The sequence below is a fragment of the Vigna unguiculata genome, chromosome 9 (assembly GCF_037176805.1).
Source record: "Vigna unguiculata cultivar grain cowpea cultivar isolate G323 ecotype 2 chromosome 9, ASM3717680v1, whole genome shotgun sequence".
NCBI lineage: Eukaryota > Viridiplantae > Streptophyta > Magnoliopsida > Fabales > Fabaceae > Vigna > Vigna unguiculata.
This window is the reverse complement of record NC_140800.1, coordinates 9,049,227-9,106,086: the sequence shown is the minus strand read 5'-3', so window position 1 is coordinate 9,106,086 and position 56,860 is coordinate 9,049,227. Positions and strand designations below refer to the sequence as shown.

The 56,860-nt window shown below is 33.4% G+C and overlaps 4 protein-coding genes, 1 non-coding gene and 2 pseudogenes across 5 annotated transcripts; 2 read left to right on the top strand and 5 right to left on the bottom strand.

The window, feature by feature from the left end:
* Window positions 1-5,200: 5,200 nt before the first annotated feature.
* On the bottom strand, window positions 5,201-7,028 carry LOC114164380 (mitochondrial outer membrane protein porin 1-like). Its single transcript, XM_028049031.2, has 5 exons — window positions 6,792-7,028; window positions 6,620-6,706; window positions 6,405-6,463; window positions 6,086-6,315; window positions 5,201-5,724 (listed from the first exon to the last, which is right to left on the bottom strand). Exons 1-5 carry the CDS (start codon window positions 6,838-6,840, stop codon window positions 5,412-5,414), a joined length of 738 nt encoding a protein of 245 aa, XP_027904832.1. The 5' UTR covers window positions 6,841-7,028; the 3' UTR covers window positions 5,201-5,411.
* Window positions 7,029-11,636: 4,608 nt separating this feature from the next.
* On the bottom strand, window positions 11,637-12,646 carry LOC114164374 (uncharacterized). Its single transcript, XM_028049023.2, has 2 exons — window positions 12,407-12,646; window positions 11,637-12,310 (listed from the first exon to the last, which is right to left on the bottom strand). The coding sequence occupies exons 1-2, from the start codon at window positions 12,549-12,551 to the stop codon at window positions 11,796-11,798; spliced, it is 660 nt and encodes a 219-aa protein (XP_027904824.1). The 5' UTR covers window positions 12,552-12,646; the 3' UTR covers window positions 11,637-11,795.
* Window positions 12,647-18,531: 5,885 nt separating this feature from the next.
* On the top strand, window positions 18,532-20,426 carry LOC114164550 (putative pectate lyase P59). The gene is made up of 4 exons (XM_028049267.2): window positions 18,532-18,774; window positions 18,856-19,507; window positions 19,582-19,824; window positions 19,930-20,426. The coding sequence occupies exons 1-4, from the start codon at window positions 18,581-18,583 to the stop codon at window positions 20,143-20,145; spliced, it is 1,305 nt and encodes a 434-aa protein (XP_027905068.1). The 5' UTR covers window positions 18,532-18,580; the 3' UTR covers window positions 20,146-20,426.
* A 5,288-nt stretch (window positions 20,427-25,714) lies between these two features.
* LOC114163829 (ARM repeat superfamily protein) lies at window positions 25,715-30,874 on the bottom strand. Its single transcript, XM_028048181.2, has 15 exons — window positions 30,198-30,874; window positions 29,942-30,118; window positions 29,673-29,797; window positions 29,452-29,587; window positions 28,710-28,859; window positions 28,565-28,618; window positions 28,333-28,428; window positions 28,189-28,248; window positions 27,957-28,031; window positions 27,797-27,850; window positions 27,469-27,570; window positions 26,711-27,364; window positions 26,519-26,635; window positions 26,242-26,349; window positions 25,715-26,041 (listed from the first exon to the last, which is right to left on the bottom strand). The coding sequence occupies exons 1-15, from the start codon at window positions 30,603-30,605 to the stop codon at window positions 25,889-25,891; spliced, it is 2,469 nt and encodes an 822-aa protein (XP_027903982.2). The 5' UTR covers window positions 30,606-30,874; the 3' UTR covers window positions 25,715-25,888.
* A 700-nt stretch (window positions 30,875-31,574) lies between these two features.
* On the bottom strand, window positions 31,575-32,393 carry LOC146883504 (uncharacterized; annotated as a pseudogene).
* A 2,181-nt stretch (window positions 32,394-34,574) lies between these two features.
* On the top strand, window positions 34,575-35,222 carry LOC146883503 (uncharacterized; annotated as a pseudogene).
* Window positions 35,223-45,287: 10,065 nt separating this feature from the next.
* TRNAA-UGC (transfer RNA alanine (anticodon UGC)) lies at window positions 45,288-45,360 on the bottom strand. Its single transcript has one exon. It is a non-coding gene; the product is annotated as a tRNA-Ala (tRNA).
* Window positions 45,361-56,860: the final 11,500 nt, after the last annotated feature.

The following is a 56,860-nucleotide window of genomic DNA, read 5'->3' as shown; positions in this document are numbered from 1 at the left end:
TTTTCAGGAAGTTTTGGAAGAGCAATGAAGGAGAGACTTTAGTTAATTTTAATGTGTTGGTCGTTGTAGTATAGTGGTGAGTATTCCCGCCTGTCACGCGGGTGGCCCGGTTTCGATCCCTGGCAACGGCGATTTATGCTTTTGCTACCTTTTAATGTGGTGTCATTTGCACTTTCTTCTCCAAAAGTGAGATTCCAATTGCTACCTTGTTTGACCCATCTACTCGCCTACCTCTGTGGTTCTCTAAAGAAGATTTTGCAACCTATGCATCTTTATATGAAAATCTGAAGAAACTTTATCATTTAATTTTCCTATTCATAATGTCATTGGGGGTTGGTATTGCGGTCTTTGGAACATTTAAAATTCAATGCAAATCATGTCGAGTGTTGTGCGAGAGAGCTAGGATGGACCTTTTTTATAATTTCCTACCGTGTGATTTAAATCTTTGTTGCATTATTTAACTTGAATGTAAATTTCGTTCTATTAAGGGTTACTTTTGAAAAGTTGCCTGTTGTAAATTGCTTTTTTTCCAATCTTTTTTCTGAACCTTGTCTACAGGGAGGACTTTTACTCTTGGAATTTTTGGAAACTACCACCTCCTACTATAGATATTTGAAAGGTTCCCATGAATTTTTTTGGCTCAATTATGATCGTCGGATACGGATGTGCGCAGGCTATGCTGCTCCAAGAATTATACGGGTAAATTTATCAACTCGACGTAACTACTTTGAGTAGGATTAGGTTTTAGTAATTAGATACTTGATATATTTTGTATAGTTTTAACACAAGTGTTTGCTTTATTTTAATCAGAAACTTCATAGGGATATCTTTATATTTGTTCTAGCATAATATGTTCAATATTTCCCCTGGAACTGAAGTATTGAAGATAGTAATTTGAGTGATTTTATTGTATTGTTGAATGTTTTCACCATTCCATGTGTTTAATCGTGCATGCTACTTCATTGTTTTAGTTTTTTTGCTAATACAGGTTATATATATATATATATATATATATATATATATATATATATATATATATTTATATGTGTGTGTGTATGTATTTGAGTCCAACAAGAACCACCTTATTATGTTGTTGACATGTACACTAAATTGATTGATTGGAACTCATAATTTGGTGGATGGAACTCTTTTGAGATAGCAGAATGGAGCTTTTCCCTGTTTGATACGAGAATATCTTTTATGTGATGGTATCTTGAAGAGTTATACAACGTGGATCTGGCATAACGAAGTTGTACACCTTTCAACCTTATCTGAAAGTCAAGAGTTTAATCCATATTGTGAGGATTGCATGGAAGATATGATTGAAGATATTGGACAAGAAAATTTTCGACGAGCACACGTGTATGGTTCATTGAAAGATGATTAAGAAAATACTTTATATCCTGGTTGTACGAGTTTCACTCGTTTGTCAGCGACACTAAGATTATTTAACATTAAAGCCAAAAATGGGTGGATTGATAAAAGTTTTAGTGAGTTACTAGAACTATTGCATCTAATGCTCCTAGAGGGTAATACATTGCCAACCCGTCATTATGAGGTGAAAAAGATACTATGGTATCTTCCAATCATACCTCAATTTAAGCATTTATTTGCTAATGTTGTTGATGCTAAAAACCTTATGTGGCATGCAAATGGAAGAAAAAGTGATGGATTGTTACGACATGCAGCTGATTCACGCTTTGCTTGCTACTTATGCTAATTTAAGTAGCAAGCATAGTTCATGGCCAGTTTTGCTGATCATTTATAACTTGTCTTATTGGTTGGCTATGAAGAGAAAATACATGATGTTATCTATGATGATATTTGGACCAAAGAAATCTGAAAATGATATTGATGTTTATCTAAATCTGTTGATAGAAGATTTGAGATTATTATGGGATGAAGGAGTTGAAATGTTTGATGCATATGGAAAAGTGAATTTTAATTTGCAAGCTCTCTTATTTTGCACCAATAATGAATTTCCAGCTTATGGAAATTTGAGCGGTTATAGTGTGAAATGACATTATGCTTGTCCAATATGTGAAGAAAACACAAGTTATCATCAACTAAAACATGGGAGGAAGACTTGTTACATTGGCCACCGAAGGTTTTTGAGACGTAATCACCCATATCGTCGACTGAAAAAAGCTTTCAATGGATGTCAAGAGGAAAAAATCCAATCACCACCCTTAACTAGAGAACAAGTTTATGAGCGTGTGTGCTAAGTAAATGTTGCATTTGGGAAAACAGAAGAAAGTTCTTGGCAAAAGCATTTGGAAGAAGAAATATGTATTCTTTGATCTCCCATTGGACAAAATTAGATGTCAGATATTGCATAGATGTCATGCATGTGGAGAAGAATGTTTGTGATAGTATAATTGGAACATTGTTAAATATCAAAGGGAAAACAAATGATGATGTTAATTCTTGTAAAGATCTAGTTGAGATGGATCTTCGTTTGGAGTTACAGCCAAAATCCCGTGATAAATGGACATATTTAGCTTATGCCTATCATACTCTGTCTAAACTTGAGAAAATAAGTTTTTATGACAGTCTACGAGAAATGAAAGTACTATAAGGATACTATTCAAATATTAAAAGTTTTATCTTAATGAAAGATTTGAAACTTGTTGGTTTAAAATCTCATGATTGTCATGTTCTCATCCAACAACTTCTCCTAGTGGCTATTCGTGGCATGTTACCTAAAAGTGTTAGACATGTTATCATTCGTCTTTGCATGTTTTTTAATAGTATTTTTCAAAAAGTAATTGAGCTTGCCACATTGGATGACTTGGAAAATGAAGTTATCGTTACCTTGTGTCAATTTGAGATGTATTTTCCTCCTTCATTTTTTGACATCATGGTTCGTTTAATAGTTCATCTAGTAAGGGAAATTAAAATATGTGGACCAGTATTTTTAAGACGAATGTACCCAGTTGAGAGATACATAAAAAATTGAAGAGGTATGTGAAAAATCCATATCGTCCAGAAGTATCAATTATTGAGAGGTATATAGCTGAAAAAGCAATTCAAGACGATGTTGTCAAGCTTCTATGTATTTGGAAAATACAAAGAAAAGTCTCCTTGTGAGATGTATGGCATAGACGAGCAAACATGAGAATCATTTGTTCAAAGTCGACTGGATCCCTTTTGGGAGGTATATTTCTTTATTCACACTTCAAATATTAAATATACACACACAAAAACACACACACACACACACACACACACACACATATATATATATATGTAATGAAATTAACCATTTACATATTATTATTTCAACAGGAAAACAGAAAGAAAGTACAAGCTATACAAAGCAAAAATGAAACACCACACAAGCTTTCTCGTGGAGGATATCTTTTGCTGGAGCAAAGAATAATGAAAGAAAAGCTAAAAGAACAAATGGATTCAACAGGTTCGAATGAAGGACCTCTCAATCCTCCATCCCCTCATAACCGACATGAGAAATGGAAGTTGGCTCGTACTAAACTAGGAGGGCAAATGACATATGAGAAATAAAAAATTATTGTTGAAAGAATTATAAGTTAGTAACATATTCTGCCTTAACAATTTATTTTGTTTTGTGTTATGAGTAACATATTATTTTTACAGGATTCTCGTGTAGAGCAAAGTACACAAGGAAATTTTGTTCCCTAGGGTCGTCAAGATATATTGACCACTACTCTAGGTACTGAAGAGCACCTTGGTCGTGTACGTATTGCTGGTTATGATGTGGGTGTGAGACAATACTTTGGAAGTTATCAACAGCAAAAGATCACACAAATAGGGCCTATCACACTTGAGATGATAGAGCACTTGACTCGGGCGATAAAGGCACGAATTGCTGAAGAATTAAGGCAAGGATTTGATCAACGATGGGAGTCCATGTCCTAGCAACATAATGTGGTACAAGAAGACGATGGAGAGGAGGTCACAGAGACAAATATCTCAAACAGGTGTAAGTTGTATGTTGGAGAGGTCCCTCCTCGTTTAGTTGCCATTGGGAGATTATATCCAAGGGGGTCAACCATGCACACTTTGCAAATGTCGAATGATTTGGCTAAAGTGGTAGTTGAAGATATTAGAGATCTCACAACTCTAGTTTTAGTGCCTCTGTTTTAGTTTAATTAGAAAACTAATAAATTTTTCCTAAGTATTTTGAACCTTTAATATTTTTGTGACCGAAAGAACATTGATGGCATTCCTCCTCATAATTATTCTTAAAGAAAGACACTAAAATTATATTTTACATTATTACCCATAAATACAAGGGTTCATCCTTTATTATATACTCAACAAGATAAGTTTGTTATGTTTAAACACATCATATTGTAGAATTGCTACAAATCCATGGTTGTAAAAGGTTGAAAGTTTATAACTTGATGGTATAAGCCAACCCTATGAAAAACTAGTTCATCTTTATAAAGGAGAATTAATCATTGACTTGAGCAAATAATATTTTAATTGGCTTCCAAAGGGATTGTGTGTATCTATCCACTTTCAAACTTCTCCAAGCATAAGTATATTGTAATTATCACAAATATCAAAACCAAATACTCAACCACATGATTCATTGAGAGAGTAAAGAGCACAATTGAGAAAAAATATTTTTTTTGTTTACTTAGACCAATTTATGGAGACACAAAGGCATATAAATTCAAAGATATATTAAAGGAAGTATGACTATCTCTTGTATCATTATTTTATATTTTATACTTTTACTAACTTGAACATCAAAAACCTTAAGTAAGTAGACCTTCATTTGATACTTAAATGTTACCACCAAAGCTTATTGCTGACACATAATTTCATCTTTTTTTTTTTGTTTTATTTCTTTCTCTTCATCTTTGAATTTCCCTACATTTGTTTGGTATTATTCATCAATGGAGAACAAAATCCTTGAGATCAATTCAAAAAATCAAGATTAAATAAGTTGAATTGAGTTTTGGAATAATCGTTCATTGTTTTGAGTTTGTTCTCTAATTTTTATTTTGTTCTTTAGGATTGTTAATCATGTTTACATATTTATATATATATAATCTTTCGATGACTGACTCCTATATGAAATATATAAACTCAATAATGATATCAAAGTTAATGGTTGAAGATGACCGACAACAAGAAATAATTTAAGTGTGACTCAAAGTCCCACATGTCAAATGACTTATATGTGTGAGGCTAATGTTATATATATATATAGAATCATAATCTCTCTCGATGAGCAATTCATATATGAGAAAATAACGTATCAATTGTGTATGGCTTCTTTTCGGTCCTCAAAAACATTACTCGCAAAACACTAAACAAGGATATGATACAGTTCTCCAATGTTGAACAAAATTTGCATGCAGTTTACAACCTCTTTTGGAAGTGTTCATGGTACATGAAGAGCTTTTCTTGTTGAAAAACTATTTCATAGCCATGTAGACTCCAACCTTGGGACACTTTTCTTTGTCTTTCTCATTCAAATTGACCTCTCCTGCCACAGTTATGGAAAACTTCCTTCCCAACTTCTGTTGAATAAGAGCGCCTACCCTGCAATTACTGCTGAGTCGAGCCTTTAACAATGTCCAAGGAAACAATGCATGCTGAGCACCAATCGTTACACCAGTAGTCTCATCATCTGCAAGGTCATACTTCACCTCTGCTGCAATTGCAGTCTTCGTCAGAGGGTTCACTTCAAAGTAACAGCAACCTTTCAACGTTTGAAAATAGTCATGCCTGCATAATTAGCACCCCCCAAACTTCAGCATGCACACTCATTTCGTCTGAACAAAGAAACATAAGAATACTGAGCACAAAACCATTAACCCTGCACATTGCAGAGGTATCTCAAGTTTAATAAGTTGGAAAGATTTCATCTTTATTGTCTTGGAGATCATGGAATACTCATCTAAATGAATGTACTGCATACATGTACCTAAAGTAAAGATGGTAAGTGGTGTTCCTCATTTACCTTACCTATCCAAACAGGACATGTTTTAAGGTGTTAATATCAAACCTCTCTACTTTAACTTTAATCACAAATTTGATATTACTTGAGATTTTCTGATAAATTTAGCCTCTGTTGTAGGATACTCACAAGGTCACGGAAGCAACAAGGTAGGGAGTGTTGAGGCTCAACCCAGCATTGAGACTGTTAGTTGTCCTTGTTGCTGATATGTCATAGGCAAGATTAGCTCCCAGTGAGAGAATTCTGGTTCCTATAAGACCAGAGAGGTTTGCTACAGGGCTATATCCTTTTTCTGCGTCTCCCAATAATCCAATACTTGCACTAAACCCACTGAATCTACTCAGGTGTCGAAGTTCCAACTGCAATCAAAATGATTTTGATCCCAAAACTAGTTAGCTGCAATGAAAAATGAAGACTCAGTTATTGAAGATCAAATTATTTATGGTACCTTCCCAGAGTCAGGTATGTTACATGCGAAAAGGCCCTTTAGTCCATGCACAAGTTCTTCTACTCCAACACACACACACACCATCAAACACAGTGTAATCAGATATGAAATTCCATAGCTTTTTCAGGGTTGAGATATTCACAATTTCACATCACATTACATCTTTGAGTAGGTTTTAAAGAAAAAACAAGAGGGTTTGAGCTGATGTATATTACCTTCACAAGAGAGATCTAAATTCCAATTGAAGAATCTGTAGTTGAAGTGAATCGGTGTTTGTTGACAATAGTCCTTATGAAGAACATCTAACATGAATGCAGAGTGAATGTTAATGAAAGATTAAAATGAAAACAAGAAGTAAAACAATTAGCAGAAAGAAGTGTGTAAAACCTCTGGCCTTCTTTCCAATATCAAAATATAAGCCTGGACCCTGGTTCATTTTGCCATGAAGAGTGAATACAAGTCAATTATAGTCATTGTTTATTGGGAAGGAAAGGGGTGAAGAGTACGCTTGGGTTCTGCATCAAGCGATGTTTCCTCTTGTGAGAAAGGACAAACATTGGAACACCACAAAGCGAAATTTCCATCCATCAAATTGTAACTATCGTTTACAACTGAACAGAGAAAGGGGGTTTAAACTGTTTATGTAAGAAATCATTATTGATTGCTTCGATCTTAAGCTGACTTCACTTATTAGGGTTTTGGTACATTTTTGGAAACATTTATTTAACCCAAAATCATTATTCAAGCTCCGTAACTTCCGTCGCATTTAGAGTGGTACAAATCCCTCGCATTTTCAAATTTCAATTTTCTCCAAACATAACCTTTTATTATTGTAATTGATCACATTTGGATCAGTTATTGATTGAGTTCAAGGTAAGGAATGTGGAAATTTTCGTAGGGGCAACTTTTTGAATTTTCGTTGGACTACTATTCTAGTTAGAACTGTTGCCTCAAATTTCATATAAGAAATGTTCGAGTCTTTCACTGATAAAAGCTAACATTAACATCCAACATTTTGTTTATCCAAAAATATTTCATACAAGAAAAAGAAAGAGAAAAAAAAAATACTTTTTTTTTATCAACAAAAGAGAAATATTATAACAAATAAAAGTGACATAAAAAACCACGCAACAAAAGCACTGCCACAGAGAAAAATGTATAAAAAACACCACAACAATTAACTAAATAGATAAAAAGAAGATGAGAGGAGATGAAAATGAAATGAAAAAAAATAATAATGTAACAAGTTCGTAATAATTATGATTCTCAGGTGGGACTCACCAATTTGACCGAGAATTAACCCGTTTCCGATTTGACTATAGTGTAAAACTAGTATCAAATTAATTAGTAGGTGAATTTGGTAAAATCAGTCCGATAAATAGTAAACATTAATTCAACAATTTTTTTTTAAGAAAATCATTATTAAAAGTATAAATAATTTTAATTTTTAAAAATATAAAAAAATAAAGTATTACTACTTTTTTAATTCTACATCTAAACTTATTATGATTATTATTATTATTATTATTATTATTATTATTATTATTAATTATTGGTTTTATATTTGAAGTTTACTTCAAGTATGTATAAGATTTAATCAATAATAAAGTTCGGAAAGGAAGAAAAAAAGTTTTAGATTTAGGTTGTGTTCTCATCTAGGTGATTACTGTACATGGATGATGGGAAGCGATGAATGTAGGGAATTTTTGTGTTTCTTTTTATTGATTTAAAAGCGAAGAAAAGTGACGATTTGAGGGATTGTGGGTCTGCTTTCACCTCATTATTTTATCTGAAAAAAATTAAGCATGGTGCTGCCTTTCGAGGAGGAGTTCTGGAATTGAAATGAAGAGCACAATGCAGATTCTTGAGGAGAGCTTCTTCCCTACCACTATGATGCACTTTTCCTTTCTTTGTTTTTACTTGAATACCACTATCATGCATTTTCCTTTCTTTCTCTTCGTTTAAACACTCTGTTGGACTTGCTACCTTTCCACCACCACGATTTGTTGAGAAGAGGCACGGTGGCAAGCACGACAGAGGTTGACGGCTCGCCGGACAGGTCATGGTGTGGCGGAGTTGACGTGGTGGATCCGTTGGAATGGGTGTTAGGAATCCAAGTGTGAGTCTAAGTCCCACATTGACCAGAATTGAGAAAGTAAAGCACCATATAAGGATCAAGGCCTATAAACCCATTGCTTTAAGGTTTTCGGTTGAGAGTGGTGTCAATGTCTTATGTGGTTAGACTCAGGTCTCATTGGTGTTATATCTCCCTAGTGAAACCCCCTCTATAAAACCTAACAAGTGGTATCAGAGCCGATGGTTAAACACTGGCTCAGACGAGTGCAGTATGGTCCTAGTATCGAAAGTCTTCCTGACAGTGTGGATCAGGTAAAGCGTGTCCCGTTAAGAAGAACGACGGTACAAAAAAGGGCAGAAAATGAGTACTCGTGGTTGGGGATGCTTTCCCTGGAGGGGGAGTGTACCAATGTGGTTGAAGGGACTCACTCTTGAGGGGGAGATTGTTAGGAATACAAGTATGAGTCTAAGTCCCACATTGACCAGAAATGAGAAAGTAGAGCATTATATAAGGATCAAGGCCCATAAACCCATTGCCTTAAGGTTTTGGGTTGAGAGTGGTGTTAATGCCTTATGTGGTTGGGCTCAGGTCTCATTGGTGTTGTATCTCCCCAGTGAAACCCCCCTCCTTATAAACCCAACAAGTGGTATTAGAGCGGATGGTTAAAAACTGGCTCAGACGAGTGCAGTATGGTCCTAGTATCGAGTGGTACAGAAAATGGCAGAAAAGGAGTACTCATGGTTGGGCAGCTTCCGCTGGAGGGGGAGTGTACCAATGTGGTTGAAGGGACTCACCCTTGAGGGGGAGATTGTTAGGAATCCAAGTGTGAGTCTAAGTCCCACATTGACCAGAATTGAGAAAGTAGAGCACCATATAAGGATCAAGACCCATAAACCCATTGTCTTAAGGTTTTGTGTTGAGAGTGGTGTCAATGCCTTATGTGGTTGGGCTCAGATCTCATTGGTGTTGTTCTCCCCAGTGAAACCCCTTCTGTAAAACCTGACAATGGGATGTATTTTTTTGTTGTTTTCGTAGACAAGCATGGAACCTGTTAAGTTTTTTTGGAACCGATTCCAAAACTGTTTGAACTCTGTTTAACCGGTTCTGTTTGTTTTTAGAACCTGTTCCATTTCACCTTCCATGCATGCATGAACGCCTTATAACAGGCGAGGAATCCCATCATTGATATCATCTGTCATTGACCCATACGAAGCATTTTCCAATCCAATAAACGAAAACGACTCTTGTTGATGTTTATCAAAGTCATCATCATCACGAAGCACATTTGAATTGCTACCTATACTTCTGGTAGCACATTTGAATTGCTAATAACCCATTCCAGCTTCACTATTAGCATGACCATTACAATGCCTCGAGCTTCCACCGAGTGCATTATCCACAGCTAAAGTTAAAAACACCATTCATTGTATTTATGTGGTAGGAATCGATACGCATTTTGGTTGGTGAAGGGCTTCACAGCAGCATGAATGGTGTGGTTGGAAATGTTTTTTTACATTAAAATAATAAATTGTCTAAACCAAATAAATTTTAGTTATTTTTTTTAATTAATAAATATTTAAAATATTTTTATTTATGATAATAATATATGAGAAACTAATTACAACTTATCTAAATATCATTTTATTATACTTTTTTAACATCAAGGACAATTAGATCATTCTACATTTTTATTTATTAAATTTAATTTTTTTTAGTCACATCAGTCAAATCTTTCACAAAATTTCACAAAAATTACTCTCAAAATCCATTCCAATATCACCTCTAAATCCTTAAGAAAGAACAACATAAATATCACCTTCTAATCAACCCAAATCAATCATCTTCATCTCCCTCAAATCATCACCCACAAAAAACACACCCTTAGTTATGGATAAATGAATTTTGAAAAGAGGATAGAAAATATAATGAGTTTAACTCCCTCTAACATAACATAATATTAACAAGTAAAATCAAAATCTGATGTTCATTAACAAAATATTAACATGCGAGAACAAACCAAAATCCGTATACATAATTAAGAAAACCTATGTTAAAATTATTGAAATTATATGTGGCAGCATGTATTCCGACGTATTATTCTAGTCAATATGATCATTAGACATATCATCTAAAAATTAATATCGTTTGATTTGGAGAACGAATTTTATGAATTACTAAACTATAAATTATAAAGACGAAATTTATATAAATTTTGAAGAAAGAAAAAATTTCAATTTCACGTGTAAAAGTAAGTATAGAAATTAAAAACATACGTGTCCCAACAAATTTTGCGTCAGAGTTATCCAAGTTGAACGGATCGTCTAACACATTTACTTCTTCCTTTAAATGTGTGGAAACTTTAAAATTCAAATATTTCGTGTGAATCCACCAAATTTCATTTGTCATGTTAATCCTAAAAATTAATATTAGGGTTCTTAAAAGAAGAAATCACTTTCAAATCGTAAAGAGTTCCAACCTATAATCACAATCGTTTCGATAACAATTATAGCACCAAGAATTTCAACCAAAATTTGTATTAATACCAAGATAAAAAGAAAATTTTCCTATATATTCTCTTCTACTACTTCCAAAAATAGCCGCAAAAATAACACAAATAGATTACCATAAATAGCCTTATCCTTGTTGCATTTAACATAGTCAATCGTAGAAGACTTCCAAACAATTATCACAATTTTAAAAGCTTTACGAACATCAATATTGACACTAAAAGTCTTTAAAATTACAAATTTTTTAATATTATTCTCTATCGTACATTTAGAAATATTCTCAGTCATTCGTATTCATTCTATAATAAAATTTACTTTTTAGAGTTGATATTGATAGGGTTAATAAATTTTTGAAAACTTCTCATTCTCCAAACACTCCGTATAACACGAATACATATATCTGGAACTTGAATACTTAGGCAATTATTAAGTAAGAACCTACACAGAAGAAATAATATAACTATTATCAAATAAACATTTAAACGTACCTTAGAACCAATTGGAAGGTTGCCACCAAAAGAAGAGATTATTAGCTCTTTGAATATTATAACATCCATAGGTAAGTAATCAAATGTGTCATAACGTTTTTCAAGAGACTATTATAATATTACACAATCACGAAATGTAAATTCTATAAAAAAAGAATCCTAATTTGAATAATTAAGCTTGCATATATATATTTGAAAAAAAAAAGGAATAAAATACACGCATTGTTGATTATATATATATAATATCAACCTAACACATATTGTTACTTTTGTATATATATAATAGATTGATGTATAGTTTTCAACTAAGGGACTTCACTTATGGTTCATTCCATGAATGGAACTTATGAGAAACATACAAACCAAAGGAAAAAGCCACAATAGCAGCTGTAACAACTCCCTTGTTTCTCATCAGAACCTCCATTAGAGTTCTTGATAAGTGTTTTTGCTCCCTCTTCCTTGTTAAGTTCTGAGAATAATCATATATGTTATGTGTATCTTTATTTCCTCTTTCTTCATTCTCGCTGTCATGTCCATGGCCAACATAATCCTCATTCACAGCATCGTGTTCCTCAGTTTCAGTTTCTTCTGCCCTATTTGAAGCTTTCTCTCTGCCACTTTCTCTATTCTCTTGTGAAGCTCGCTTGGGAACGTGCACGTGAAGGATTTCACTGTCAAAGTTTCCGGATACGTTCTCCAAATCTGCATCTGCTGGCACTGCAAATTTCAGCTCAAAGTGAACACGTTTCTGTTCATTTGTATACCTTTCGCCTTTCACAATTATGCAGCCACCGGAGGTATCAACTTGAAGACTCACCTCCTCCTTCTTGAAGTCTGAAATAAGATCGCAAATGTAACAATCATTTTTCTTGCTAGTTCAGTAATTGTGATGTAATGAGAAAACAAAAGCATGATGAGTTGTTTGAATACCGGGAAGATCTACGAGAAGAAAATGGCCTGAATCATCGTCTGTCCATCCTGAATTAGGTACGATCTCTTCAGCCTCTGGTGCTTGTGATGATGAATTTGTTCTTGTTCCAACCCTTCTGGAGCTTCTACTTGTCTCACTGGCCATTGAGAATGAGTTCAAACCTTCAAATTCCGATGATGTTTTTGTGTCTCAAAGATGTGACAGCGATTAATAATTTGTTGGAAAGCCAGAGGAAAGGTAAATGTTCTTATACGATTATTAGCAATTCCCTGATATGACGAAATTGGATGCCTTGCTTCACATTGTTATTCCATGCTTGTACCGCAAGACCGTGTAATGTGACATGCAAAAGCAATACCTTTCTTGGCTTATTATAACTCATAATATTTAATGTTCCATCAAATTTTAGATTACCAATAAACATTTATTTTAGGAATTTAAGTTCAGATAAGTCTTTAATTAAGTTGGATAAAAATGAGTAGAGAAAGACCCATAAATTTTTTTTAAGGTCTTAAATTGAAAGTATGGTCTAGTTTATCAGTTTGTTGACTTAATGTTGATTTTTTTTCATCTCTCGGGTAAACTCATTTATTTGGTCTTGAATCTTTTCTTCTACTACAAAGAAAATGTTCCATTGACAACCAATTTTACTCATCAAAAATTGTTATCGACCAATTTAGATATCAATTTATAAAATAAAAAATTATTGATTACTAAAAAAGTTACTAATATAAATCAAAAATTATAATTGACCGCTAAAGTAGTCACTAATTAATTAGGGACTAATTCAGAAACTAATTCCTTAGGTAGCAAAAACCTTGATAATATCTAGTTTGACCAATTTCTTTTGGTAATTAAAACTTTGGTATCTAAATTTTAGAAACAATTTAAAGACCAATTATAATTTTTTATTTATAATAGTGACTATTTTAGTAACTAATAATTTTTTATTTTATAATTTAATATATAAATTGGTGACTATAATAACTAACAACTAATCACTAAAATTGATTGTTAATAAGACATTTTCTTGTAGTGTCAAGAAACCTACAACACATCTTAAAAGAAAGAAAAGTATACAAGTTAAGACCCATTATTTATACTCATTCATGAAAATTATTTGTAATCGTATTTTAAAGTTTATATATAAAGTTTGTATTCGTATTGAGAACCAAGTACTACGTTTCGATTGTGACCCGATCCACTTGGCCTCTGTCATCGAACAACTAATGTCATATGCAACAATATCCCCCTCAGCAATTGTCCTACTAGAAATTCCACTTGGATTGTGACTTGGACCACTTGGCCTCTGCCACGGGACAATTGTACAACCCGCAACAATCACCCCCTTAACAAATTACCCACCAAGAAATGGAACTTGTAACCTTGGCTCTGATACTAATTGTTAGGATTAAGCGCTTACCACTTGGTCAACAGCTATAGCCATTAGTCAGAACGCAACTCTTTTTACTTAAGAGTGTAACAGCCCAAGTACCACGTTTTGATTGTGATCGGATCCACTTGGCCTCTGTCATGGGACAATTGATGTCATTTGCAACAATATCCAACGTTTGGGTGATGAAAATAACACGTCTTGAAAAGTATCACATCGTCTAGGATAACCAAGGGGGTGGGTGTTAGTGACTATATAATGGGCTCTAAATTCATGATGTTCCTTGCCCTGAGTCAAAGACACTTGAAACTAGTATTTGACTCTTCTTATTCTTATTTCTTATACTATTGTAATAAGAACGTTGTGAGGTTTAGGTTAAATTATTACTTTGGAAAGTGTGGATGTACTCGGGGTCAAAGGGCATGGGAGAGTTATTTATGTGTTTTTTTGTGTTTATTTTATTTCTCTACTAATAAAGTGATTTTCGGGGGGTTTTCCCAATAGTGGTATCAAGAGGTATGATTCAGTAGGATTTTTTCTTAGTGTGCTTTGTGGTTGCAGCTTAGTTTAATCTTCCACATCAGAAAAGATTAATTCCTTGTTGTTAGAGATCATCCTTGTTTGCTGAAGTTGCAATGAGAAATTTGATGGAAGGATCACTGTCAATGTTCTATTGATGCGGTGAATCTGCAGTTGGATTCGTGGAGGTGCAAGGACTGTGAGTCATGCTAAATCTGTAGTGAAGTTTGCGTGTGGTGAGATGCTTCTAGATCTGCAGAGGTGTTTTGCCTTTTGCATTATGGAAGTTCAATGTCTAGTGGCGTAGTTTTGTGCAGTGCTTTATTGGTGGCGGGATGTTGTGATGCCATGGTGGTGCTACATCAACAGGTGTTACGTTGACAGGTAATGCATCTTCAGCGAGGGAATTAAACAACACGCACTAGTGCATTTTAGAGTTTTTACATCGCTGTATATGCCTCGGTTCCTGCATACCCGCTGCATATAAACATGCGGTGGCATTTTTGTAATTAAATGCACCTTTTTTGCCTCGGTTGTTATACTAACCGAGGCATATAGCTTAAAAAAAATTGCGAATTCGCGCTGTTCACAAAATTTGAAATTTTTTAACTGCTTTTATGCCTCGGTTACCACAGAACCGAGGCCTAATAGCTTTTTTGCTTCAGGTTTTTTTTACCCGATGCAGTTACTTGGCTGTATTTTTTTTTGTTTTAATTCACTGATAGAATATGCCTCGGTTCTTTTATAACCGAGGCAGTATGGACCTTTTTGCTTCGGGTCTATTGCCAACCGAGGCATATAGTAAGACAATATGCCTCGGTTTCGAATTAACCGAGGTAGTATGACTTCGTAGGGTTTAAAAAACCCTAAATCCTTTTGCAGCCGCGCAAACCATCACGATTTTCTTCTTCTCCGAGCATCCCCACACCACATCCAAATCTTTTCTTCTTCTTCTTCCACTGCACCCCAGCCTTTGTTCCGGCTTCACCACCGCTCCGTGGGGGTATTGCTGGACCGGCTTTCGTCGTCCAAGGGGAGTGGTGGCGGCGGCGAGGAGGAACTCGCTTCGATGTCGAACTCGCTCATGGCGGCCATCAAGCGGTCGCAGGCGAACCAGCGGTGGCAGCCGGAGAGCTTCCATGCGTACCAGCAGAGGCAGCACGGGGGCACGGCGTCGTTTCTGAAGCACTTCGTTTTGTCAATCATCGACGATCCAATCGTGAGTCGGGTTTTCGCGGAAGCAGGGTTTCGAAGCTGTGATGGGTGTTTATGCAAAGAGTGCTCTGAGAGGTTTTGTTGAGATGGTTCAAAAGGGTTGAGGGTGGTTTGTTTGGAGAGGGAGATTGGGGAATTTGTGAAAAGGGGTGGGAGTGGGGAAGAGGTGGTGGGTGTGAAGTTGAAGGACTTGGAGCAGCAACCCTTCATTCCGCCTGCACCGCCGCTGCTCCGTCAAATTTTTTTTTTTATTTCTGATACACGATTAGGCCTCGGTTGGAGGAAACTGAGGCAGTAACTACTTTTTCTGCCTCGGGTTAATAACCGAGGCATAAACGAGAGTCTTTTTACCTCGGCAGTATATGCCTCGGGTGCGAACCCGAAGTCAGAAGTGCAAAATAACCGCTGTCGTTTGCCTTCCCTGTATTAGTGACGGTGGCTATGAAGTGTCGACGTTTGATTTGTGGCTTTTTGCAATGTCCAATGGTTTTGTGTCGTGGGTTACAACATGATGAAAGGTGTATTGTGTTTATGCACTAGCATTGGCTAATATTTATAAGGTGTGTGGTGATATACACGGGCATTGGTTAGCATTTATGCAACGTGCATGGAAATTCTTAGGATGACTTAATTTGAAGTGGAAATTCTTGGAATTGTTTAATTCCAATTGGAAATTCTTGGGATGGTTTGATTTCAAGTAGAAATTCTTGGGATGATTTCATTTCAAGTGAAAATTCTTTGAATGGTTTAATTCCAAATGGAAATTCTTGGGATGGTCTGATTTCGAGTGGAAATTCTTTGGATGGTTTGATTTCGAGTGGAAATTCTTGGGATGGTTTGATTCCAAGTGAAAATTCTTGGGATGATTTGATTATAAGTGGAAATTCTTTGGATAGTTTGATTTCAAGTGAAAATTCTCGGGACGACTTGATTCCAAGTGATACTCCTTATGGTGGAGTACGATTGTTGGTATAGGTAATGAAGATGTGTTTATTTTAATTAGGGTGAAGAATGTTGGGCTGATGAAAATAACATGTCTTGAAAAGTCTCACATCGCCTAAGATAACCAAGGGGTGAGTTTTAGTGACTATATAATGGGCTCTAAGTCTATGATGTTCCTTGTCCCAAGTCAAAGACACTTGAAACTTGTATTTACGTCTTCTTATTTCTTATATTCTTGGAATAAGAGTGTTGTGAGGATTAGGTTAAATTATTGCTTTGGAGAATGTGGATGTACTCAGAGTCAAAGGAGGGTCAAAAGACATGAGAGAGTTGTCTATGTTGTCTTATATTTATTTTATTTCTCTACTAGTACAATTATTGGGGGTTTTCCCAACACATAATCAATACTTTTGATATTTAAAAGGCAAAAAAGTAAAAGATTGGTGAAATTTTTCACAAAAGTTACGGAAATGAACGAACTTTTAAAAAATTATAAAAGAAGACAACTTGTATCTTGACCAATTTTATAGTTTAAGTAACTAACTAAAATGAAGTCGTGCTTTGCGTTGCATGTAAGACAATATTGTAATTTAAAAAAAAAAATTGTGAGATAAACTAAAGTTATATAAGGGTAACACGATTTCAGTTGTATAATACTTCAATATACATTAAAGTTTTGTACATTCTATGACATTTGCATGTTTATCTTAATCTTCCTTTATTATTTTTTATATTAATAAAGGTATGTTTAAAATCCAAAATATAATCTAACGAACTCCGAATCAAAAGGAAGTAAAACATACGAATTGAACTTGGTCATATCAAATAGAAGCAACAACAACATGCATGTAAAATAACGCAAACAGAAAATGAAATTTTACACATGAAATTAAGAAATATCTAAATTATAACTATTTGATAGCTCTTTATTTGGTATAAAAACACATCACAGGATTTTTTAGAATTTTCTAACAAATGTAAGTTTGTCAACTAAAAGAAATAAAATGGTGTTATTAAATTATTATTTTTTTAAAATATTTGTGAGTCTAATCATAGCTCATATTGCCTACGTATATAGTTAATCCTTCTGCTCTTTTCCACTTCAAATGAACATTTTTCCTTTCTTCCCTTGTCTTTTTTATTTCACTTGACGATATTCCTTTTTCTGCGTTAATGGTGGTTTTGGAGGCAATGAATATCGTACATGGAAATGGACGACGATGATAATTTGAGAATTACAATGTGATGGTAGTTTATTTTTTCACATTATATATATATATATATATATATATATATATATATATATATATATATATATGCTTTCTTTTTGCCAGTGATGGTAACAGATAGTGACAACCAGAACTTGAGATATAAGTTAACAAGAAAAAAAAAACAGAATTTGAATAAAATCGTAAATATTTATCACATTGTATAAAAATTAAGTCTGAAAAAAGTATTTTTATTTTTTACTAAATGAATTGAAGAAAGGAAGATATTTACTACCAAATATTTTAAAGATATGAAGACATCTTCACGAAAGACGTTAAAAACATGTTATTAATTATTTGAAGGACACTAGATAAAGCATTTAAAAAATAATCAATTCCAAAAATTTAAAAATCGAAATTCTTCTGCAGTCCACACAATAATTATTTAGCATGATTACTTCAATGATTTTTTAAAATAATTTAATTACTAATGTATCATCTATTTTTATTTAAAAGATCAACGGGTTAGAACTAACTTATCATTCTTTCACTAAAATATCCCAAAAATTAGACAAAGAAAGCATAACCTAAACCTAAAAACAAGTTTTCTTCCTTAGCTATATCCTCTTTCCACGGACAGGCTTCAAATTTTGGTATCTATTTATATAATTCCAAGTTTTTGATGTATGATACTAAAAGGCTACAATCACCACCGAATATATAGCAGACATACCGAAATCAACTCACACACAGGGATATAGCATTGAAGTACCATAGTTATCGGTTCTACCACAAAACTACGGGAACTTAAAATGCTATAAAACTAGGGTTGCAAAGAACACAAAACAACAAAACATAAGCTTATCAATCATCTTCAAGACAAAGAAACAAGAGTTATGGAATCTACCAAGTTCAGTTTGCTGTTCTTTTACGTAATTTTCCTTGCAATACTCCCCACCCTTAAGGCCAACATAGGTCACTTCGACCATGTCTGGCATAGGCGAATGAAGGAAGCAAGGGAAGCTGCAAAAAAGGCTTACAAGCCAAACCCCATGAAAGTTACCGCTGAATTCAATGCACAAGTCACGAGGTATATAAAATATCTTTATATCTTAATCTCTTTTCTCTTCTTCAGTGCATGCAACAGATGAATATATGGTTTCTTTCACAGATCGCTGAAAGGGTCCAACAGCACGAGAAGGGACTTGAAGAAGAAAAGTTCTGGATGCAATCCGACAAACCCAATTGACCAATGTTGGAGATGTGACAAAAACTGGTTTGAAAACCGCAAGAAGCTTGCAGATTGTGTGATGGGGTTTGCCCACGGCACAACCGGAGGCAAAGAGGGGAAAATCTACGTGGTGACCGACAATTCCGACAACGAACTAGTGAACCCTAAACCAGGAACATTGAGATACGCGGTTACTCGACCAGAGCCACTGTGGATCACTTTTGCGCGAAGCATGAACATTAAGCTGAAAGCAGAGCTTATGCTGACATCTAACAAGACCATCGATGCACGTGGTGCCAATGTGCACATCAAAGATGGTGCCCAGATAACGATCCAGTACGTGAACAACATTATCATTCACGGATTGCACGTCCACGACATTAAGCAAGCTAAAGGTGGCCTTATAAGAGACTCCGTCACCCACTACGGCGTTCGCGGCATCAGTGACGGCGACGGGATTTCCGTCTTCGGATCTACACATATTTGGATCGATCATGTTTCCATGCACAATTGCTCTGATGGCCTCATCGATGTCATTGCTGCGTCAACTGCTGTTTCCATCACCAACTGCCATTTTGTCAGACACAACGACGTAAAACTCACTTCTTTCTATCTCTTCAAACATTTCTTTCATATGCATGCATGAATTAACGTTGTTCGTTTCAGGTTTTGTTGTTCGGCGCCACTGATAGCTTCTCGGGAGATAAAGTGATGCAGGTGACTTTGGCTTTCAACCATTTCGGGAAAGGATTGGTTCAGAGAATGCCGAGGTGCAGATGGGGCTTCTTTCACATTGTTAACAACGACTACACTCACTGGCTAATGTACGCCGTAGGTGGCAGCCAGCAACCCACCATCATCAGCCAGGGGAACCGTTTTGTTGCCCCGGAAGACATAAATGCAAAAGAAGTATGCAATGTTACATGTTCATACGACAAACTCTCAAACAAAACCATACACAATTTTTTTTTTTCAATTATTAACAAGGTTGTGGCACATGATATATATACACAGGTGACAAAAAGGACTCAGGCAACTAAAGAAGTGTGGAAGGATTGGAATTGGAGATCAGAGGGTGATTTATTCGTGAATGGAGCCTATTTCGTGGAGTCTGGGAAGAAAGTTACAGCAACTCCCAAGACAGACGTGATTGCACAATCTGCGAAATCCGTGGCTATTCTGACTCAAGATGCAGGTCCTATAAAATGTGTTGTAAACAAGCCCTGCTGAACTAAACATGGACCACTGCACGCTCAAAATACAGAGCTTGCAACACACATACGTATATATATATATATATTATGTATATATAAGTCATGTACAGACCCTACGCGAATGCTTCTGGGTTTTTTCAATTTCGTTCTGTCGCTTTCTTCTTCCTTTTCCCACATAGATTGTAATTTTTGGGATGGGAGATGAAGAGAATAGTAAAACTAGAATGTACACAGTCAATAAACTATGCAAAGCCAGATTTCTTAATGCATGGCTGAAATTCTCAATCCTGTATAAATTTTTTCATTCTACACAAATTTTCATCTTCAGATGAATTCGAGACTTTAAAATATTATCGGATATAATAAAATATTTGGAATCTCCAAAAACCTTTATAAAGTTATAGTAAAAATCATAAGGGATTATGAAAAAAATATTGCAGTAAAAGAAATAATATCAGCACATATAATTTTAATAAAAAAGTAATGATATTATGTTTAAAAATTCAATTAATAATAATATCATATCAAAACACCACAAATTAAAGTTCAAAACATAAAATAATAACAAATAATAAAATGTATGTATTAAGTTTCTTTCTAATCATCAGATTCTTTTTTAATTTCAACATGATTGTTTTCAATGTCATCATCCAATGGGACATATCCCTTCTTCTCTTCCCCATCTGAGAGACTCTTACCAAAGTTAAGTAATCTTTCAAACTCATAATCAGAGCTATCACAAAATTCATTTTTAACTTGAATTTGAGTTTGTTCTTTACCCTTTGGTTGTGTTGGAGTTGGAGTTACACTTAGACCTTTCTTAGAAGCATGGGAAAATCCAATAACAATACCACCACTTGATGGTTGCTTTCTTTAATTGATTGCTTGTTTCCTTTGTATAAACTATTGTTTCTCCAATACTTGAAGCTTCATAAATAGTTGCCCAATTAAGAGTGAGATCATCATTAAAAACCAACTCATTACCCATGTCTTCATTATCGTTATCATCATCAACTTCTCCCACTAACCACTCATAACATTCATCAATGTCATTCAATAGAATAGGGTCTACTTCATCCCTAACACTGTATCTTTGAGCAAGTTGTTGATTATACTTTATGTAAACCAAATCATGCAACATTTTATGGTCTAGCCTATTCCTTTTCTTTGAATGAATCTACATTATGAATAAGTAATATGTGAATTAATTTCTTTCTACAATTTACAAATAAGATGATAATGAAATGAGTCATGTCTTATTACTTGCTCAAAAATACTTCATTTGCGCTCACATCCTGATGAATGTCAAGTTTAAAATCTTGATTGCTAGCTTTTGTAAGTTGGGAGTTGCATGCCCATAAATCTTCCACCATTGAGCTACACAAGTAAAGAAAGTAACTTAGAATGTAACCATTATATCTTAGCGCGATTTAAAAAGTGTTTTAGTGTCTCACCTAGGGCTATGGTTTTCCTTGATTCTTTGGCAAAATCATTACCAAAGAGTCCATTTGCACTCTTATAAAGAGGCAACTTGGTGAAAAAAAATTGTTACACATCTTTACTTGGCACCAACCTCATGATGCAATTATCATTTGTAGGTTCTAAATCATATTCCATGTCTGGGTTAGAATAAAAGAACTATGGGTCCAAGAAGTGACCAACAACATGTAGGGATGGCTAAAATACTCGTGCCTATGGATATCCGCTGATAAAATATGTGGTGGATAATTGGTACCCGCGGGTAGCGACTATTTTAATACCCACTTATAAATGGGTTGGGTGCGGGTATCATACTACCCGTGCCCAAAGGTACTTGTAACCCGCAAAAAATTAAAATTAAAATTTAATTTAAATTTTATTAAGTTAAATTTAATAAAATTAAAATTAAATTTATATTTTATTTGGTTAAATTTGATTAAAATCAAAATTTAATTAAAATTAAAATTTAATTTATATTTAATTTATATTATATTAAATATTTTTTATAATTTTATTTAAATAGTTTATAAAATATATATATATATATATATATATATATATATATATATCTTTTTTAAATATATGCAAGTATGCGAGTATCCACAAGTACCCGCAAATTTTCTTAAAACCCGCGAGCAATTTTTAAACAGATACTCGACGAGTAAATAAGGGGTAGCAGGTGAAATTTTTTTCTACAAGTCGGGTTGCGTGTAGGTATTATTCGTGCCCGACCCGACCTGTTGTCATCCCTAGCAACATGAAAAGGGAGATGAAGTTTACATGTCCATCTGTTATCGATGATTGTAAATACATCATTGTATTTACTTTCATCATTGTTGAATGACATCATTATTATTTTCATGGCTTTCTCCATTGATTCATATATATAACCTATAGCTGTTTTTCTTTCCCCATCCACTAGACCAAGCACATGAACAAGAGGAGTCATGACTTTGAGAGTAATTACTAATTGATTCCAAAATGAAGACATAAGAACAACTTTTGTAACCTCCCTCCCCTTGGCTTCCTTAGATAGTTTGTTAATGCTCCATTCATCAAAAGTGAACATCTTTCTCAAATTTCTCTTCTTTAGATGTAACCTTTGTAATGATAAATAAGAGGTAGCAAATCTTATAACGACATGTATGTAACCTTTGTAATGATAAATAAGAGGTAGCAAATCTTATAATGACATGTCTTACTAATTCTCTTTTATTTGTAAATTGTCTCAATAAACTCAAGGTGCTAGAATGGCTATAGATAAAGCCAACAAGACTAACTCCTCTTTGAATTGTCTTTTTTATCAAAGGAAGTTTTCCAATGTATCAAGCATCAAATCTATCAATAGGCAACACAAGTAGTCCAATAGAGATGGGTCTTTTCTCTTCTAACAACTTACTAGTCAACACATAATTGTTCCCATGTTATAACTTGAACAACATTTTCTCCAATTTCCTCCACAAGGGAATCAAGCATCTCGAATTTTTTCTCCTGTCTTCACAAAGTTTGAACCATCAATGGACTTGACAAATATTGTCCCTACAGGGGAGCTCAGCAAAAAGTTAATCAAGCATTGTTGCTTTTGGTTAGTCCAAGCATATGACATAATAGAACAACCATGTTTGCTCCATTGCAATTTATGATCTTGTAAAAACTTCTCGGTGTACTGAACTTCCTTATTGAGAAATGGAACTCTAATTTCATGATAACTAGGAACAGGTAAATCAGATCCACAAGCACCTATGGCATCAATCATATCTTGAAAACTTTTCAGCCTCACAAGGTTGAATGACAAGTCTACTTGGTACTAAAATCGAGCAATATATTGATGAACCGAAACCTTTAAATTCTTGTCACATGCCTATTTGATGTTAGCTCACCTTAGTTTTTCCTCTCTTTTTTCTCTTATCTATTACAATAGATGGATTTCTACAGAACATATCCATTGGTCATTTTCTTCCATCTCTATTTCTCTTTTTATCATTGCTAGCCATGGAAATTTCAACTTCATCTTCACTTTCATGATTATTATTGACAGCATTATATCTAGGATTGATGGAGGAGCTGTATGTTCTTTCTTTATATAATTTTCAAAGTTCTTCTCTCACATTTTTTGGAGTCTTGGTGCAAGCATCAATATTGCCCTTCATTTCAATTAGATGTTCTTTTGCTCTAGTAACTCCTTCTTTCATAACTTTCCCATAATAATTGCAAATAGTTGTATTTAAATTTGATTCATCCATTGGATGACAATGTTTCCAACCCAGGTCACTTCTATGAGATGTTCTCGAAGTATCATGATCATTGGCCATTATTGTTGCTGGAATATAGGTATAGTCAAAGTAGAGAAGTAGAAAAAAAAAACAAACTTAACGGTGGCCGATGGTGGGGACTAACGGCAACTGGCGACGATAGTAGTAAGTGGCAGTGACTGTAGTTGCAGTGCCATGGTGAAGGAAGGAATAATAGCATTGTGTTGTTTTATTTTAGGTTAAAGAAAAGGAAAGAAAACTTTACTAGTGTGGCTATAGTAACTTAAGTAAAAGAAAAAGACAAGGTAAAAGAATGAAAGTGGTCAGAAATCTACAACGTAGGTCTAATTAAATAAAAAATTTAGTGGGTCAGGCCTAATTTGCTAAAAACTAAAAGATAAAGATCAAATTAGGGTTTTTGGTCATCTTCTTTCTCCCACCATGTCATCGCTGCCATTTTGCACGTTTCTTCTCTTTTGTTCAAGATCTTGGTTTTTGTTTTTCGATCCAATTTTTTCGCTACAACCGTTGTGCCACCATCACCTGCCATGCTAAAAGCAGCTGCCATGGGTCGCCATGAAAATCCCGATTCGCCTGTCTTATTTTGGCGACAAGCTAGGAAATCGTTACTAGTTTCTACCATGGTCAAAATTCAATAACACTGGATGAAAGCAAGAGAAGCCATAAGTATGATTTGCGACATTCAACAAAATAAGTAGAAAAATAATAACAAGTAAACAAAAATTAAAATGGATTAAGATAAGAGATTAGAGATAGAATATATGTTACCTTTAATTAGAAATTAAAAGATAAGTACAAGAAGACTTAGCATTTAAGAAAACTTTCTAAAATAAGAACTAAAACAAGGAAAAAGACTCTTGCGACTTTCAAATATGAATTATATTTGGCATACAGCAACTTCAACAACCTTGAATGGAGAATCAATAACCTTAATTAATATTTGATTAATTAATCATTATGGTTTTAAGATGTGAATGAATAGGTGTCAAACAGATTATATACTATTTGCAAAACCCAAATGGAAGATCACTTTGGTCAAACGGTTCATTTATTGGATTCTGATTTGACTATTTTTATCAAAACATTGCAAGAGACAATGATTAGATTAGTGTATGGATATAAACAAGAATAAAATTTAATCCTAAATATGTTAAATATTGTTGCTTGATAATCTTCTAAATAATAAGCTTGAATAGACAATTATCAGGCTTCAATTGTGTCTAATTTAGAAAACTCCAGAAAAATTTCATAACTTAATAGTTACAAAGCCAAATAGAGGTGATGTTCAAGGCTACGTTTAGGATTGATGAAATGGAGAGAATGGAATGTAACAGATTATGCGGATTGAAAAATAAAGGGATGAGAAGTGTAAGCGATGGAACCCATTTATTACCCCTCAAATAGGACGGATATATAATTTTAATTATATACTAAATTGTATTGTCATTGTGCAAGAGTAATCACTCGTACCATGTCCAGCAACTCCACATCTATTCTCACACTTACTTGGTCAGTAACCTCTGTTTTCACAACATATACCCTTCCTCCTTGCCCCTCTATTGAATACTGCCAAATTGTTCACATCCGAACCACTTGAGCAAATCGTAGACTTTTACACAAGCTTTGGCATGTTTGAGAAAAGTTGTTTAAGTGCTTCTTGAAAATTCTAATGGAAACATCTTAAAATTTATACCGCTATTATTGACAATGCTATGGGGTTGTTCTAAAGGACCCAATTAATTTTATATAAAACATATAAACTCAGAATTTTATCAGTATAGCAAACCGGTCACAAATGAAACAGATAAGTAAAAGACAAAACTACTCAAAAAGTAACATGTCAAGATGGTGTCTTTTTAATACTACAAAAAGAATAAAAAGGTAACAATTGAGGTTGGGAAATAAAAATCATCTACCAATTTAAACAATAAATGAGGTTGGAAAAAAAAAAAGACTCGAACGGGTTCATTACAAAACAAAATTTCAGGTCATTGTATGACACCATATCTATTGCTTCCACGCTTTCCGTCCACGGAACTGTTTGCCAGATCGCTGATTTTTTTTCTTTTTCTCTATCCGGGTTCTTGATACCTTATCTCTCTTTGCAGCCAAGGGCATTTTCTTCTTGTGCTCCTTTTGTCGGTTGCTTAGGCCACCAGTCTGTTCACAGGAAACAATACAGGTCCATTGGTTTCCGATCAAATCAAGTAGCACGGCCATTATATGATATAGTTGTTCTTTCCACTTTCAAATTCAAATTCACACAATCTTATAAAATAAAACATTTTGTCTAGGCCAATCAAGTACGTCTTGGATTAAGGTAATAAAAGAAAAAAAGCAAGGAAGAGAAACTAACATACCTTATTCTGTTTTACAGCAGTTCGAGCATGATATTTTCCTCTTTCCTCCCTCCCTGCTCTAACCAATGCCAACCTTTCATCTTTGCTCATCTTTTTCCTTACATGAACCTACAAAATGGGGTACATGAATAGATAGCCCTGATTATTGACGTGTATAAGATGAAATTTTTTTTAAAGCGAATCTAGAACTGTATCTCATTTAAACAAAGCTTGTATTTCATCCTTTAGGAAAGGATTGCAGATTGAGATAATCAACCGAGCAATTAAATCCACTTACTTCCAACATTGCACCATCCACTCGCTTTAGACTTAGTTGATCAGAACTAGGAACTTTAATGCCTGATGACTTCGCTAGCCCCTGCTGAGCCAATGCATCTTTTGCTTCTCTTTTTGCCTACAATTTACATAAATAAATTCAACAAAAGCCACATACGTTAAAAATTGAACTTACTGAATAAGCCAAAGAAACCTTTAATTTTTTTATTCTCTGGAAGTCTTCATTAGAAAGAATTCCATCTTGAGATTCTGGTAGCACATCCCCCACTTTTGCCCCTGCCAATTTCTTCAAAGCCCGAAGACTTGTATCAGCAGCAATAATTTGACCATCAAAATCAGTAAACTTCCTCTTTTTGGCTGAGACTTTCAATTTACTTTTAGTCTCCACATTGCTGCCATCACTTAAATAAGCCTGTTCACCATCTTCTTCATGATCTGAAACATCATCCTCTTCATCATTGTCATCCCCCTTATCGTCAACATCTTCAGCAGTATCACTGTCACCAGCTTCAAAATCAGAACTCTCATCTTCATCTTCCGATATAGCATCGGTACCTCTGGCTTCATCATCATCACTTTCAGTGTCGTCATCACTGCATAACTGGCTCTCTTCATCATCATCATCATCATCATTAATACTCATCATATCATTTTGCTGGTCATTGTCCGAGACACTGCACGCAGAATCATCAGAATGATCACCATCCTGCTCATCGTTGTCAACAGTCTGCAATAACTCAACACCAGAAACATCAGTCGCAACAGTAACTTCTCCATATGCCTTTGGTCTTGCCTTTGGGTCAATAGGCCGTCCACGGTCCTTCTTAACTAGCAGTGAGGGGCAAAGCTGCAAATGAACAATATTAGTTAAAGTTGTGGAAAATGTACATGAGTGTGCTACTAGGCTTAAGCACACAAGGAGACACCTACTCATAACAGAGCCTTAACTACCTCTCTGAATAACCCAATAAGAGAACGAGCTGCCACTGAAACTGCCTTTTCACGGGACTTCTTATATAGTGCAAGGTCTTGTAACAAGTCTTCATTCATTAACTACAGTCCAAAATAAAAATATCAGAATAGCAGTTAGGGAACATAACAAGGTGCTCAAGGATGATCTACTGAAGGAGGAATAGTGTAGGAAACAAACCCCTAGACCATTTTAGTGACAGTTTGAATTTACAAGTTAACCAGCCATAGTGGTGGGACAATTTATCTTGCGGAAATAAAAATAAGTAAGATGCCTATATCCCTAGGATGATGAGATTGCAGTAGTTACCAATGGCATGCGCATGCATATCTCCCTCACTGCATTTAGTCCAACAGTAATAGCCTAAAAACATGAACCAAAATCATCAAGAAAGCAAACTTGAGTGTCCCTGCAGAAAAATGAAAATATATAGCGATATATAAAATGTTAATCAAACGGAAAAGAACACCTCTGGACGCGATCGGTCATGTACAAATTGATTTACTATTTGTTTGAACAAGGGCTCAACGGCATCAGGAGGGACCTGAATCCAAATAACACCTTGAATGAGATAGGATAAACAGAAAATCATAGGAGAACAAAAATATTACACAATAGCTAACAAAAAATCAAATTCTGAAAGAAAAAACTAAAACTATAAAAATAAAATGGATTGAAAATAAATCACAATTATACAGTACCATGTCATGGCAAGCCTGAACAACTGCCGCAAGCAAATTTGTTATGTCACGTTGATGTGGCTGATTACATGATGCATACATCACAACCGTCACACTTCAGTAACAAACAGAATACCAAATTTCACTTAAGTTATGAAATGATACCTGAATATATTTCTGAAGAAAAGGATAGAAGTCTAGCAAAAATAACCGGTGAAGTCCAATTGTCCGAGCAATCAATTTCAAGATCATCATCTTAACCTATAAGTTATGCAGGTAATTAAAGAACCAAGTCAATGTGTATTTCTGAAAAAGCACAAGAAGATTTGAAAGGAAGTGCTAGTCTTAATGTAATACAACGATTGGAATGCTTTTTAAGATTTACAAGAGTACGCACCTCAAATCGCTCGTTACAATTCTTAAGACGTGAGAACAGCTTCTCAGCAAAACCCTGAAGATCATATGGAATCAAGATGTTGATGTAATAAAACAAAATTTGAGCCAAAATGTATATAGGATGTTGAAATAAAAATTTTACCAACCTGAGCATCTTTAAGATGGTTAAGTGGTGAATAATAATTGTTATTAGTTCTTTCAGATGACATGCGCTGCTGCCTTTTCATGCTGCGTATGGCTCGTTGTAGTTTTGCTTTCTTTTTCTTTTTGCTCGCTGCTGTACCTTGGTGGCTTGCCTAAATTATGTAAGAATAACCAATAATTATAGACAACTAAGCGTATTTTACTACCACCATATTCAAATATAAGCAAAAAATAATCAATTACACACTAATTTAGATAGTCAATTAACACTATTCAATTTCACTAATGTCCCTTGAAAATAACTCCATTCTTCAAATTCCCATAATTGGAAGATGATATATCATGAAAAAGAAAAAGAGAAGAAAGTAGTCAACAAAAATAGAATCAGTTTAATAAAGGATGTTTTAAGATTGATATCATTAAATAACATGAAATGTGTACCAAAAATTAACCCATTGATTGCCTCCCCTCTACCCCAATCCTGCTCTCTCACAATCACTTTTCCCTCCATATCTTCCATTCCTCTCCTCTAGCCTAAGCAATGATTAGGATTCAACATAACAATTCCATCCACCAGTAACAGACTTCTATCGACTAATCCCACATCATTTCCCATTTAACCTGGCTCTCTCTTTTCTTGCTATATACGAAGATGGGAGGCCCATCAATATATATATGAAATACCCTGATTAAAAGTGCAACAAAAAATTTAATGTTAATAGGACAGTTATCATTAAACATCACCTTATAAAGGGTCTCCCTGCTGAGAACAACTTGAGGCGATTCATTTGTCTCATCGTCACTGCCTGAATCATCGCTATCATCATCATCTTGAATCTTCTCGTAATCAAGCAGAAATGATAAAGCTGCTATCATAATCCTGAAAGAGATAAAAAGGCATAATCCTTAGTGTGATAGAATTTCATGCTGTAACACAACATACAAAAAACAGATAAAAGAAAAACCTCGACGATGGATGGAAGGAAGCAGTGCAAATTGCATTTGCTGTTCTTTCATCAAACCACACTTTTCTCCTGTGAAGCTCACATAGGGTCACAAGTGCCCTCTTGGCCGACTCTTCCTCCTCTTTCTATTACAAAACACAAATTCACTGACCAGTTAGAAGACTTGAGAGTCTTTGGATTAGTTTATTTTATGTTTTAAACTACTTACAGAAAAAAAAAAAAAAAAAAAAAAAAAAAGGCAAATGACGAGAAAAAGATCCACAAAAAACCTGAACCAATGCAAACAAGATATTCTGAAGAGCGCGGTTCTTGGCTTCGTTCTTATGCTTTTGGTTCATGCGCCTTATACTATGAACAACATGATCAAACGCCAGCTTCTTCACCGTCCTGTCACCTAAGGTTTGAAGTTCCATGAACAACGACAGCGTTTCTCCAACATCAACAACCTACACAAATGCAACATTACATCAAACCACGATACAACTTCCGTGAACTCAAATTGAAACAAACCGATTTCATTTAAACCTTTCTATTAGAGAGGAGGATAAGCGCGTGAGTGAGTTGGCAGCGAAGTCCAGAAGGCAACGTGCGCGCCGCGCAGCGAAGCAAGTCGGCGAGTTTGCGAGGGAAATCGGCGAGGTGTTTTGGGTAAAAAGGAGTGACGTGGGAGAGGAACATGGCCCTGTCGCCAAGGTCTTTGGCGATAGTGGGGTCGCTGCCGATGCCAGTGACGGAGGTGAAGTTCATAGCGGCTTGTCTCTGAAAGAGTTCCAGGGAGGAATTGAATTGGTTATAGATAAGAAGTAGCTCCGATTCGTAGCCTTCAGGATCGCACTTCATTTTCGATTGGAGTGACGAAAGACTCAGCTTCTCTGCGCTCCGACCGGACGCCGCTAGGGCTTCCGCCGCGGCTACCATGCCGCCGGAACCCATACTCACTCTATTTGGATTTCCCACCACCAAGGGATGAAAAACAAAATTGCAGCAGCAAAATCACAACACAACCCAGGCTTGAAGACAACCAACAGAGGAGATGAAAGTAAAAAATGCCAGGAAGAGTGGAAGGGAGAACAAAGCACCGAAAGGAATATTAGGGTTAGACTTGAAAACCCATAAGTGTAAGTTGAAATTTCAGGGTTGAAGGAAGCAATTGCAAGAGAGAAAGGGGCGTCAAAAATCCAAATTATGAAATCTAACTAGTCTCTCGTACCCTGGGTGCGTAAACACAGGCATTTTATTTTTTTGTTTTTCTTTTTAATTTTTTAAAAAAAAAGTAATATAATTATTGTTATATTTGTATAAATAAATTTAAGATATATATATATATATATATATTTAATTATTATAATTATATATAATATATAGGTATGCTATAAAAATTAAAAAAATTAATAATATAGGAAAATAATTATAATTATATTATTATATGATAATATAATATAAAATATTTTTATGCATATACTTTTTGTATATTAAAATGTATGATAATAATTAAATTGGTGTATAATTATGGATTTAAAAATTTAAGAAATTGTTTTATATAATATTTAAATAAATAAATAAATAATTGAAATGAATATTTGTTGTTATTAAGTTTGATTAAAGAAATTTGAATATTATTTCTAAGGTATTTAAATAAAGAGTTATATCATAACCTCATCTACAAATTTCTAATTAGTTTCTATATTTTAATTTTATTTAATAAACTATGTGAAGGAAACAAATAAAAAGGAATTTTGTGTTGTATTGTATCGAAAAGAAAACAAGAAATATATACAAGAGTGAATATCTATAATATATGCAATACCTATAGTTATGTTATTATTCTTATAATAATTAAATTAATTAAAAAGATGCAACATTGTTTATTAATTCAGTTATTTTAATAATTAAAATATTTCTTTATGATTTAATTTTTAACATTTCCCTTCGATTTCGAGGGTGAATATCAAGAACTCTCAAATCTACTTTGCGAGATGGTACCCCAAGCACATTTGCTAAAGAAACAATTGGACGTAAAGGTAAAGTTCCAATAGAGATAATAGAGCTTGGTTACCGTTTGGTATAACAACTATTGGTAAAGAAGTGTTTTCTTTACTGTTGACAAGCAAGATTGGTGAAGAAAGAATGTGATCGGTGGCCCCACTATAAATTATAAGTTTGAGTGGTGACAAACCTGAAGGAACATTGACGTTATTGACCTTAGGATTAACTGATGGAGATGATGCAATACCCTGCATAATAGACAACATTTGTTGGAGTTGTAGTTCAATTAATCCATTCATTGTGGACTGCAACTATTGCATCACTAGAGTTGTGGTGACATTATTTGCTGAAAATTAACTATTTTCATTGGGCTTAGAATAAACATTATGGGTGACACCATGCCTAGGTGTTCAAGAGGATAATCGTGTAGCTTCCAACATGTTTCATTTGTATGATGATCCTATCACAATGAGAACAATGCAACGACTTTCGATTAGATAAATTAAAACGAGAAGGAGGAACTTGTTTGCATCGAACAACGAGGGTTGTTGGTTCATTCTTTTGAACAACTATGGTTGAAGCTTTTATTGTGTCACGTGTGGTGCCCAAATGGCGTTGTTTTTCGTCTTGAATGATGGAAGAATAAGCCTGTGTAACATCAGGCAATGGATTCATTAAGAGAAGTTGGCCACGAATGGCACTATAAGAGTGATTCAACCCCATAAGAAATTGCATCAATTTGTGCCTTTTATTGTCTACTCCACAAGTGCATGTTGCATTAATATAGGAGCCTAACTCATCCTATAATTTCTTTAACTTCGTGTAATGGGCTATGACTGTCATTAATCTTGATCCAAGCAAGCAATGTGTCTCTCAATCTGAAAAATATGTGGTGCATGACTTTGAGAGAAGTGATTTTAAATATCTTCCCAAACATCATAAGCAATGTGATAGAAAATAACAATATCTACAATATCAGGTGTCAAAGAATTAAATATTCAAGATAATACCATGTCGTTGCATTTTTTCCATGCTGCATATTCTTCTAGTTTGTCTTCTGCAAAAGGTTCCTTGAGAGTTTCATCAACAAAACCCAATTTGGATTTTTGCATTTAAAGAGATGATCATTTCTCTACGCCAAGTTGAAAAGTTGTCTTCATCAAAAGATTTTGAAACAAGGACCATTCTGGGATGGTCAGAATGATGCAGAGAATAAGAACTATTGAAGTTTGGTTCTTTTCCGTCGTTATCCATGGAAACAAGGATAAGAAAAGATGTTATATTTAGAAAATATATATCATAGAAATTGATAAGTCGTTATATATTTAATAAATTCGTATTTGTAAATATTTTATTGAAAAATATTAATTATATATACAAAAATTATAAATTAAGAAAGTATTCTCGTTTTAGTTGATTGAAATTTTTTGAACTTTATTTATTTTTTTAAAACATTGTAGATGCATTTTTATTTAACAATGTGCCTAATTTTCTCATGCAATCCCTTTTCCTTCAATCATTTTTATGAACCCTTTTGATAAAAGTTCTTCAATAGACTTAAATCCATTAAGAGCCTTATAATATCACTAAAAATATTATTATATTATTTTATAGTATTTCTCAAAAAGACCCTCTCTGCTAAACCTTAACACTTCTCCTCACAATTGTGCATCTTCACCCGCATCTACATTAACATTTGTTTCTGTATAAAGATACAATCATCGCAGTCAAATACAAACAAATACAAACAACATAGGGTAAGTTACAGAAGAAAAACAAACATCATAATGACCAACACCCATTAGTAATAAAATATAACCGCTCACCCAACCATGCATGATCACATGATCTTAAATCATCATGCAACCTACCGGTTTGTCATCCAACCACTCACCGAAATTAATATATCACACAAACAATTCATAGCATCATCATCAATGCAAATAATACAATCCATTAGTGAACTCAGCATAAGGAACAATATTTTCACTGTAACTCTCGCACGTAGCGTCCCAACAATTACTCATCAATAGAGCAATCACCCTTCTTGCTTCTCACAAGCCTTACAAACAGGGTTTCACTAGTTAGACAAAATTCAAATATTCACTAATTATGATCCTTGATTCCAGTTGTTGATTACACACATTAATTTTCCTTATTTGTGTAATATCACAACAATTTTTGTTTATCATCCATTAGTTTTAGTTTAGGAAAGTATTTGTATCAATTAGCATAATTATCATAAATGTAGGATTGTGATTCCATTTGTTGATTACACACATTAATTTTCCTTATTTGTGTAATATCAACAATTCTTGTATATCATCCATTAGCTTTAGTTTAGGAAAGTATTTGCATCAATTAGCATAATTATCATAATTGTAGGATTGTGATTTTGTTGTAACAGTTGTAGTTAATTAGTACATTATCATGCAAATCAAACAGGTTCAATATCATTCTATTTCTTGGTATCAGAGCTTTCAGCTATTGATCCATAGTCAAAACAACCATGTCTTTTGGTCCCAACCAGAAAATTGACCTTCCTTCTGACTCTCTGTCAAGTTGGACAAAGACAATTACCCACTGTGGAAATCCCTTGTTCTACGAGGCTACAAACTTGATGGTTATATGCTAGGGACAATTGTATGTCCAGAATAATTTCTTGTTATAAACAACACAACAAAGACCATTAATCCTAAGTATGAGGATTGACATTAAGCCATTCTCAGATGGCTAATGAATTCTTTGTCAGTTGACATTGTAACTCAATTATTGCATTGTGAACCTTCCAAACAACTTTGGGATGAAGCTCAGAGCCTTACTGGTGCACACACCAAATCCAGAATCATTTATCTCAAATCAGAATTTCACAACACACCAAAAGGAGACATGAAGATGGAACAATATCTTGGCAAAATGAAAAATCTTGTTGACAAATTAAAGTTGGTAGGTTCACATATCTCTAACTCCGAATTAACAATTCAGATTCTAAATGGTCTGGACTCTGATTACAATCCAATGGTGGTTGAGTTGTTTGATTAAATTGACATTAGTTGGGTTGAGTTGCAAACCCGATTGTTAACTTTTGAAAGCGGATTGGAACAACTAAATAATTTCAGCAGCCTCAATCTGAATGCTTCTGCAAACCTTGCTACCAAAAATGAGTCTAGAGGCAATGAGTCTATAGGAACCAAATTTGGATCTCAAGGTGATTGGAGAGGTTGTAAATTCAGAGGCATGAGAGGTGGCAGAGAAAGAGGCAAAATGTAAAAACCAATATGTCAGGTATGCAGAAGGATTGGTAACACTGCATTACAATGTTATTATCGATTTGATAAATCATATACGGTAAAGACTCACTCTGCTGAAAGTGAAAAACAAGGAACACACAGTGCATTCATAGCTTCACCATATCAAGGTCAAGACTTTAAATGGTACTTTGATAGTGGAACCAGCAATCACATAACTCATCAAAGTGACAAAATTCAAAAACTTGGTGAAAATAATGGTACAGATTCTTTACTAATTGGTAATGGTGCAAGATTGAAAGTAATGGCTTCATGATCCACCAAATTGAATAATCTAAATTGCATTATGTACTTTATGTTCCAAAAAGTTACTGAGTATCTTAAAGTTGACTGTTGACAACAATATACTAGTTGAATTTGGTGAAAATTGTTGCTTTGTGAAGGACAAGTTAACAAGGAAGACTTTTTCTAAAATGGGAACTTAAAAATGGTTTATACCAACTGTGTGGCAATAAAGACTCCTATGTCTATATGTCTATCAAAGAAAACTGGCATAGGAAACTTGGACATCCTAACAATAAAGTGTTGGAAAATCACATATGTTACCATTCAAAAACTCTTCCTCACATGCTAAGGAAATTTTATATTTGATTCATACTGATGTTTAAGGTCCTGCCCCTATTATGTCTCCTTCTGTTTTCAAATATTATGTTCATTTTATTGATGATTTTAGTAGATTCACATGGATTTTTCCTTTAAAACAAAAATCTTAAACTATACATGCCTTCACTCAGTTCAAAGCTATGGTTGAAAATCATTTTAACACGAAACTCAAAGTTATTCAATGTGATGGAGGTGGAGAACATGTCCAAAAGGTTGCCTCAAAATTAGGAATGATATTTAGAATGTATTGTCCTTACACCTCTCAACAAAATGACAGAGTTAAAAGAAAACACAAGCACATTACTAAACTTGGACTAACCTTGTCAACATAAGCCAAAATTCCTCGAAAATACTAGTGGGAAGCCTTCTCAACCGCGGTTTATCTTATTAATAGACTACCATCATCAATAAACCCAAATAAAAGCCCATAATCACTAATCTACAAGAAAGAACCTAACTATGAAAACCTAAAACCATTTGGTTGTACTTGTTACTCTTACCTCAAACCATACAATCAAAATAAACTTCAGTTTCATACAACTAGGTGTGTGTTCCTTGGTTATAGTAATTCGCATAAAGGATACAAATGCATTAATTCTCATGGGAGAATTTTCATCTCAAGACATGTGATTTTTTTATGAGAATCACTTCCCTTCCCATGAAGGCATCATTGACACAAGAAATTTTTTAAAAGAATTGAATGACACTACATCTTTCTTACTTCCTAATTATTCTGCAAGTACCATTACAAAAAATTATCTTGAACCAGACAACAATACCATAAGGCCTCAAAAAGAGAATTCAAGTGCTAGTTCCACCAACAATGATGCCAATGAAGAAGATCTTGATGACCCCAATGAAGGAGATCATGATGAACCAATAGTTGATAACAATACAGCAAGAACAAAAGACGAAGATAGTTCCTCATATGCATAATCAATAGAAAACAGAAGGCAAATTGAAGCTGCAAACAATCCAACTAACACCAACACTCATTAGACGGTTACTAGAAGCAAAGATGGAATTCACGAGCCTAAGTAACCATATACAGGGTTATCAAAAGCTAATGAAGATGACAAAGAACCAAGGAGTGTCAAGGAAACTCATATTAGACCATAATGGAAAGAAGCCATCGATATAGAGTTTAAGGCTCTAATGTCTAACCAAACCTGGACATTAGTGCCATACAAGGGGATGGAAATCATCATTGATTCAAAGTGGATATTCAAAACTAAGTACAAGGCAGATGGTTCAATTGAAAGAAGAAAAGCAAGACTTATTGCAAGAGGTTTTAAGCAAACAACATGCTTAAACTTTGATGAAACTTTCAATCTCGTGGTTAAGTTTGGCTCAATCATAACCATTTTAGCCATTGCGGTACATTTTAATTGGGAGGTTAAGCAACTTGACATAAGTAATGCTTTCTTAAATGGCAAATTGAAGGAAACTATTTTTATGCATCAACCTGAAGGTTACATAGACTCAACCAAACTGAATCACATATGCAAATTGTCCAAAGTCATATACAATCTAAAGCAGGCACCAAGGGCTTGTATAACATCATAGCCGTATATTACTTATTTAAGATTAAAATAATAGAAATATTAATAAACTTCATTTATTAATGAAGTACTTTCCCAAAAATACAGGAAAAATTAAAACTTTAGTATATAAGCTCCAAAAGATAAAATTCATAAATACGTTCAACTCTGACAAATATAAAACAATTCATAGTACTGATTACAAAAATAATCCATAAAAATATTTCCAAGTAAAAACTCCCATGTCAGCCCCACTTCGGCTCTAAGTATCCACATGCTCACTTGTATCAACATTTGCTCTCATGTAACGAGTTACATGATCATTGTCAAACACACACAGATAGGGTGAGCTTAAATAAAAAGAAATACCATAAACGATAATTGAATAATTTAAAACCCATAACTCCAATGACACCCCACCCTCAAACCCAATATTCACATCCTCCCCTAGACAACTCTTGATTCTACACCCTTTGATTATTACATTGATCGATTTTTGCTACCACAAGTGTCTACTCGCCCCTCTGACTACAGGCTACCACCTATATTCCACACGTGGGAATAATCTTGTCACGACCACAATCCGCAATACCAAGTGAAGTTCCTCAATACGAATCGTAGTCCGTATTTGTCCCAAGACTACCAAATTCGTCGGATATCACCAAGGAGGGCAATCTTCTGGAACCCATTCGTACGAGCCACGATCTCGCACACTCCATTAGACTTCCAAAATCACTAGGCTACAACCTCGAGTGCCCATGTGTTACCCCAATACAAGTTACACTCGTAACTGGGCCACTAACAAAGTATCGCATCAAGACTTCCATCCAAAGCTGTGTAGAATCCTCCCCGCAGTCCAATTCAACACCTAGAACCGCTTGATGCCTCATTCACATCGCTTAGCGAAAACTGGTTCCAGATTGGCTAACGGTCACCTCACGCTGCCAGACGCCACACGCCTTCCAGTACCTCTACCAAACCATTTCTGCCTAACACAACCACCCCTGCCGCCAAGCGCCACACGCCCAGTGCTTCCCTATTTTTCCCCTATCGCTTAGTGACTCATCCCGTGCCACCAGGCACCACACTAGTAGCATCAATGCTACTAGTTTTTGGCATTTTGGAATTGGTTCTTAGTGAACCCAAACAATCCACAGGCAATCCAAAACATCAACCACACACTTATCCAATTATATTAGCATGACTAAATCACAATTCAATGCATTCATATACCCAATGCGTTCACAATTGAGATCATACCATTACTCAATTATTAATAGAATTCACCACATATCACATGCATCAATCCCTATATATTTATATATATACTCCACCATTTAAATCCATGCTAGCATTCAATTTCAAGCTATGAATAATACATGCTCATATCAAATATAAGGTAGTAGCACTCTCACAACTTAAGCACATGATTTTATGCATCAATGCAAATTAATATAGCACTTCACACCTTTTATGCAAAAATTTCCTTTATATTGATACACATGCATTCAACAATAAACTCATTCTCAACATGTGACTAATCCAAATGAACATTGAAATTCACAATGCCTCACAACATAACCTAATCATGCTTCCAACTCATGCGACATTGAACTTACCTCCAAAATAGTATCTACACACTTCATTTATCCCAATGCATCACACTAAAACCAATATTTAGCACTCTACATGATAATGTATCCACACATATATTCACATTAGTAGTTACTTGAAATTATCACAAGATTATTCATGCATTTTAAAGACTTCCAAACCAGCAATCATGCATATCATATATCTCCAACTACAGACATCCAAATTAAGATCACACTGTACAAACTAAAGAGCAACATGTTATGAATCTGCCGTCAAAATTTTAGCTAAATCGGACGATTAACAATGGTAAACGTAGTTTTACAAAAACTGTGCATACAAGAAAAATTGGTGGCGCCCAACGCCTAGAAGCCAGGAACTTGGCACCTGACGGTCTCTTCTGCGCGAAATACGAAAAACAACATTTTTTTATGAAAATATGCCTATTTCACACATCACAAGCATCCAAATTCGTGATCCACTAATGCAATTGCTCAAAAATTCAATCAATCATGCATCCAACATTCATACACAATCTATTAGAGTACATTCATACAATTTTAATTCCAACATTGACACCAAACATCATACTCATATCCAAATTCATTTCTCAAAAGCCTTCCTAGAACCCTTATGAACGTACATTGTTCAATCACCACAATAGCATCAACTTTAGCAATTTATCATTAATTGATCATAAAAATCATATAATAGCATCGCGCATAATAATTTCAAGATATCACTAATTCTCCCAAACTGCATAAAACTCATAAAGCTGAACCACGAGGCTCGCGTCGCCTGGCAGTGCCTGGCGGTAAGGGAGGCCCGCCAAATGATTTATGGGTTGCATGCGTTGCTTGACGGCTTTAAAGGCCTGCTGCTACTCTCCAAGAGCCTTACGAGGGAAGATCACTCATAAAGTTATTGTGAAGATCACTCCCCACTACTCTCCAAGAGTCTTATGAGGGAAGTCAACACTCAAGCTCACCAATATAGATTGATAGAGTGCACCACCTTTTAATGAGTCACCGCACATACTTTCACAATTCCAAACAACCAATACATATAATTTACTCATTTCAATCATAACAAATGTAATTCAATTTAATCTTGCATATACCATATCACTACAACTCTATAAACCATCATATAATTAACTTTAAATAAAATTTCCCAAGCAATAAAATATAATAACAAAACAAAATTGTTTGCTAAATAAACTTAAAAATTATATATTATAATATATATATATATATATATATATATATATATATATATATATATATATATATATATATATATTCCACTACACTTGCCAATACGTAAAAAAAAAACACAAATCTCCTCAATGCCCAATTCACCTCCGCCTTATTTAAATAAAGCAACTACGTAATTAACCCAAACTGTAACAATTATTTCAATAGCCCCAAATTATCTTACATTTGAAATAACATTTATACTATTTATATTTAAAAATTATATCCCTAATTTTATTTTAATCTTTTGCGTTTGAAAACCATCAATCCTGACCTTCCAATCAAGGGCAGACCTTGGTAATGACTTAGGGGAGCCACTCCCAAAGTTTTTTATTTTAATTATTATATATATTTATATATTTTTAAAATTATATTTATACATTATTATTTTATTTAAATTAAGTTTATATTATAAAAAATAAAATAAAGATAAAATAAAAATTAACTTGATAAAGACTTTGTTAATGTAAGAAATTAATGTTCTATTTTTAGTTATACGGTAAACCATCAAGAAAGTGTAAGAGGAAGAAAAAAAGATAAATAGATAAATTGAGAAAGGGATATTAAAGAACAGAGATATTAAAAAACGCATTCTCACATTATCTCTTAGAGAGAGATTGAATAACACATTCTCACATGATCTCTCCCAAATTAAGTTTTTTCCCAAATTAGTATGAATCTCGATTACGATTTTAGAAATTCTTTTATGAAATTGATATAAATCATAATTATATTTTTCTCCAAAGAAATATAATCATAAATGTAGAAATTTAGAAATTTTTGTGTTTACTTTATGGTTATTTTATGCTGTGATAGTGAATGATATTCATTTTTTTCTTCTATTATCATGTGTAATTGTTTTGAATTGAGAGAATAAAGAGTTTTTTTTTTAATTAAAAAAAATAATTTATATATACAAATTTGAATTTGCCACCCCTAAACTTTTTGTCCAAATTCCGCCACCAATGCCATGAAAAGTAGCTTACGCATTAAAACAACTATGTAATCACCAAAGCAAAATATCTTTTGCTTTTATTATAAAAACTTAAATCGTATGCTACTCTTCCATATATAAAAAATATATATATATATATATATATATATATATATATATATATATATATATATATATATATATATATATCTAAATTTAACTAGTACCTTTAACCAATAAATATCAAATCAAATAATATTATTTAATATTATAATGCACTATTACAGTATTACCAAAGTCGGTCGTACTAGGGAATACGTATAAAAAATACTTTATATATATATATATATATATATATATATATATATATATATTGTTTCGGGTGTAGGGACCAAGCACCTACTGAGAACCACTTCAATTTTACTCCTTTTTTCTCTACGTCTCCTCTCTTCGCAATCTGCTATAACTTCTTCGCCAAGAAATCTTCCTCCTTGCTCGATCGGTTGAACAGACGATCGAGGTACTTGTCTAAAAGGCTCTGATGCTTAAGTCAGTTGATGGACCGATCGGTGTAGAAGTATAACTGCTGTAATAAATGCAAATTAAAGATCCTCACCAACCTACCTTTGAGCCCTATTTATAGTTTCCGGTGTGGGCCTATAATTAGGATTCCTTAATCACGGTCCAATGATCTTTTAATCAAGATTACTGACTTGTTTAATGTTAATTCATCCGACTGACTGGTTCCGTTTGGCCGATCGACCGATGGCCGCTTGACTAGGTGGGTTATCTTCTCTGAGTTTAACAACCTTAAGTAAATATTTAATTTATATGGTTGATCGATTGATGATCATATGTAAGATACTACGCGAATCACCTATGGGGTCGATCGACTGATGGACCTTTATAGGGTAACGCGTGGTCTATCTGGGGACCGATCGACCGGTGGTCCTTTATGAGGTGACGCGATTCATCTGAGGGACCGATCGACCGATGGTCCCTTGTGACGTTCATACGTAGTTTATTTAAGTGACTGATCGATCGACGGTCAATAGGTTCGCATGGTTTCTGTGGGCCGATCGATCGATGGTTCTGTTTCATATGTAAGCCCTCCCAGTCTTGTTCGATGGACTAGAGGACTGTGCGTTGCCAATGGTCCGATGGGACATACAGTACACAAGCCCTCCCAGCCTTGAGCGATGACGAAGGTGAAGCGAGAAGGTTTTTTCAAAGACCGTTGCGCCGATGTGCCGAAGTGGTTCCCTGACAGTTATTTGGCCTCGTAAATCGTGTCTGTCAGTTGGGATGTGAAGCGTTGCGATGTTTGGACCGTTGATCGTCACATGATCGTTTGGCTTAGGTGTTGCCACGTGTCCCCAGACCTTTCTATAAATAGGTGTGTGTGGTTGTCGTTATTTTCACGCTTTCTTCTCTCTTTCTACCCGAGTCACCGATCGTCCTTCTCTTTCTACATGTAGTAATGGCTTCTAGTGCGTCGAGTTCAGACGGGTCCTCCGGTGGGGCGATCGAGGTATCTGGGGGCGGCGGGACGGTCTCCGCCCTATTTAGTTCGTCCGACGTAGGGACGTCACTCGATGGAGTGTCGTCTTCAGCAAATTCTCCCATCCAAAGTAACGATGGTCGTCCAACCGAGGAGCCGGCCGATGCAGCTGTAGAACAGACCAACGCTCCAGCGGAGAGTGGAGACGTGATTAGTATCGACGTCGCCGACAAGGGGGAACGGGCCAATCTACCGGTGGTGCAGGGATATGAGTGGGCACCATATGAGCCGCGTACGTATGAGATAAGGTTTCGATGGGGGAACGACCTTGGGGACCTGGTGGAGCGGACATAGGTCTTTGGAGACGAAGTGGAGGACGGGTTCCTCCGGGTGAAGGTCTGCACGGGCAACGAAAGGGTGTGCCATGGTAAGGAAGGAGCGAAGCTAGATTTTTTCTATGTCTACGCTTGCTTCTTCCACGACTTGGGCCTGACTGTGCCGTTCGCCGACTGGCAAATGGCGGTGCTAAGGGAGATCAAGTGTGCTCCTACCCAGATACACCCGAACGCCTGGGCGTCAATGCAGGCCTTCGACGTCCTCTGCCGAGCGGCTGGTTTGACCGCAACCATGCCGCTATTCCTGCACTTCTACAAGACCCGACCCACCACATCTAAAGGTTGGGTCTCTTTTCTTGGGGCGAACAAATTTAGCCTTTACCTTGCTTCGTACAAGGGTTTTAAGACCGGTTTTTTCAAGATCTCAATTCTCGGTCGGGGCAGAAAATACATTTTTGATGAGGAGGATCGGCCGAAATTCCCCCTCTACTGGACGGCGTTGCCCCCACCAGTCGATCCTTGGGTGGAGGACCGATTGACCCCCGTCGAGCGGGCTGACCTTGCCGTCCTTAAGACTCTCCCTAACAAGATCCCATTGAGACCGCTGATCCAATGTCTCCGCTCTCCGGACTTGCCGAGGGCGGTTTATGGTTAGTTGTTCTGATCTTCCCATCAGAGCCTTTTAGACAGGTACCCCCGATCGTCTGTTCAACCGATCGAGCAAGGAGGAAGATTTCTTAGCGAAGAAGTTATAGCAGATTGCGAAGAAAGGAGACGTAGAGGAAAAATGAGTAAAATTGAAGTGGTTCTCAGTAGGTGCTTGGTCCATACACCCGAAACATTTTGGCGCCATGTGTACTGTATGTCCCATCTGACCATCGACAACGCACAGTCCTTCAATCCATCGAACAAGGCTGGGAGGGCTTACATATGAAACAGAACCATCGGTCGATCGGTCCACAGAAACCATGCGAACCCATTGACCGTTGATCGATCGGTCACTTAAATAAACTACGTATGAACGTCACAAGGGACCACCGGTCGATCGGTCCCCAGATAGACCACGCGTTACCCTATAAAGGTCCATCAGTCGATCAGCCCCATAGGTGATTCGCGTAGTGTCTTACATATGATCATCAATCGATCGGCCATATAAATTAAATATTCTCCTAAGGTTGTTAAACTCATAGAAGATAACCCACCTAGTCAAGCGACCATCGGTCGATCGGCCAAACGAAACCAGTCAGCCGGATGAATTAACATTAAACAAGTCAGTAATCTTGATTAAAGGATCATTGGGCCGTGATTAAGGAACCCTAATTATAGGCCCACACCGGAAACTATAAATAGAGCCCAAAGGTAGGTTGGTGAGGATCTTTAATTTGCATTTATTACAACAGTTATACTTATACACCGATCGGTCCATCAACTGACTTAAGCATCGGAGCCTTTTAGACAGGTACCCCGATCTTCTGTTCAACCGATCGAGTAAGGAGAAAGATTTCTTGGCAAAGAAGTTATAGCAGATTGCGAAGAGAGGAGACGTAGAGGAAAAATGAGTAAAATTGAAGTGGTTCTTAGTATTTGTTTGGTCCCTACATCCGAAACACACACACACATACATACACACACACATATATATATATATATATATATATATATATATATATATATATATATATATATATATATATATATATATATAATAATAATAATAATAATTTTATGCCAACTTCCTATATTATATATTAAAGCTTATTATTTGTGAATACTATAATAGAAGTAAAATTCATCACAGCGCAATTTCTTAACAATATAAACTAATCTTTTAATTTAAATGTATTATAATATAGGAATAAATATGATTTTGATTTTTTAATTTTGTGAAAATTAAAAATGTGTTAAATTAAATAAATAATTTAAATATTTATCAAATATATTTGAATGTCGAATAAATTTAATAAAAAAGTTAAAAATGTTAAATCTACATATTTCTGAAATTAGACACTAATTTAAATTAAATTTTTAAAGAGAAATTAATTATAATTTTAACCAAAAATTAAGAGATAAAATACATATTTAATACTACAAAATTCGTAGTTAAATTTAAAATGGTAAAATAATCAAGGGTTCTCCAACCAAAAACGGACGCACTTTACCTGCATTATATATCTTTTACAAACCAAAATATATGTATATGAGAAACACAATAACCATCATCAAGTGCTAACCAATTAGCTTTAATCCAAATAAAACACCCGTGTTTTTAAGTTATTCTAATAAAATAAGAATTTCCAATATCATGGTGCATTATTAATAAATTAAATTTTAATTAAGTAATGTTATTATGCAACTTGTCTTGATCAATCTACCATGCCACTTTTCTTAATAATTTTTAGAAGTTAGATCAAAACATAATTAATTATACCATTTTATCTCTTATAAAAAATAAAAAAAAATAAAATAAAAACTGATGTTCTTATAAAAAAGTCATTAAAGTTAATCATAATAATGTTATCATGAAGATCAACGTTGGAAACATTAATAAAACATAATAATGGAGATGCAGGGGATCGAACCCTGTACCTCCCGCATGCAAAGCGGGCGCTCTACCATTTGAGCTACATCCCCGTTTGATTATGTAATATATAAGCATTTATTTAATTAAAGGTACATAAAGAAAGATATATTTTCCTTAAAGGTATGCTGAGTGAAACATATAGAAACCTTTTTGATAAAATAGAATTTATAAAACTTTTTTCTGTTGAATATATTTTTCTAAAATTAAGTTAATATTAAACTTAGTTTATCAAAAACTTAGTTAAAATTAAGTATAACATTAAAATTTCTCTTTTTCAAAATTAGTTTATCAACTTGGAAGGATTTAAGTATGTATTCAAGTGTTGGTTTATATTTTAATGAAGTTTAATGAAATTTTAAATCCGTATTTTCAATTAATCTTTTATAAAATTATTTTATTTTATTAAATTCTTAAAAATTATATTTTTAATTTGTATTTTTTTGTTTAATTTGTATATTAGCATAGTAACAAAAGATTCATGAAATCGTAGGAGGATTCAATAGAATAAAAAAAATTAATACGAATTCAACAAAAAAATATTTAAATTTACAAAGATATTGAAAATGTATGGAAATTAAATTAGGCATTTTTTATTACTTTTATGAAGTACAATATTTAATGTTAATAAATAATAAAATATAGATTTAAATATTATAAAGAATAAAAATATCTATTAAGTTTTGTTTTTATTTTCTTTCACATTGTTTTTTAAATTTTTCACATATTTTGTGAGAACCCCACTTTTCATTAAAATCCAATTTGATTTCTTTTATTCATTCACCGATGAAACCTTAACCCCTTTCTCACCATTTCCTCACTCTCCAATCTAATGCAATGGAAGCTTGCGAGCGGCAACTGAAGGCCACATATATTGGATTTTGTTTCGTTCCTAGAATATGTTGTTGTGAAATTCGCTTATGAGAAGGCATATCAGAGCCTTCCCTATGTATCTAAAATCGTTGCTGAACTCAATATCTTAAAAGGCATTGCACATCCACCATTGGTCATCGTGACTGCGAATCGTTGTAGTCGATAACTATCTATCTTCCCTCACCGACCGACGTGATCTCTCTTTCTTATCTATGATTCCTGTTTTTGCTTCTTTGGCATCATGTCGTCGTCTCCGATGAACAACAACGGAACAAAAAAAGAAATTGGGGAAAGGGATTTGGAGTGCTAGCGGTTGATGAAGGATGTCCCGTGGTACATGGTGTTTTTAGTGATATGCGCGTCGATGTTGTGGTAGGACACTATGGAGAAGTCGAGCATGTCATTGTAGACGTGGAATTTGGGGTTTTTCGGGTGCAAGGCTTGATTCTTTCTTTCTCTCAGTTGGTTGAGTTGTGAGGGTGATTATGGTGAAAGTTTTAAGGTAGGGGAAGCTAATCTTTTAGAAATAGAATTGATGCTTTTGCATGTCGTCTTTTTTTTTTTTTAATTTAATATGTTTAGTGGATTGAGAGCATTGAGAAAGATAGAGACTAGCAACTTATTACTTCATAATCATTGTTGAACTTGATAGTAAGGATGGTTTATCTTGAATGGGTTATCCGAAATTAATAAAGAAATCTCGTTGTTGAATGTGATAGTGCTTAGAATTTATATTGAATTGAGATTGTGTTGTGAATAATGATAATAAGGTATTAAGAGGGTGGGTTATGCTGGATTTAAATATCATGTTATTTGAGTTATTGGTTAGTTTGAATTGTTTTGATTGGTATAATTGAACATTTATATTGAATTGCAATTGTGTTGTGAATAATGATAGTAAGGTATTGCGAGGATGGGTTATGTTGGGTTTAAATATCATGTCATTTGAATTTTTGATTGGTATATGCCTTGAAATTAACAAGGATGTGTGATTGAAGAGTTGGTATGGTAGAAAATCTTAGGAATACCTATGATTCTATGAATTATATGACTAAGTTACCTTTGAATGCCACGAATTTTATCCATGATTGTATTGAGTTATGTTTGATAACATAGGATTATTTAAGAAAAATCTAGTATGTATTGGTCATCAAATTAGTTATTTCCAAGGGAAAATTCTAATATAGGGTGAGTCCAAGTGTATTATTGAAAGGGAATTCCGAGAGTGAGACTATCTTGACTTAACTAGTATCTTACTCACATAGTCAGGTATCTTGGTGGTGTGAGTCAAATGAGGCTCCACATGGCAGACGGTATGATATGAAAGAAGATCATACTTATGGAGCTAGTGGGGTTAACCTTGTCATGGCTTTGTTGGGACATTGGTCTTAAATGTTGTAACATCACTGAAGGATTTGGAAGCAAGCATGACAGGTGCAGAGTTTCACGAGTCCATTTAATACATTAGTCTTCAAGAAGCAACGTCTATACGTAAGTTGTTGTTTGAGCCATTTGAGCTAAGATTTGAATGAGCTGGTTAGATAAAGTTGTAGGGATTAATTGTTGATAACCGATTTTGATGAATGTGGACTATTTTTTTGTTGGTTTTATGGATAATGTTCATTGAATGAAATATTTTGAGAATTGTTAGTAAAGAAATACTAAGAAAGGCTAAGCTAAGAAATGAATTTTATTTTCAAAATATGTTTTCATAATCTTTATGTTAGAAAAATGATTAAACAAATAATACTATTAATACTAAAAATATAAAATAATATAATAATAATAATTAGAGCAATAATAACACTAAGACGTATATAAATCAACGAATACTAATGAGAGATAAATATTAAATAAATGAGGAAATGAGTAGAAATAGTTTGAGTTGAGGCATGCATAACATTATCCTTATAAATAATGCATAGGGCAAAACAAACTCATATGCGCTTCTCTCCCGAGATATAACAACCCAATATATTGATCGAGTGTAGTGAAGGATCTTTGAACCTTATGAACACAAATTTCTTCAAAGATAATATAGAGAAGAATGTAAAACACTCTTATACGAGCTATAGTGCTTGTTGTGTTTATTCTCATACAAATAGAGGGTATTTATAGGTAGTAGAGAGAGACTTAAAACTCAATTGTAATAATTTTGATTAAATAAAATATTAATTCGTAATAGAAAACATAATCGTTAACCATAAATAGTATTTACCCATAAAATTAAAATTCCATAAAGATATTAGTAATTGTAACATAATATTCTAATTATATATTAAAATATTTTCAACAATTTATATAAGTTATTATTTTGCTTTTATTTTGAGTTTTCTTATTTTAAATGCATTAGCTTATCCTTGTCTTCTTTCTCTTTGTGCTTGTTTTCTTTTTTGCAATGATCATATAATTATACGTTATACGTAAGCAAAGATAGGAGAAAATAGTGATAGTAGCACACGAGTTGGGGAAAGGTCACTAAAGGCCTAGAATAGAAGGATCTTAGGTGACAATGTAAATAATAGTTTATTAGGAGAAATTAATCATTTATGTTTGAATGGAATGTAATTATGATATTAAATCTCGTTATAGATAAATTATGAATTTTATGTACCACTAATTAATGTTGTAAGAGCTTAAAAATTGTAGGATGTTACATATTTTCTTTCCTTTTATTTTTGAAGAAAAAAGAAAGTTAAATGCAAACTCATTATTTTTGCTCTCATTTCTTATGTTCTCTTCCATTCTTGAAGAAAGAAAATAACTCTTTTTTGTCGTAATGAAATATTTGTTTAATAGTTAACATTACTTTTTTTTATCTCATAAGCATTTATATGTTCTTTTTTATGAATGTAGAAGAAAAAGTAATTGAATGGGTGTTTTTTCATAACTGGTTTTTAATTGTGGTGCTTGATTATCATACAATTTTCTTTTTGTAGTAATGTCTTTGAATTTTTTATTAGATTATGATAAATTATTTTTGAATTTTAAATTTTTTTCTTAAAAAAAAGTAGATTGATGAAAAGTAAAAGAATAGATTTATATTTTAAAAGTAATAAAAGGGAAACTAACCGTGTAGATGAAAATAAAACAAAAACAGAATTAATATTCAAAGAATTAGAGGCGATGAGTTTGATATTAATTCTTTGTAACGTGATATACAACAACATCCTTAAATATGAGAATATCCAATCAGTAAAAAAAAATAGAAAAACTTATTTAAAATGGATTTCATATCAAATACAACTTTATAAATTTTGAGTGTATTATTTTGGCTCCCCAAAAATTATTTGCCAAGATTTGCCACTACATATTTAATATTTTGCAGATAAATGGAAATATCAAAGAAATTCATAAGAATATCAACATAATTTAATTATCAAAGTTATTAGCAAAGGAGATATTGATAAAGTGGGTTACTGTAATAAAAAATCAAGCATAAAGGTGGAATCCCAATTCAATTCAAAAAATCGACAAATAAGAAGCTTGCCAGAGGTTCGAAAGAACAACCCTTATAGGAAATAAACACCCATTTTGGGGGAGAGAGGAAAAAATAATTCTTTTGGAGAGAATGACACTTGACTTAAACATAGAGAAGCTAGAGGTGCATTTTGAAGACCGAAGACATTCATCTTTATTCTTATGTTAGTATATTGACAATGTTGATGAGTAGTTAACTTCTTTATTCATGGGGTTAGGTGTAATTTATTTTTAACTCTTTGTGAATTATACTATTTAATATAATTCTTTTATATCACTCTTGTGTTTTATTATTATTTTAGATGCATATTCTAGATTGATTGCATACATAGGAGCACTACGGATTGAAATATAGTTTAGGAAACCTAACTAGGATAACTAACATGTTTCACATGCTAGCATAGATGTGGAATATTTAGTCATTCATAACATCAGAATCTTGATCATTAATGCAAACCTATAATAAAAATCGCTAGACATAGAGTTTTTGTTATTCAAGTTTAGACTTGTCAGTAAGACATTACGATTTGGTACAAAATGTCTGAATGTTAGAAAAAGGGATTAGAAGTATATTATTTGATATTTTTACTTTGAATTGAATCATGAAACCTAATCCTAATCATATACTCTTGCATACCATGTTTGATAAAAATACAAAAAAGAGTTTTAATTTTTTTTTTGTGAATTTGTTATCTAATTGAGTTATAAACTGCAAAAGTTGTCAAGTATTCCACAAGTCTTTTAGAAAACAATACTTGGACTTTCCACTTTATTACTTGTGCGATTTGGTACGCTTGTTAACCTCAATTACTTTAAGATGAGTATTATATTGGAGATATGAAATAATCAATTATTATACCATGAGATATTATATTATAATATTTTGGAGATATAATAAAATTTGATAATAATTTATAATATACATACTAAATTTAAATATCTTAGAGATATTTCATAATATATTTGTTGTATCCACACATATATTTTCCACAGCTGAATTTCCTTCTTCTTTTTTTTACAAGAATCCAGTGGTGTTGAATTGACATTTGTGTTAAATCGAGTGATTAACTATAGGTTAAATATGTATGGATCTTGCAATTACGATGTCTTTAACTAGTTTTTGTTGAATTGATATATGTAGAAATTGTATTACGAGGTTCTGATTATATCTTGCACTTTGATCATGGACAAAACTGATTCTTTGATGTTTACTTTTTTAAATTTAATGACATATATAAGCTTTCCTTACTTTAGAACTCTATCGCCTGGCGGCTAGCCCCGCACTGCCAGGCGCCATACCAGTAGCGCAATGCTACTGGTATTTTGGCATTTTTCTCAGGTCTTAATAGACCCCAATTGCGAAATGCGTCTCTCACACATCAATCATAGTATTCAATACATAACATCATAATAAAACACAATATATACAATTAGCTCATGTCCAAATCAAATATTAACATGCCTTAACATGCCTCACTTGATTTATTAAAGGAACATACCACAAAATATCAATATTATACCCCCCATTTACCACAACACAAGTTATTTTAGTTTACAATACCATACCCAAATTACAGCATCATACACAATCTATGCCAAATCAATTCTATCATGCACACATCCTTTTCATCAGTTATTACCTTACACCTATTCCCACATTCAATATACTCCTGGTTCTATAATCTTATAGTCTATTATTCATATTAATCATGCCACTCCAATCTGATCAGTGTTGTACATATACTTGGATCACCAAACTGTTACTACACAACCAATATGTAGTAAACACCCAATTCGCACATTTAATTATTCATTTATTACTTATATAACACAAATAACAAAATCCAGTCTATCACACATCAAAACACTTTTAATAATGACTCAATTCAGCGCCCCCCATGACAATAACACTAACCAAATCACACTTGCTGGTATACTGACAGGTCGCTTGACGGCAACCTCAGCGCCGCCAGGCGGTGTGTGAAAACTGGGTTTTGCCCAGATTCCTTCCACATTATGCGTGACTCACAAACCCCATGGTTTCAAAGCTCACTCTCAAACTGGCGTAATTTCACATGCACACCACACCCAAGATTCAGAATATAATTAAGTGATCATCAATTCCACACAAATAATGTACCACTTCCAAACGTCACCTATGTCATTCATTCACATTTCCAAACTGAATACTAAATCCCAATTTCATGTGCAGTTCTTACCATCTTCCACCAGTTAAGCAATTATAGGTAATCACACAACATACCAATCATACATACATCATAGAAATCAACCCCAAACATTCCAGCTTCACTGAAACACCCAAAAACCTGAGAGAACTGGGCAAGCTAGTTCGTATCGCCTGGCGGGCAGCCCCTAGCCACCAGGCGGTGCATAGAAGAAAACCCATAAATGGGTTCTGAAGGCATGAGTCGTCTGGCGGGCCTTCAACACTGCCAGGCAGTTTCTGGAATTTTCCAAAAACGCGACAAAATTCAACAACAACGCAAAAATCGCACCTCATTCATCAAGTATAGCACGAAATCATATATTAAACATACAAACACAGAATAAAACTCCCCTAACCTGGTTTCCTTTGCGTAAAGCTTTGAGTATCCCTTGGTTCTCCCTTGCTTCACCACTAGCCTTCCTGGACTTCTCTCAATTCAGCCTCAAAAGTCCACTCACACTCTCAATACTCACTGATTTTCACACTTCTCTACCTATCCCACAATGACAACTGCATAAACCTTTCTTCTTTCCCTTAATTTGCTTTTTAATGGTGTTTTAATGGTGGATTCAAATCCTAAAACGAAAATGTCCTATTAATGGTGTTAATTATCATTCAAGCACTCTTAATGGATTGTTTTCCAGCCACCCTTGGCTGCTAGGTTTACTAGGGTTTCCTTCAAGTCAAAACTAAAAACAGCAAAAATAAAGTTTAATTTGATTGAATAAATTAAATTCATTAAATAAATTAAATTCATTGCCTATTATCTGTTGTTGTCTTTTTATTTTCATCTTTTATTTTAGTTGTGAGTACTTATGCTAGTACTTTGATATCCAACGGTTTTTAATCTCAAATGTCCATGCTTTGTATTTCACAAGTTGTTTGCATGTTTGCACGGAGAGATTTCATACTATTCATTTTAGAGAAAATATTAACATACCTAATTTAATTAAGTATTTTACAATAAAATATTAAAATATTTTTTAGTATCATGATTCTTCAAATGACAACAAACAAAGTAGGACTTACTCGGATACGATAACTGCTCATGCTTAAGAAAAAAAGGGGAAGATATTGTCTTTCAAATTTTATAGTACATTTTTTCTTACCATATGCTTATAAAATATTATGCGAAGAATGTTCTTTCATTTAACGACAAGAAAACATCACAGGAAACACAATATTTAAAGATTTCTTGAAAATTGTTTTGCACAAGTTATCTTTTGAACGTTTTATTAATGTTAAAAGTGTATATAATAAATAATAAATATATAATTATTTTGATCGAATTTGTTACCAAAAATAAGTTATATTTTGTGAAGGAATTAATATTTTATATAATTTAGGAGAAATATTTGGTGATAATTAGTGAAGAAAAAACATATTAAATATTTTATTTTATGAGCTGTGAGGAATACTATTCTACTTTATCCTGATGAAATAAAAAAGTGTTCGTAAAAAACAAGGTTTGTTATGTCAAATTTGTGATAAATGTTTTTTTTTTATCATAAATTCTATTGACTATTTTACGATGAGATTTTGCTTTTTTTTTTTATGATTCTTGTTGTGTGGCGAATTTGTTTTCACATTAAATTTGATTTTTCTTTATCATTGACTAATTGTTGATCAAACAAGGTTTACTTTGCTTAATTTATGTGTATGAGGTTATTAATACGTGTATAAGGTTATTTTCAAAAGTTTTTTCAAAAGTTATTTAAAATTAAATAATATTATTTAACAAAAAATAATATTGTATATAAAAAGATTATAAAAAAGGTTTTAAGAAAATTATTTTTTGAATATGAAAAATTAATGAATAGAATACCTTAACATTAATATTTAGTTAATGGTAAGATTTACAAAAGTAAATAAAACATTTACTTTACCTACCTTAATATTTAAGTATTTGTGTTATGTAGATACTTAAACCTATATATATAACATTTAATTACCATAAAATTAAAATAAATAACTCATTTAAACTTACATAATAGATGCTATTAGAAAGTTTAAAATAAGTCGCATATACAGTTCAACCAAACTATGTTAATAAAATTTTTTATTTTGGATCACAAGGTTATATGTTAAACTCCCTTCGTTTTCAGCTGACAAATAAGTATGCAAGTATTCCTAAATTGCTGACCAAATGTTGTTTACTTTGCTTAATAATTGACGTGATGGATGATGTCATCCTTTTTTACTATGTAATGAAAAAACGAATAATATAGTAAATTAGTTAGACCCAGTAATTATAAAACAACTTCTTTTTGCCTATAATATGTTAAACGATTATCAATTTAATTATTTATAAAAGTTTAAAAATAAAATGACCAAAGCTTCGTAAATTCACATTATAACTTTACAAAATAGAGTTGAACTAATGAAAATATTACAAATAAAAAGGTTATTCGTGAGTGTATTTAAAACTCGACACTATATTTTTAAGAAATTAAAATGAAATAGAAAAAAAAATTAACTGATTTAAAGAAATAACCTTTTGCTTTCCATGAGAAAATTATTATTTTCTGTCTTGGCAGTCATTTTCTATTTCATACTGAGGTTTTTCTTTTCCTCTACTATGCATTAAAATATTGATATATTGTATTGATATTTTTAATATATTTTTAATATTATTAATATATTTTAAAAGTTCAAAATTAGTGATCATTAATGTATTTTGATCAGAAGAACAACACAGAAAAATCAGCAAAGAATTCAAATTGTGGATAATACCATTTTCATCAAACTCATACAGAACATGAAAATATTATATTCGCAATTAAATATGGGTTAACATGTTTTTCGTTCTTAAAGATAAAGATGTGTATATTATTTATTCCTTTTTAAAATATACGAAATCTCACATTAACTAGAGATAAAATCAACTCAAAGTATATAAGTGAGTGAAAATCCCACCTTACAACCCAATTTTGTAAGGTTGAATTAAGTTTAAAGTTCACTTCTTAACATGATATCATATATAGTCCTTGTTAGAGTCTATCATAGCAAGATTTATTGTTTGTTGGACATATTATTTCACTAAATTTGTTGTTTCATTAAAGTCCGTTATCGGATCATTCGTTAATATTAAGTTTCAGGCTCATAATGCATATACCTCAGTATGAGGGGTGTGTGTTGAAAGCCTCATATCAACATCAATTAGAGATAATGTCAATTTAAAATATATAAATGAATACAAATCTCACCCGATACTTATCAATTTTACAGGATTAAATTAGACTAAAGTCTCGTTCTAAACAATATCAAATTTATTTTTATATGTCAGAAAAGAATTTAAAATATCTTGGGTGATAAAAAGAGCTCATGTCTCTCTCTATCCTCTTACAGTCTCACTCTCAACTCTTTCCTACAAATCCCCCGATACAACCATTTGATGCATCATGATCTTTCTCAATTTCTCTTATGTGTTTTTCCCAAAATCTTTTCTTAAAAGTGAGTTTTTCTCCCTCGATAATGGGTGGAAAGTGGGTTTTCTGAATCACATGGATGGACAACATGATGAAATAAGGAGGGATATTGAGATCATTTTATTTCAATTGTTCAAATTGTATAATTACTGATATCGGTAAACTACCCAAAATAATTAGATTATAATACAATTGGTGACGAAGAGAGAGAATTACAATGAGGAAAGAGAAAGTTATAGGTTTCTAAGAAAATTATAGTTTGCTTCTAAGAAAATTTTACATTAGTATAAAGATGAAATTTACGAAGCAGAAACAAAATAATTTTCATCACAAAAAATATTTAACTCTAAAAATATTAACCTCAAGATTATAAAACAAACAAACATAATTTAACGAATTATCTAAAAGTGATTATATATACAAAAATTTTGAAATTACTCTTAAAAAAATGAATTAGACATATAATCAATTTATAATATATAAATAAAAATATTTCATATTAAAAATTAATTTTTGAAAAATAAAATAAATTTAAATTTAATTTTCTGATAATTATTTGTATTATGATATACTTAAGCTATTAGAAGTGAAAATTGACGAGAACTATTAACTATATGTTCACACAGTGTCATGAATAAACAAAGATACTTTTCTGGTCACTAGATAGATCTCATCGAGTTTATCATCTACCTGTTTTTAATTGCATTTTAGAGTTGAATTAAATAGTAGTTTAATATAAAATGAAACGCCCAAAAAGTCAATACAAGGTTTGAATTGTCTCTATCAACTTTCAACTTTCAATAATATAAATTTTGTTATCTTTTTTATTTGTCAAGGAAATAAAGGTAAATTCGTTCCTTTTTTATTTATTTATTTATTACTATCTATCTCCCCCTTTTTTAGCTATATTTTAAATTATATATTATACCATCAAGTTGAAAATGTTATTCAATTTTAAAAGTCTCAAGTTTGTAGAATTCTAATTACATGCAATAACAGAAAAGTGAATGACACAGGGTAATGGGGTTTCATATTAACTACACTCTTTCTTTTAATTCTATTCAGGTAAATATAATAAGGTTTGTTAATATTAATATTAGATCCCACATTCATAAATTTCAAGCAAGTATAATATATTAGTCGAAATTTTAACATCATATTTTAATACCCGTATTTTTAAATTAAGAAAAAGCATCCCGTATAATTTGAGTGTTTGTAAAATCATATAAGATTATATAAATACAAATTTAAAATGTATTTTAAAAATATATAAAACAATATTAAAAGCAAGGAAAATTTTATAATAAGATTAAATATGTTTGTTGTTTCCGAATTATTTAGAAAATTTGTGTTTTACTAAATCATGTAAAATACTATTCCTAACAAATGACATACGTAAATTTTTCATATAACAAACGAGTTTTACAATAAATTATGATATAATTTCCAAATTTTACATCAGTTTTACAAAATGCAAGAATAACATACTTCATAAGAATATAACACATTTTTTGATAATAGTTTGAAGAAATGAAAAATATATTC

Bases quoted from the DNA above. Each gene is read 5' to 3' on its own strand.
- LOC114164550 (XM_028049267.2), top strand. From the start codon at position 18,581: ATGGAATCTACCAAGTTCAGTTTGCTGTTCTTTTACGTAATTTTCCTT. The intron at 19,508-19,581 runs GTAAAACTCACT...TGTTCGTTTCAG, and splicing joins ATTTTGTCAGACACAACGAC to GTTTTGTTGTTCGGCGCCAC. The intron at 19,825-19,929 runs GTATGCAATGTT...ATATATACACAG, and splicing joins AAGACATAAATGCAAAAGAA to GTGACAAAAAGGACTCAGGC.
- LOC114163829 (XM_028048181.2), bottom strand. From the start codon at position 30,605: ATGGGTTCCGGCGGCATGGTAGCCGCGGCGGAAGCCCTAGCGGCGTCC. The intron at 28,860-29,451 runs GTGATGTTTAAT...TACATAATTTAG, and splicing joins GCAGGGAGACCCTTTATAAG to GCAAGCCACCAAGGTACAGC. The intron at 26,350-26,518 runs GTAAGTGGATTT...CCCATTTTGTAG, and splicing joins TGGATGGTGCAATGTTGGAA to GTTCATGTAAGGAAAAAGAT.
- LOC114164374 (XM_028049023.2), bottom strand. From the start codon at position 12,551: ATGGCCAGTGAGACAAGTAGAAGCTCCAGAAGGGTTGGAACAAGAACA. The intron at 12,311-12,406 runs GTATTCAAACAA...ATCTTATTTCAG, and splicing joins TCTTCTCGTAGATCTTCCCG to ACTTCAAGAAGGAGGAGGTG.
- LOC114164380 (XM_028049031.2), bottom strand. From the start codon at position 6,840: ATGAACCAGGGTCCAGGCTTATATTTTGATATTGGAAAGAAGGCCAGA. The intron at 6,464-6,619 runs GTAATATACATC...GTGTTGGAGTAG, and splicing joins TTTAGATCTCTCTTGTGAAG to AAGAACTTGTGCATGGACTA. The intron at 5,725-6,085 runs GTGAGTATCCTA...CTAATTATGCAG, and splicing joins CTTGTTGCTTCCGTGACCTT to GCATGACTATTTTCAAACGT.